This window comes from Aedes aegypti, chromosome 1 (genome assembly GCF_002204515.2).
Source record: "Aedes aegypti strain LVP_AGWG chromosome 1, AaegL5.0 Primary Assembly, whole genome shotgun sequence".
Taxonomy (NCBI): Eukaryota; Metazoa; Arthropoda; class Insecta; order Diptera; family Culicidae; genus Aedes; species Aedes aegypti.
In genome coordinates this window covers 98271365-98327359 of record NC_035107.1, presented here as the reverse complement: position 1 = coordinate 98327359, position 55995 = coordinate 98271365, and the positions used below count along the sequence as shown (strand labels likewise).

The following is a 55995-nucleotide window of genomic DNA, read 5'->3' as shown; positions in this document are numbered from 1 at the left end:
CAAGTCAATGTTGCTCCTCCTAGAACGAACAGCTACTCGGTGCACGACTTACGATGACTGCAAGCACCTGCCTAGTCGACGTCGGAATATGCTGTCAACACTAGGAAGGAGATATACTTCCTCGGGCCAATCCGAAGTCAACCGTGTCGACTGATCCCCTAGCGTTCTCCAATCCAACCAACTCTTCTAATGTAAGCACTTTGTGAAATCACGAAGGAACCATCCCCGTTCTTCCATACACGAGCGCATAAGAAACTTCTGACGTCTCCTAGCCATGTAATCTTCAGTCGTTCTTGCAGGGCGTCCTCGACCTCGCCGATATCCTCCTCCTGCGCGCAGACCAGTAGCAAATCGTCCACGTAAATCAGCAAATGCATCCAGCCATTCTTCGCATCACGTTTCCGGAACAGGCACGAGTCGGAACTACACTGTTCGAATTCAAGCTTCTTCAAAATTTCCATCAGCGTCTTGTACCACACTCTTGCCGCTTGCTTCAAGCCGTAAATGTTCCACTTTAATCTGCATTTTTTTCTCACTCCCTGGTGTTGCATACCCCGGTGGCTGTCACATAAATACTAGCTCGTAGAATTCTCCGTACAGATACGCCGATTTAATATCCAAGGTGTTTAACGATCATCTGTCGATGCCCCGCGACAGTAGGCAACACTCAAAGGGTTGAACACATCGCAACTGGTGCAAATATCTCCTCGAAATCGGACCCAATTTGCTGGCTGCAGCCTGCGCCACATGTCTGGCATTCATTCGCTCGACCTTTTCGTCCACGTTCAATTTCCTTTTGTACACCTACTTGCTACCGACAATGTTGCTAGCTGGTAGGGGGTCTACAAGCTAACATGTATCGTTGGACACTAGCGACTAGCGACTAGGATTCCATCTCTCGGAACAGAGACGTTCTCTTCGCCGTAATGCTGTTCCTCAGCTTATTCATACCCACTCATGTCTTCTTCTTCCTCAGCTTCAGCTGCAGGTGCCTCCTCACACGGCCTTACGGGAACAGGCATTGGTTCCAACTCCACGGTCGATTCCCTAACTTCCAACTTCTGCTCCGTGTCACGTTCACTGTCCATGTGCCAATCCGCGAGAAACTTAACGTCTCGGCTGATCGTGATCCGTCCTGATGCCGTATCCAACAGCCGGTAGGCCTTGTGTTCGTTGGAGTATCCTACAAACACCAACTTACGTGATTTGGGTTCCAACTTGTTACGCGTCTCGGAAGGCAGAGGGCTATCTCTTTCAGGTATCGCTTGCGCCTCTCTACTACGCCATTCTGCTGTGGCGAGTAGGGCGCATTGAACTATGCATTCTGCCCGCAAGTAATCCTGCAAATCCTTGCTGATAAACTCACCTCCGCCAACGGCCAGCACATTGAGAGTCTTGCCACACTGCGTCCGGCTTGGGCGTGAAGGTCAACCCGATCAAGCTCTGAAGGTAGCAGACCGGATTCCGAGTAAGAAAACGTGTAAGATTGTATGCCACAACTGCAGAAACGTTGGCCATAAGAAGAAACATTGCAACGTCAAGAGCAGTAACGAAACTAGTAAATATACAAGACCGCAGCCATCAGCAGAAGCCAAGGTGACGGACTCCGGATGCTGGGACGTTTACGTTTGTCGCTACGAATTTGGCTCGAGAGTGGATAGTGGACTCTGGTGCATCCTGGCATATTCGCGCAAACCGGACTTTCTTCGTGGAGATGAGACAGTGGAAGGCAGATACGTCAACTGAAGTAGCTGATGGCCGAAAATGCCCTGTTGAAGGAGAAGGTATGTGCATACTGCAATGCCACGTCCGTCGCAAACCTGGTGTCCGTTGGCTGCTTGATTGGAAAAGGTGCTGATGTAAGTTTCAACAAGACTAGCTGCATCGTGTCAAATAGAGGTCAAGTAGTGGCTGAAGCTATGCTGAAGAACGGATTGTACGAGCTGAAATCGGAACGATCCCTTATTACAGCAGCAGCAAAGAGCCACAAACCTAACTGTATTCACGAGTGGCATCGACGGCTGGAGCATAGTGACCCTGAAGCCATTTTGGTGGCAGAAAGGCGAGAATTAGCAATCGGCATCAAGATTCATCTCTGTGCATTCAAGGCGATTTGCGAGTGCTGTTTGGAGCGAAAAATGTTACGAGAACCATTCCGCAAGAAAGCCAAGCAGAAATCGAAAACGATCATGGATCTCTACATAGCGACTTGTGCGAAAAATAAATACGATGACGCCAGGTGGTTGTAGGTATTTTCTAACCCACAGCCGCTATTCGTGGATTTATTTCCTACGCAACATGGACGGGTTCCAAAGATACTACCGTTTTGATTCGAAATCCGGACACCTAAGCACCTAGACAGTTTCAACCCAATATTTTTCAATGAATTTCATATTAAGGGATGCAATATTTTGTCGTAGTACAAAAACAACTGTCTTCTGAGAGTAATAATGGATTCAAAATAACGAGTAATAGGATATAAACCACTACATTAAATACATTGAATGTGTGGCATGTCATGCTTCGAAACCCGGCACTGAATAATTTATGCATCGTATCCCGGACACTTTTGCTTCAAAATTCGAACACTCTGGAATTATAAATAAATCCTTTGAATTTTATGTATTTATGCGAAAAAATTCTCTGGTATGTTAAACGAACAACATATAGATTTGATACAGTTATGAAAAAACAATTGAATGCACTGTAAAACTCAATAAATAAACTTCAGACAAAAAAGAACAATTCACACTAAGATGTCATTGTACGTGAAACTTAAGGCCTCTATAATAAAATAATTTTAATCAGATCAGTTGACGCATAGAAATGAATAACATTCAATTGAAGTACAAATTGATTATAGTATAATGAGCAATATTTCTATGCTGTGAGCATTCAAGTTTATGAAAAAGTTTACATCTTCTGTTTTCAGAATTCTGTTTTTAGAATTAGTCAAACTAAAACGCGAATTGAATTCATGAGTTGATGCTATATGCTGTTACCCCCACTGGACGAAAATATATCTGTTCAAAAGCACTTTTTTTTAATATTCATTCCTTACCTGTTTCTGTTCAGGATAGATTTATTTACTTCCAATTAAATGAAAAATATGAGTTAAATATTAACAGTACCATCACTAAATGTAGTGCAGGACTAAACGCCCATTTAGGATGAGGTACACACTTGCTCACTCACAGTCCTTCACTTACCCATTCTTTATAAAGTTTCCAACCAATATAAAACAGTCATTGTTACTTTGAATATGATTTTCTTTATCTTTTTCAATAATCACTATGCACGGAATGTTTAAAGCATGGTGTGTCCGGTTTTCAAAATGGTAGAATTTCATGCTTCAAAACCCGGACACCACGAATTTTTGACAAATATTGAAAAATTATGCAGTTTTTATTACTTTTCACCATTTACAAACATCACAGGAAACAAGAATGCTCTATTATGCTTAACATCACGTCAATGTGCTTCAATACTTTGAAATGATAAGGTTTGACCTACTAGCGAATCTGAAGTTTTGACCTAATCAGCACAAAAACTTACGTTCAAAATGACACGATTTTGTTTTTTTTTCAGTTTTCAACAATCTATGATGAAAATTATAACATCATGTAGAACTTAAAACTAGGCATCGATTCGTGTATAATTATTTACAATTAAAATGTATATGCTTGTAAAAATAGCTAAAATTGTACTGAGTGTCCGGCTTTCAAAGCGTCCGGGAATTCGATGCAAAACGGTACGATCCGACCAAGGCGGAGATTTTCATTACAACGGTATGGAGGAGTTTGGCACACTGCAGCAGTTCACGACTGCCTACACCCAACAGAACGTCGAAAGAGATACCTTGTGGAAAAAGTGCGTTGCATGTTGCTGGATGCGAAGATTGGATATTGGGCAGCGGCAATGAGTAGGTACAGCAAATTTTCTTCAGAACGTTCTACCGACGAGAGTCAAGACGATGACACCGTACGAGAGCGTATTTGGGCACAAACTGGATCTATCGGAGTTACACGTTTTCGGTGCAAAAGCTTGCGTGCACATTCCGAAGAAGCAACGTTCGAAGCTGTAGCCGAAAGCGAAGAAAATGACGTTTTTTGGATACTCTCTGCAGCACAAGGAATACCGGATAATTGACTTGGAATCAAACAAGATCGAGATCAGCCGAGACGTGCGGTTCGTTGTGGAAGACGATCAAAATATCTTCAGCGTGGAGAAGGTAGTTCTTAAAGATGTAGTACAATATGAATTTCAAGATAGCGTTGTTCAAGAGATGCCAGCACCACAGAAAATAGTTACACTAGCCAATAACAAGGATCAAAGACGGGAGAACCACCGATAGGACGGGAAAGTTGTGGTATTTGAAGATGCTAACGAGTTTGAAGACGAGGATTCGAATGGAAGCACTATCAATGACGATACGATGCAGGAGGAGCCTACAGTCGCAGTCCGACTTTCCGAGTGGAATCCCAACTAGCAATTCAGAGCCACAAACAAGCATGCATGTTTAATTATTGTTCAATAATGGTAATGGCAGCTGATTAAAAAATTTGCTCTATAAAGAGCTGAGAAGGTGCTTTTTTAACACAAACTTAGATCAATGTTCAACGTTATGCATTAGAATGAACAAAAGTTGAATCGCCACTTATTAAACGTTTCCAAAGATTCTCATTCGACTAGTCAAGATTGTTCTACAAATTAGCTGAACAATACATGTTTCCCCCAATTAAAAAGCCAATATTCCACTAAACAAATGTATATGTATAAAAGGATATTCAGAAGACGAACTAACGTTTTACTTGCGTCGCACTTCAGCTATTCCCATATGTTTAACATAAGCATGAATAAGAGCTGAATAAGTATCAGCTTCAGTATATTATAAGAACAGTTGATCCAATAGAGGCCAAAATGACGATTAACAAACACATTGCTCAGCAATAAATAAGCCTTGTAAAAGCGATCACACTATAGCTAAATTTCATAAAATGGACAAAATATCCAAAATTCGTGTTGAGTTCCGAATGCATTTCAAAGCTCATAAATTATGCTTTCTTAAAACTTTTGAAATAGCTGTTCAGAAAATTAACATGGTCAGTCTCCAGAAATGCAGAATTATTGTGAAAAACAAAAATAAACATTTAAGCTAAGTATTCCGAGTAGGAGCAAAGTACTGACAAACAAAGCGTGATATTGACTTGATTGACATAAGAGATAAAATATCTGAAGACAATATCAAAATTTTGTTCCTGGAACTTCTAAACCTATGAAAAATTTGATTACGCAGATCTAATGAATAGCTCACAGCTATTGGTAAAATATTGCAGAATCTAAATATGACATGCCAATTTTGTTCTAGTAGTTTGTTTTAGATATCATTTCCAGATATTTTATATCATATATCTATCAAGTTCATATCACTTTTAGCTATCCATATTATATTTTCTATTGCTTAACTTTTTTCGCCTGCTCGGGATGTTTTTCCGTAAAAGAAAAATGGAAATTTCTTTGACAGAACTGATTATATAAATTTTTATAGCCAGCTACATTTGAAATAACATTTCTTCACAACTGAATAAATACTGCGCTCTAAGAAAAATGATTTACTTGGCCATTTCCGAAAATGAAAATCGCATCAAAATATTCGAATATTTTTCTATTCAGGTGGGTTCTGAGGACTAACCCTTCAAATGATTCAAATATATTCATACAGAGAACTTTAACCTCAATGCATATGTAATAGGTTTATGAAAAATACAAATAAAAAAATAATCAAACTATAATTTATAAAATTATTTAAGTTAATTAATCAGTTTTGAACAAACTAAAACTTATTATGAAATTAGATTAATCATTTCAGACTGTTTTTACTTTGTGTAAATAAACATTATTTTGACCAACATCGACATAAATTTTCTCACTGTGCGCTAAAAATAGCCGACTGAACTCAGCTTGGATCAGCACTAAACAGCAGCTGAATAATATGCTTGTTCAGTTGTAGATTAGCGTACCATGTGTTGATTAGACGTTGTCGAATAGAAGCTCGAACATGGTCAATATTCAGCTATGAGAAGTTTATATTTTGCACTGGACGGTATAATCATCAATTCTAGGATGGCGCAGATGGCAAGGCATACCGCTGACGTTTGGAAGGTCTCGAGTTCGAATGCTCGAACAATGCTTTAACAAAGGTTGGCCATGGAAATTATTAAAATGTTATAAAACATGATGCTGGATAAAACTGCCATAATGGTGTTTGTTAAATAAGTGAATGTTAGTTGGGATGCTAAGGGAGTCCCACCGCCAAAATATCGAGCAGATATGTTGACCGAAAGTTCGTCGTTCAAACAGAATGAAGAGCCTCGATCATACCGTGAAGCAGTTAGCAGCCCGGAGCGTGAGCAGCAGTGGATGGCAGCCATAGAGGAAGAACTTCAATCGCTGAGAGAGAATGGCACCTGGGATGAAGTTGACCTACCAACTGGAGTGAAATTCGTAGGTTGTCGCTGGATCATTAAGAAGAAGCGGGTGGCTACAGGAAAGGTGGTCCGATACGAGGCACGTCTGATAGCACAGGGCAACACGCAGGTCTATGACCAAGACTTCAACGAAGTGTTCGCGCCTGTAGCGAAGCAATTGACGCTCCTTGTACTTTTGACGATCGCTGCAAGAAACGACATGCTGGTGAAACAATTAATATCAAGACCGCTTATTTGTACGGGACGCTTGATGAACAGATTTTCATGGGATTGCTACCTGGAATCTAAGCTGCTTAAGCGAAGACCGCATGTCTTCTGAAAAAACCTTTATTGACTGAAACAGTCGGCAAGAAAATGGAACCAATGGATCAATTGTGCAATGAAGAAGATGAGCTTCAAGACGTCGGATGCGGATCCTTGTTTGTATATACGAAATCAAAACGGTAAGACTACTTTCATCATTATCTCTGTAGATGACACGTGGCTGGCGTGCTACAGCAAGGAAGAGTACGTCGGAATATTGAAGAGCCTGGAAAGTGAATCCAAGCTAACCGAACTAGGAGACGTTCATAGCAACCTCGGAATTCACATCGAAAAGCGCAGAAAGCGATACTATTTGAATCAAACGGCTTACGTTCGGCTGAACGGTTCGAGATGTATGACGCGAGAACAAAAAAAAAATCGATGGATCCCAGCTACATCCAACAAGAGGAGGAAGGATGACGGGTGAACAAACTCACAGCCGCTGGTTGGTCGAAAGCGAAGCGTGTCCTGCGATAGTTGATTGGGACAAGTCATTTAAAGTTTTCTAAGGCATAGGAGGAGAAGGAGCACGAATTTTCGAAGGATTCTCGGATGCAGAGTGGGCTGGAGAAGCATTGTATCGCACCACTTGGATCGGGGGCGCGAAGAAGCATGCTCATATGCTGTCAAGAATTGGAATGGCTGTTGTGATTACCTAAAAGCTTTGGTGAAGAAACCGTTCTTTCTGTTTAGATCAAAGAGGACAACCAAAGCTACATAAAGCTTCTGACCAGAATGACAACACAAAGCGCTCGAATCATGTTAACACCCGGTTTCACTTCAATCGAGATTTGTCAAACAAAGGGAAGATCTACGTGGAATATTGCCCGACTATAGATAAGCTTGCTGATATGCTAACGGAACCACTTAACCGAATAAAGTTGAAAGATCTCCGATCAAGACTTGGTCTGATGCCATGTTGAGAAGGAATGTTGCGGATCGTAGCAATACGCTATCTAGCAACATGATCGTAGTAATGATCTTAGTAACCTAAGTTGTTTAGAGCAAATAAATGGAATAGTTGTGGAACTCGACCATTGCCGATCTACGTGGAAGCTGCCTCCGAGAAGAAGAAGAATGCAGCGGGCTTGCAACAACGCTGAAAGAGAGGAGCGTAGGCTAGCCTACAGAGCGGCAAGATCTGCACTTAAAAGTGAAGTCAGGCTTAGCAATGAACCTTGTCTTCAAGAACTTTGCGACAAAGCAATCGCGAATCCGTGGGGCGACGAGCACAGATTAGCCATGGCGAAGTTAAAAGGACCTACCATGCCACCGGAAAGGTGCCCGGTGAGAATGAAGGTCATTATTGACGGACGCTCCAGGATGATGGAATCCCAAATCAGACGCTTAAAACAGCAATTCTTGAGAACCATGGCAAACTATTTGTCCATTATAAGCAGCAAGATAGCAGCTTCTTAGCTAATTAGCGAGCGTGACAACATTGACCATCAGATATGGAGGTCCACCATAGGTGACTGCACTGAAGACCGATCTCGTCTGAGCTATACGTATAGGTTGATGGCTATGCGCACTATTTCATTGGAGGCAGTCTGTGTGATAGCATTGATGATACCTATCAGCTTTCTTTTCGAAGAAGATAGTGAGCGCTACAGGGACCACCACACAAAAGGAGTTCAAGAAAGAGTGCGTGCTGACACCATAAGGAAATGGCAACACCAGTGGGAACAAGCTGCAACTAGCAGATGGACACATCGTCAAATCCCAAGTCTGTCGATATGGATAAGAAGACCACATGGTGAAATAAATGTTCACTTGACGCAGTTTTTTGTCTGGACATGGTTGTTTCAGACAATACGTGCACAGGATCGGCCACACAAGGTCGCCATCCTGTCCCGAGTGCATCAACACAAAGGAATCTCTGGAGCACGTAATTTTCGCATGTCCGCGGTTCGATATGGAACGAGAGGAGATGAAAGCCATTCTTGGAGACAACGTAAACGTTGACAATGTCATCCAACGGATGGGCAACGACGCGCATAAGTGGAATTCGATGAACAGGATAGTGGCACAGATCATGCCGGCGCTACAGCGCAGGCGCAGAGTAGAGCTGCGACATGAAGGGTAGAAATCAGTGCTTAGCTTCGGGCCGTCGGAGCGCCAACGAATTGGAAGTCATCCTCCAACCGGAATCGTCGGACCGACTTCGGCACTTGAATGCCAACCTGATGAATAAAAAAGAAGAAGAAATGAGTGCGGTATGGGTCGTCGGGTGCCGATAAAGCGGAAGTCAATTCCCAAACCGGAATCGTCGGACCGATCTCGGCACCTGACAAACCAGTCGACGAAGAATGAAGAAACGCTTCGGGTATGTTGGGCACCGACAGTGCGGACGTCATCCCCAAACCATCGCTAGTGGACAACCTCCGTCGCCGAGGGAGGCAGGAGGAGCAACGAGAGCAAGCGGGAGCCAGCTTATGAAAGGAATCAACAGAAGCGGAGAGCTTTAAGTATGGCGGCGTTATGAATAGAAGCCCCCGTCTCCCGAAGTAATACCATGAGGTAATCCACATAGCCTTCTTGAAAAAAACCGAATATATGTGGAGTGAATGAGTTTTTGCCCTTTTTTTCCTCTTTTAAAATTCAAGCGAACTGGTGGAGTCATAGTAGACATAAGAATGAACAGAGCCAAATCCCGATTGGCACCCAGACATCCGTGGATGGTGAATTAGAATGCTAGTGTTGTCTACAACAGAACACTTAGACATAAGAAATGAGAGTTGTTTGAGACCAATAAAGAAATAAACGAATAAACGAATCTGGTAGCAACTCAATAAGCGTCTCCATCACAGACAAAAAATAACTCAAATAGTTTACGAATATGATCCAATGTATCGATATTTAAAGTTAAATACGCATTTCGTTTACTTGAGCTTGAGCTTGATTGGCCGCCCATAGTTGCTACTCCAGTTTCGCCTGATCAGTGGACTTGGGACTGACAGACACTCTCAGTGCTGGTGATCTCCTATTTTAAAGGCAACAATGGCGCCTGCTACGTCAGAATGCAGACCAATGAGGGGGAGTTGTTATTAGACTTATATTTGCCCACTGTAGACCGTGGAGTCTGACTGCATCTACACCAATTCCAGCAGTGAATGTCAAAGAGCGGGACAGTCAATAGGGTAACGACTGTTTATTTTGATCTTAAACGCTAACAGTAAGCACCAGCGGCAAAAAGTACAGACAACAACCTTTCGAACATTCGGTTTCTTTCGCTGGCCGCCAAGCGGCGACACTGATATGTGTACAGCCGGGATTCGCTGGTTGGAACACGACTGCCTTCCATCTAACGAATCCGACCCGTTAGTTGGAACGACTGACAGCTGGTGAAAATGCTCCAGACTAACTCATCTGGAGCGCAAATCGTCACGAAACGCACATATACATTCACATTTGTTCTATATATGGAGACTTCAATGCGCTGGTAGTCAGACGTCAAAGTCAGTTTGACATTTTCTCTTTACATTCGAGTGCTTTTTAGTTGGCATTTTTTCCAACCAGCGAACATCCAACCATCGAGTCATTCCATGTAGCGGACCCCCAACGAGCGAATCCCCACTGTATTCCAATCGTGCTACGCAGGATTCTCAAACTTCCAACAAAAGCTCATGGAAGAATGGTAGTAGAGAACTGTCAAATCGTATGAAAAATAATGAAAATTGTAAATTACTACCAATTAGGAAACTGGATTAAAAAAAGTAGTGATGAGAAATTAAGCGTAATGTGAATACATAACTTTTTGTGTTTAGTTCATCTTCCATGGTGCTTTCTTTCCTTCAGGATTTCGTTTTTACTACCACTGAAAAAGAGCTGTCTATTGCCATTTCAGTTTTGAATATTGCCCTATTGAGTGTAATGGAAGGAGGACAAAAAACGAGAAATTTTCGTGACGTCATCATGTACTTTTCTATGTAACGGAATGTAATTGAAGCGTAGGGAAACGGGTTCTTGTCCGTCTCTGGTTCTAGCAAATGCTATGAATGAATAGATCAACTGTAATAGATTAAGACTGAAGGATAGAAGCAAATGAAAGATACAAGTACAAAGTACGATGAAAGAGACGGGCCTGGAATTGAAGCCATGCCATTCTGCATATGGAACAGAAGCGGTAGCCATTAGACCACCAACCCCGTCTTAGACATGGATTTCGTTTACTTATATCTTAGGTGTTTTTAAAATATAACGCAAATAAAAGAGAGCTTCTATAAACAAAGTAACTAACGCCTGGCCTTTTATTGCACCAGTTATCACCTTACAGGACAGTACGGTACGTAACGATTGCGCGAACTAGATAACACTAAACCTAAAAGCACTAACATACTCAGACAGTGACCGCCGCAGCAGCCGTCAAACTGAACAGTTTGAGAAATTTGTGGTAGATATACTCGGACAGGACCGACCTATAGCGGTACGCCGTAGCTGTTGCTGGGAGTTTGACTCGGCGGCGCTCCGTACTCTCCGCTGATAGACGGGATAGGGCCGATGCCTCCGCTGGGAGCACCGCTCTCCGGATATGGACCTCCGGCGTTCCCATCCTGTTTCTGTAGTTGTTGGTTCGAGAACAAAAAAAAATAGAAACAAGATCAACAGTTTAGAGAATTTGGACGGTGAGCTGGGAATGTGCCAAATCACCTGCGTTTTATAGCGGATGAAGTACACTTCCGGCTTGGATGGGGGCGTTGGTGCCGGTGTGGGGATGACAATTTCCGGCTGTTCTTCCTGCTTTTTGACGAGCACGTAGACCAGGGTCTTCTCTTCGTTTTGAGGTAGTGGTGGGATCACTGGTGGGGCTTGCGAGGGTGGCGATGGAGCCTTGATGAACACGATCTTGTAGTGTTTTTGTGGAGGTGGGACGGAGATTGGTTTCCTGGAATGCAATTGGGACAAAGGAGGTCAACAATGAAGAGCGTATTAAGGGGACAGCATCAGTCATTAATTTCAGAATTTTCAAAAGCAGTTTTCGCGACCAGAATCAACAAAGTTTCAATGAAAATATGTTAACTGTACACTATTCTCCATCCAAAATACAGTGAACATGTTTTTAGCGAATACATTTCAGTTTTGGGCAGAAATACTGCCTATGAAGTTTTGATGATTACGATGATTGCGATGTCGGATTCTTGAACGTTAACTGCATTAGAAACGCCACTCTCAACCAAATGGTCTATCTACCTAAATTAAACGGTTGGTACGGTTTTGACAGTTCCCTCCATGTATAATATTTGAAAATTTTCTGTTCATCATATTATTTATTCTTGAATAATATGTTTGTCAAGTTTGTCTAGTTTATGAGATGGATGAACTTCTCAAAAATGATGATTCAGAAATCGTCTCACTTTATTGTAGGTTGTAAGAATCACCGCCATTCGGATGCTGTGTAGGTCTTTCGTTAATTATAGCTTATGAGCAAATATGTTGGAACAATTACGGTCGCTGAGAGGACTACCAGAACCATCCGGACGTATCACATGTGCTTCAATTCCTCCAGCAAGTCAGGGCAGTTACCTTGTTTATGAACCTTTATTTAACTTTTTGGTCCAGTAGTATAGCGATACCGATAATTTAACTCGTTTCATCCTTTTATCGTGAAGCACAATTTGTGGGAGGGTATGACGGATGAAGATGTCCGTTACGATCTCGCAATCCCAGTTCAGCTTCATGTAGCTATTTTCAGAATTTCATCTACAAAATTTCACTCCTACAGTGCTTTTTCCACGTCTTCAATATGTATAGGATCCGGCTCCCTATTAAAGTAAATATGAGGTTTTTTTTTATACTATTTCCAAAACTTGTTCGATTACACTGGTAAAATGTTTGAAATGTTTGAATGATTCTCTTGTTTGGAAATGGTTTTGAAGCCATTGATCATTTTAGTGGTAATCATATGAAGTGGTTAATAATAATAATATTGTAGTAGTATTGGAGGACTTAAACTTTAATAAACTCGTGGGGCAAAACGGCCACAACTATTTCATAACACTAAACCTGCCGTTTGAATTCAAATTCCAGCAAACGTAATGCCAAGTTGTAGTTACGTGCCAATTTGAACCTTACAAATGCACATTTTTCGAATCAGCATGTCTACTATAATCGAACAATAACATCTGATCAAATGCCCTTATGTATGCAACGTATTTGCAAAAATGATTGCGCATGCGTGCGCGCGAACGACTAACGCCTAGAACAGGTGGCGCGTTTTACCTCACATAAAATAAAAATGCAGATAAGCAAGCATTTTATAAAAATTGATTTATTAACTCCAGAAAAAAGAAAATGGATGGCTATTTGTACTATTTGATAGAAAACATGATTGTCTATGAGATAATGAATATAAAAAAGCTTAAAATAAGGTTCTTCATTGCTGAAAACGCTTCCTTCCCTAGAGGACGCGTTTTACCCCCAGTTACCCTACATAAGGGCGTTTGATCAGATGTTATTGTTCGATTATAGTATACATGCTGATTCGAAAAATGTGCATTGGTAAGGTTTAAATTGGCACGAAACTATAGCTTGGCATTACGTTTGCTGTAATTTTAATTCAAACGGCTGTTTTAGTGTTATGAAATAGGTATGGCCGTTTTACCCCACGAATTGATTGAAGTTTAAGTCCTTCAATACGCTTTTTAAGGATAGATTCAACAATTTTTTTGCATGGAATACAAATTATGGGTGTGTACAAGTCGATTCTCGATGATAGTTTCAAATGTTTTGTTGTTTATCGGCCTGAAAATGGCCTAGAAAATAACACAAAATTACAACGAAAACAGCGAAAAACGTTTTTCGAGTTTTTCACGATTTTTTCCAGGAAAACACTTCACTTGGTTTTTGGAAACAATCCGACCGGCACAAGACGACGTGATGCGCGGCGAGTCAATCAAGTTGAGGACGATCAATCAAGTGGAGAACGATGCGCGTCGGGACAATCAAGTTGAGGCCGATCTGCGGACCGTTGAGGCAAAACGAGGCCACCCAGGCCTGTAGTACCTCTTCCGACGCAAGTACGGCAGACCTAGGGCTGAAAATCTCCTTAATAAAGCAATAATAATAATAATAAGTACGGCAGGCTGAAGGAGTCATCCGGGGTGTCTTACAAAATCGAATAAAACGTCATTATTTCGATGCCATTTTTTGAGGTAAAATATCGTGGGCAAGCACGATGTGGTTTTTAAATCTATTCGGAGTTAATTTCTGACTGGTAAGTAAGTTGAAGAAACATCGCTAGATAAGGATATTTTCTAAACAATGCAAAAACAGACAAATCACAAGAAAAAAACGTCTTAATGATTACTACTACCAGCGAAGTAGGGGATGGTACACAAATTATACGGTTGTCAAACAAAGGTATCTATATCCATGTTTAAGTATTGACAGCATTTTACATTTTGTTTGAAAATGCTTCTCTATATATATTTTAATACATTTTCCATTATCTCGGATGAAAAACAGCGTCCCAAAGCACGAAGTTCGTTCAAAACAAGGGTGGTGCGTTTTACCCCAACTTGCAGTCTTCTTCAGTGTCAGTTACTCGTATCCCGTTGGTCAATATAGGCTAACGGAACCAGTTTCGGCCAGAGATTTAGCTTCGGTTCCTAAATTGGCCTATTACATATATTCAAGATAGTGGTCAAATTAGGAGTGTCCTGGCCAAATTAGGTGTATGTGAGTTAAAATTATAAGGAAAATGAATTGTTTTTCTTATGTTTTGAATCAATTTGGACGAGTAAATGAATCATATGAATGTGATCTACTTAACACAAAAGGTTCCATGCTGATTGGATATGTAAAACGGTGTATAATCCACTATGGCTACAACTGGCGTATGGCCAAAACCGGTGCTTCTACCCTACAATAAGACTTTTCGGTTCGGAAGTAGGGAAAGTGACTTTGGGCCAAGATTTTTACAGCAAGCTAATGCCAGAATAATGAATACAATGTGTCAAGCTTCAAGAATACGTTATAAATAGCCAATAAATGGTCATAGATTAGTTTTTTGACGTTCCTACTAGCCATAAGATGCATCGAAAGAGGCGGTCAAAGTCACCCCCTAGGCCCAATGTCACCCCGCACGGCGGTACTATGGAATATTGAATATTTTCTACTTGTTCCAAGCTACATAACTCATTCGATTTATGCCGCAATATATTCCAATATACTTTTGGCTTTTTCGGTGAAGTAAACTGCATTGTGAAAGCTAATGGGTCTATTTTGTTTGTTACTGCATATCACAAAATTGTGTAATCTCGAAAATCGGTAAAACTGGTAGGAAATCTTGATAACAACGTAGGTATTATTAAAGTAAATATGAGGTTTTTTTTGTACTATTTCCAAAACTCAGAAAAAATATTTGAAAATGCTTCTCTATATAGGGGAACTTACGTATTGTCGGCAGCCTAAGCAGTTGAACTTTTAGGAAGGCAATTATACACAACAACAAAGCACAACAATTAACAGGAGACACCTAAACTACCTTACTGGGGCGTCCGATTTGAAAACGGTCTTCAGCAAAGTTGTAGCTGATTATTGTATCTCACAGTATCAACATAGTTCTAATCCCCAAGAGCACATGGGCAAATACTATGACCGATTGAATGAATTGGTTGCTCTTCTCATAGTAATTCCCATACAAACTTTAAAGGGCTGAAAATGCCCATATTGCATGGGTTTTCAATGATTTTACTAAACCGGAGGCTGCCATCTTGGATTTCAAAATGGCGTCGGTTATCGATTTTCGTCATATCCTCATCGTGCCCGTTCCGAAAATACCCATATTGCATGGGTTTCCAACAATTCTTACACTCCTGAAGCCGCCACATTGAATTGCTAAATATGGAATTTAGTTAATTTTCTATACCCATCGTCCAACAATTTTTATTCTATTTTTATCAATTGATAAAGATAGAACCTCTATCATTGTTATTTGAGAGATGTTGTACTGATTGTATCATCATAAGATTTTTTTGGGATAGGGATACTATCACTCTATCCTCTATCTCTGATAGGAACCATTCTCTCAGTGATACTATCAGGATGGACAATAAACAGCCATTCAAGTTGAAAACTTGATCGATTGGTCACCACCAACATGTGACCAATCCATTTCATCTCAAACCGCTATATGGTTCTCTAGATTTGTGCTTTTGAAAAATTGAGCTTTGGCTTCGATGTATCTTCACCTTAAGGGTTATCATTGTTCGAGCCATGTAATTCAATAGTTTGCCCCCAGACGGCACTAGTGTGTATGAGTGTTTGCCAACAATCTCGAATCTCTGGGCTGGAATAAACAATTTTTACGAAGACGCCATTTTTCTCAATAGTCAGGATCACGAGATATCTTCAAAATAAAAGTTTCATGCTCACTAGTATCTATTCTTATTCTTGATGGCTACAGCGTAGCGTCACGCCATTGCCGGGCGTATTGTAGGTAGAGCTCCATCTTCGTTAGTCTTGGGCAAAACTTCTCCAGTTGCCCCGAACGTTTAGAGTCGCCAGGTCCTCTTCCACTGCGTACAGCCAGCGTATTCGTGGTCTTCCCCGAAACCGCCGAGCTCTACCTGGTTCCCTGCTGAATATTATTTTCGCAATTCTTTCTTCCGATATTCGCACTAAGTGACCAGCCCACTGTAGTCTGCCGTATTTTATACGATTGATAATATTCGCATCTTTGTACACTTCATACAACTCGTGATTCATGCGTCTGCGCCACACACCATTTTCGAGTTTCCCACCAAGTATTGTCCGCAGCACTTTACGCTCGAAAACACCGAGAGCTTTCCGGTCTAACTCTTTCAACGTCCATGCTTCGTGCCCGTAGAGAGCCACCGGAAAAATCAATGTTTTGTTCGCTAGTATCACCTAGTGGCAAAACCTTGAATCTAGAATAATTATAGATATTAAGCTACTGAAAAGCTTTGCCGAAAAAGTAATTTTTTCAAGTAAAATGGTCATGATCCTGAGATATTTGCAAAACAAAAGTTCCATGCTCACTAGCGGAAACATCTCGAATTTCATGGCACAAACAATGATAGTCCTTGAGCGATATAAAAACAGGGTTTCAAAAGTACGATCAGTTTTCGAAGATAACAATTCCAAACCACAACTCCATCACTGAAACTTTGTTGCAGCAATCTTTCCACATTTGATGATGCAACATTGCAATAGTTTGATCACAACATGCACCACCTAACGACCAGCAGTCCATTGCCATGCAAATGATCGTCTTCGTCCATTTCCCTACCGGTTTGCATTGTGTTTTCCAATACGAACAGTCTATCTTTTCCCAAGCATAGCCACTAATTTTGGCTAAGGCGACACTTTTGAACACACGGTCCGCTGGCTATTCCACGAATTGGTGTCTACTCCACTAATTGACTACAGTTGTCCACGTTTTGCTCATCGGTGCATCCAAAAGAAAAAGCCGCGAGTAAGCAAGCCGTGGGACATCCGAGCTCTAAACCTGCACTCAATTAAGCAACGTCATTCTTCTATAATCTCTTGATTTATTCTGTTTTGTTTCAACATGATACCTTGATGGTGGATGGGTTTTTCTTTGAGCAGTATCTCTGTTATCAAGTTGCACTTACACCCGACCGACATCGATTGCAATTTGTAGCATATCAAGCACGCAAATCCGCTCTTCTTTGCCTCCAAAGAGGTCGTGGGAAATCCATCGAATGAAGATCATTCCCCTTCCCCCTCGCCCAACTTATGCAAACATTCTGTTCCAAACAAATATCGCTCTTTAGTTCTTTGCACTTTGCGCTTAGTTAACAAATGCCTCCACGCGTCGTTCAAGACAAGGTCTGATTTGTATGCTAATTAGTTTAGGTCGATCGGTGAATCGCTGAATCTACAGCCATATAAAACCAACTCGAAGATTTTATATGCGCCACAGAGTATTTCGACAGTTTTGGATCAGCTTATCTACCGGAGCATAGGTATGCATCTTTGGGGCGAAGAAAAATGCAACCGCCTCAGCATGAAAACGCGAAGCAGTATAGGAAGAAACTGGTTGCCCTCGTCGTGGGTTTCGAGCAGAAATGATTAATGGCATCATCATCGGTGGAGAGCATCTTTCTCGACTACGGAGGGCGGGATTTTGGAAGAGCTCTTGCAGGTTGTTGGTATGTCGGCTAGATTGGATGGGCCCGTTTGAATTTTAACGCCTTTTTATACCTCTATGAGGTAGCTGAAGGGGATTCGATTGGGTGTGAGACGGAAAGAAGTATTATGAAACATCATTAAATCATGGGGAAGAATTGGATCATGAGTGTATGATATGATCAGACGAGTGATGAGAGGAGATTCTCGGGTATATTATGTTCAATCTATTAGCATAGCGGTGCGTTGATAAATTCCAATTGGTGATGAAATTTTAGGCGTGAGCTTTCAAAATATGATTCTTTTTCTACTTGGCATGGACTCAAACAGATTAGGCGGAAATTCGCAATTCATGTAGGTTATATAATTCTAGACGATTTGTAGTGTAAATTTGCGACAAATTGGACATTCCATTTTATCTATGTGATTTTCAATCTTTTATTTATATGATTTCAAACATTATATTCATTTCCAATGTTCTATGTTGGGCAACACTATCATTCTAATTTTGTACAACTAAATTAAGCTGTTATTAACATTTTGTTCGCAATATAGAATCAATCGAAAGAAACTGAATCTTACTGAATCCCACATACCTGTCCAAATAGTTTAATAACTGTTTTAAAAGAGAACGTTGATTTCAAGCAAATCTAGGGAGGCTAGAGAAAAGTTGACTTTGTTTAGGCAGTAAGACACCCACGTTGACTACGAGTTGCGACCCGAGACAGCTGATGACATCAACCGGCAGCTGCAGGCCATCGAAGAGGCTAGAGTTTTCAATTTTCCCGGGATTTGACTTCCCGGGAAACGGGAAATAAATTTGTCATTTCCCGGGAATTCCCGGGATCCCGGGAAATCCTTAAAAACCTGTAAATTAAGCCAATTTGGTGGAGTTCTTCGATTTTTTTATATATAATATATATTATATTTTAGAACAGTAAATTGGCACGATTTTCTCTCTTATTTGTTTATGTTTCTCCAAAAATATCTGTTGGCTTCGTTTTTTGATAGTTGAAGCCTTCAATCATCTTAAATTCAAATAATACTTGCCAACATTTGGGATCTATTTTGTAAATCGAACCATTTTATGTGACTCGTCTGCAGTCACTGTCTTCTTCTTTCTCGTGTGAGCTGTCTCTTGACTGCTCGGAACTAGGGCTAGTAGCTAAGACTATATGCCCTCCGTTTATTTTAACGTCCTTAGACGGTTCCTTCACAGATCCAATTTGGTCCTTCTTATGAATTCCGCTACTTCGTTGAGAAGTTCGAGCTTACCGGTTTTGAACAGTTCAGTGAGGTTGAGGAACTTATTATCGAACGAAAACTGCATTCTGATTCTGCCAAAACGGGGACAATGGAGTATCAAGTGCTCTGATGTTTCTGGTTCGCCGCACAATTCGCAATCAGCATCATCCGATATCTTCATACGGTGTAGCCAATATTTCGAGTAGTCGTGGGTGGTCATTAATCGATTGATTAGTTTGACGTTACTTCCTTTCATATCCACATTTTTTTACCATGTCGCTTTGTAGAACTTTGAATGACGCTCGTAGAATTTCGTACCTTTTTCTTCCGAATATGCTTTGCTACCATTGATTAGTTCTACTTTCCAATGAGCTTTTTGCATTCAAAAAAGCATCTTTCAGTGGAATTTTGTGGCTTACAGCAACATTTGAAGTAACGCCAGCTTTAGCTAATTGATCTGCGATTTCATTTCCACTAATCGATACATGACTCGGAATCCATTGTACAGATGTCTTCCATCTGTAACATTTATCCAGTATGTCGACCAGGATTGCTTCGTCTGACTTTGATTCTTTGGCATTTGCTAACATGAGGCATGCTGATCTAGAGTCTGTGTAGATCACATAGTTCTGAAGTTGATCTTCTTCAATTATTTGCGTTGCTATCGATATAGCAATTACTTCCGCCGATGTAACACTTGTTTCCATGGCAAGCTTGTAGCTCACTCTTTTTTTAAAGTGTTTTCTACACTGATAGAAAAAGAATAGTATGCTCAAATACACAACCGTTCTTATTAATACTATGCCAAAAAAAAAAGTACCCATAACCATGAAATCGGTCATGTGTATCAAAATATTGTTACGACAGCCACGAATTAATAATAATTGAAATTGTGAAAATTACCATGCCCAGTAGTTCACTAAAATGTTTTCGCCATTTTTTTCTGCAGTTTCTTAAAAAAAACAACGAAACGCCAACTCTTTTTCGCTGTAAATTACAATAAATTTTATAACGAATAGCTGCTGTATGATAGTCTTTTGTCTCCAAACAACGCCGGTAAGTGAATATCCAACAAATTTAAGAACAGTACATATCAATTTCTGTTCAATTTTACAGGTTGCTATCTGGAACATAACGCGAATCACTTTTTATGGTCCGTCTGTGTATAACGTCGTACCCGAACACTTAAAAACAATAAACAATCGTATACTATTCAAAACCAAATTAAAACATCACTTCAAATCGAATATCAACGAATTGCTGCCAGAACTGTTATTTGCTTTGTTGTAAATTTTCTTTATTGCTCATCTTGTTTTAGATTTACACTCTAGTTAAATTATCTGTTTCATTTATTTATCAACTAATTAGCTTTTGTCGTTCAAGGAATCCCTTCAAAGGAATACTATTACACTGGGAAATCCCATAGTCATATTTGTTGAACGTCGTTCTTCGCTCTCACCTTAGCATTGAAAGTTTACTTTTTAAATTATGTTTATTATGTATAAAAAGATGCGTCCACTACCAGGGGGCTATATACAGTGGCCCAATTTCATATTCGTACAGGATACTGATTCCACATCAAGTTAGTAAAAAACTATTAAATGAAGTATTGAGCTACATATACTTTATCCATATTGAAGGTAATAGGTGTCATCTATTGTTTGCCAATCACAAAATGTTTCCATTTACATTCATCTTTGGATTAATAAAAAAGTATTGAATTGATGTCTAAAATTCACCCAATTTCATATTCGTACACCTACCAAAATTCAAACGCACAACGTTCAAAACTAAATTTAGAAGCTCTATTTAATTACTGAAGGGCTTTATTATGATGTTCAGATGTAGTGAAATACATTTGGACAATTTATTATTGGACATATATAAAATTTAGGTAAAATTATGAGAAATTCCAGTTTTCCAATGATTTTTGCTATAAAATCCAATAATTCGAACAATATCGTTTATTTTTGTCATTGGATCCAATCTGTAGATTATACTCGTAAGCTCTGATAGAAATTTAGTTGAAATATATACACTTTACAGAAATCATAAACAGTTTTTATCCCTTTTGAGTTCAGAAAATTGTTGTGCCATAAGTTCAAAACTCTTCTAAAATTATATTTTTAATCAATGCAAACAAAATTTTCATTCTAAACAATAGGTAAATGATAATTTTGAATTTGTCTGTAAAAATAATTTGAACTACGAACTTCGTTTTACAATAAAGTACCCTAAACTACGCTGTACATACCTCCACATAATTGATGTCATCGTAATATTCAATTATCTTTGAAATAATATTTAAATTATATTCAAAATAGCACCCTATTTTGCAATTTATTGATTTTATAAGAAAAATACAAAATAACTTGAATGAGCAGAGAGCATTGATACACTATTTAATAGAATATATCCTGTTGTTTTCATCATTTTAAAAACACGTTTGTGTTGCGGTTATGGCAATAATATTTATTCTATAAATCTCTATAATCATGTTTGGTAGTAAAATGTAAATTAAAAATGATAATTATGCAATGTTTTGATAGGAACATTAACTATGGATTATGTATATACATTTAGGAGCCAAACATAAAGAAATTGACTAAAATTTTTGGTTTTGGATTTGTTATAATTATTATATTACCTAAGATTCAAAAATATAAGTTGTCGATATCCACTCTTAGCTACTTTAAAACTGATTATAATTTTTTGAAACTTGTGCAATATTCGCAGTTATCATTCTTAAGGATGTGATGTTGAAAAAATGCAATTTATTGTTCGACTTACCGAATATTTTAGCATAAAACATGGGAAAACTGGTATTTTTCTTAAATTTACTTAAGTTTCAAATATATCCGTTTATAAATTTTCCAAATGTATTCTATTGCATCTGAACAACACAACGAAGTGCTTAAGTAGTCATCTAGTCCATTAAAAATTAGTTTTGAATGCTGTATATTTCTATTTTGTTAGGTGTACGAATATGGAATTGGGTCAATTATAGACACAATCTCAATACTTTTCCATTATTCCAAAGATTTAAGCAAATGAATACAGTTTGTCATTGCCAAACAATAGATGACACCTATAACCTTCATTATTGATAAAGTATATCGAAGTCCATGCACCATTTAATAGTTTTATACCAACTTGATATGAAAACAGTGCCCCGTACGAAAATGAAATTGAGCCACTGTATTGACCATTATGAGAATGAATCTTGTTTGAGTCCATCAGCAGAATCCACCCGGAGGATTGTTCCATGGTGGCTGCGAATAATTCCTGGGAAACGCCCTAGAATTGCGAATAGGTCGAGTTGATGAGGAGATCCATGCCCTGAACGGTGTAACACATTTCGGTGGAGCTACAGGTAAGAATTGTCATTCGGGTTTGTAATCTTATGTAATTTCGCATATATGTAGATGCGGCGTAGTGTCTCCGGGTGAGCCCCAATTTTAGTACCGCTTAGGACCTTTACCATATTCAGTCTGTTTTGCACTTTTTCTCGTACCTCTCTAAAATGTACTCCAAAGCTTAGGTATCGGTCAAAGGTGATACCTAAATAGCGATGGTTCCTTACCGTTTCTATTTTCGTTCCATTAATATTAACGTTGATTTCTTTGTCATTGGCTTGAAACAGTATGGCTTTGGTCTTTTCGGCATTTATTTCGAAGTTCAGGAAATGGGCCACTTCTGTAAACTCCTGCAAATACTCCTGGGCTGTTTTATTCAGTTGATCCAATGACCTCGCCTTCACTAGTTTTCCAAAGTCGTCTGCATACTGTACTAGTACGACTCCATCCTTCTCGATCTGGTGTAACTTCAAAGTGTAGACGTTGAAGAGAGTAGGAGACAGCACATCTCCTTGGGGGAGTCCATTACTGATTGTCCTGCTGATCTTTTTATCGCGCGTTTGTAGCGATATGCTTCTGTTCTTCAGGAAGCTAGATATCCACATTAGAATGTCTTGAGGGACGCCAACGCTGGATAGAATCTCCTCCAATATTTCCGTTCTAACGGCATTAAACGCATTCGAGAGATCTATACAAATCAAAGCTGTTACCAGGTACTTCTTTTACTCTCTTTTATCCAGTTCGTTACGAATGAAACACATGTATTCGTTGACAGTCCCTTCCTAAAACCAAAAGAGTTTTTCGGAAGCACCTTGTCTCGTTCGAGTATTTCTTTTAGACGGTCCAAAACAGCTGTGTTAGCTATTTTAGTTAATGTTGGCACTAAGGAAATTGGTCTTCTACCATTCGGAGAATTTTGGTCCCGCCCTGGCTTAGGGATTGCGACGACTTTGATGTTCTTCAAGTTATCACCTAAGCAACCTCGTTGCCACATATCGTTGAAGTCTCTTATGATGCTTGTCGTTGCCTCTGGTTGCAAACACCTGAGCATTTCGTATGTCAGGTTGTCTTCTCCCGGGGCCGATCTTCCACGTTTGCTGCTCAATATTCTATTCCAACTCTCGATGTCCAAAAGGGTAGATGTGCTAAACAGCCCTGTCGTATATTCGATTTGTACATCGTTGGACCCAAAATGCGTATCCAAGAAGTTTTCGGCAGCTGCTAGGTCGTCAAATATGATGTTGTTCTCCCGTTTCGTGCTTCTTTTACCGGTTAACCATCCAACTTTCATCCATAATTCCTTGCTCGTCGTAAAAGGTCCAACTTCTTCCGGGAGTTCCTCAAATTTCTTCTTAATTTCTTCCCTTTTCTTCCGTTGAAACATCGCCGCTTTTTTCTTTACTTCTAGAAGATTTCCCACGCTCGCTACTCTGTTAAAATTTTTCCGCGCCTCATTTTTCTCCTTCCATGCAGCATCGACTTCGTTGGACCACCAAAATTTGGGTGTCCTCACGTCCTTTTTCTTGCTTTCCTTGTAGATTCTCCTCACGTTTCACTGCAAATCGCCAACTGAACGGACTTCCTCTCCACTCAAGGCAGCTAGTCGCTTACTAATTTCTTTTTTATCGTAGAAACAACCGGATCGGATCTTACTCTGAGTGGTCCAATTGATTCTTATACAACGATGGTGGCTTCCTATGCTGTTGTCCAACGCTATCCATTCCATTGTGTTTACGAAACATGGTGCACATAAGGTGATGTCGATGGCAGAAGCACGACAGTTCAGTCTCAACGGTAAGTACGTTGGAGATCCGTCATTTAGTATTAGCAAGCTGGATTGATTTATGGTATCCATCAGGATTTCACCTTTCCGGTCGTTGATTGCATCTCCCCAACTGATATGGTGTGCATTGAAGTCACCACCAACGATGACTCTACGGTGATTTTGCAGGCTCAGAAAAATCGATTGGACGTCCTTTTCGAAATCCATCGCGGTGATCGTCGGACTAACGTAAACCGATGATACTACTATGTCCAAATGCAAAATATGTATGCTGACTACTTGGGTAAGTCGTGATGTTATTGGTTTCGAAAGTTTAACGTAATTCCATTTATTGGACAATAGCACTCCAGTTCCACCATACCCATCGACTCTTGAGTCTGGTATAAAATGGAAACCAGAAACGTAATATTTGTTAGTTTTCTCTAATTCTGATTGGGTCCATGTTTCAGAAAGAATAGCTGTTGTATAATTTGATCCTGTTACTACTCTGTGTAGTTCTGTCTTATTTTTGTAGAGACTTTGAATGTTAGTTTGAAGAATTGGAAGCCATTTTACTTGTTGAGGTTGCTTACCTGCTTTTGCGCTTCTAGGTTACCTACAACCGTGTTGGCTAGGTTGAAATGCTTCTTAGTACACATGTTGAACAAATTTTTAACATCTTCGTGTTGACCGAGCTTTTCAATGAAGTCGGAATAGAAACTCATCATCGGTTCTTGGTGGGTTCTGTTGGCTTTCGTGTACGCATCTTGGATTACTGCCTCCCAGCGCTCCTTTTCCGAAACGCTGAATGGGTTGTGTAGAGCAACTCCTGTGGTACTGTCAGTCGACAAGTTCCTTATAATGTTATTCCTCTCCTCGGTAGTTTTGCACGTTTGATTCGCTGTTGACAGTCTTGGCTTCTTTTCACGTTGTTGTTCCTTTTGTTCCTTCTGGATTTGCACCGCAGCTTGTATCTTCTTCCTTTCCTGGTTCGTCTTAATCCACTGTTCACGGAGCGGATCCTTCCAGGTATACTGTCCACTTGCCATTGTCGCATATGTTTGGTCTAACGTTGGGAATTCATCAGCGTTCAGTAGTGGTTCATACAGGTTTTGCGTTGCTATGGGGACTTCTTCCCTGGCTTCGGTATATGTGAGGTTTCGTTTCGCCATGAGGTATTTTATTTTAAGCTGCCTTTTTTGCTCGGGGCAGTTTGCATCCGTTGAGTCATGCTCTGTGCTACGGCAGTGTACACACTTTCGATTATTCTTGCAGTTCACATACTCGTGATCCTGATCGTGTCGTTGGCTGCATCGATCACAACGCCTCGCTCCTCTACAATTGTCCGTCCGATGTCCATACCTCGGGCGATTCTTACATATTACGACTTTCGGAGTGAACGTTCTCACTCGACTGACACAGCAAAAGATTTTCACCATTGTTGGTAATTCCTTGGCTCGAAACGTGATACTCAGTCGATTGATCGGAATTCTATTCTGTCCGTCCCATCGTGTCATCCTAGTTACACTCAAGATTGGAACCTCACATATTATATCCGCTATTATGTCGTCTACATCAATGTCCGTGGATATGCCCGCAATCACACCAGTGATACTGACTAGATGCTTGGGTACGTACGCTCGATAAAGACCGCTGCCAGAGTTGATTTCGTTTACCAGAGCGTTTGCCTTGGTATAGCTACTCACAAACACAATAATTTTGTGCAGTCCGACATATTTCATATCCGTGATGAATGGTTTAAACTGGTCCATCTTGCGAAGGGTTGATCCGAGAGAGAATTTGTTTATTTTCTATCCTTCATTCCTTACTCGCAACTCGAAGTAGATGCGATATGGTCCAGTATCCAATCTTGTGTAGGTGATGTTTTCCTTCACTGCTCCTGAATTTCCTTTATCCGCATTTCCTGATCCATTGCCGTGAGTTGTTTCCACTTGTTGACTCGATCCGCTTGCTTCCCCCCAATCGGGGGGATCGTTATTCCCCATCATTTGCACTTCTTCTCACTTTTTTCTACCCCTCCTCCCTTTTTCACTTGTTTTTAACACTACTTCTATTTCAATATGGCGTCCCTTGCGCCTCCGAATGCCACACCAATTTTTCTTTCTTTTCACAGTATTTTATAGATTTCCTTCCTTTTTCTACGTATATTTATTTTCTCCGATACACCTTTTACACTTATGCTCCGTTTTCACGCAAAAACCACTTTGCAGCACAAATCTTTCGAATTTTCTAACACCCGCGAAAAAATTTTCAACCGCCTCGTGCCGAACTCGAACGAACGATGGCAGTCACTGTCGAACACAGAAGGCATGCATATTTCAGAAGTCACCCATCGACTACCATATTAATCCTGTCACATAGAGTGGACAACTGCCGAATAATTCGAGTGACAGAGTCGTGTCGAGCGAAATTTTTGGTCGATAGTGACTCCAGTCGAGTCGTTTTTGATCGACTCGACTAATAAAATAGACCCCTTAATCAATCATTTCGAACACTATAATAAAAACCAACTAGAGTCTTTCGTTTAACATTGTGACTGTTACATTTAATAGAAACCGTAAGCGAGATGGATCAACGAGGTCCGAGCTCGTATAGAAAGCAACAAAAATAAAGAAATCATAAAAAGTCTATAAACCTACTCAAATCGTTTAATTAATCTCTCGAATGTTTCTTTATATTGTATTGCATATGAACTTTCTTGGAAAAACATATCTTCATTTATTAATAACCATTCGATTACGAAAAAAAAACACCAATAAACATCAAAATATGATTAGTAATCTAGTGATGACATTTGTTGGTATGATATGAAAAGTAAATTGTACGAAAGTTTACTTGAATATAGATGCTCAATTCTTCATTGAAACAGAGCTTCCCGGGAAATACGGGAATCCCGGGAAAAAGAAAATCATTTCCCGGGAAATCTCATTTCCCGGGAAATGTTCCCAGGATTGAAAACTCTAGAAGAGGCGATCTTCAACCAGTGTCTCCGGCTTAGCTACTTCCCGTCGTCCTGGAAGTCAGCTATAGTCGTCCCCATCAGGAAACCTGGCAAAGGTCCTTCCTCCCCCAAAAGCAATCGGCCCATCAGCCTTCTCTCAGCGTTATCAAAGCTTTTCGAAAGGGCAGTTTATCGCCGACTTCTTGCTTCCGTTGAGCAAAACAACATCCTGCTCGAGGAACGGTTTTGGTTTTCGACGCGGTCGCTCAACCGTGCACCAACTGTCCCGAGTCACCAGCGAGGACATTCCGGGTCTTACTAAACGGAGCAATTTCCGATGCGCACGACATCATTGCAGGCGTCCCCCAGGGCAGTATCCTCGGGCCCCTGCTATTCAAACTGTTCACCTCCGATATGCCCGCACTCCCAGGAGGCGGCGCGCTATCTCTGTTCGCAGACGACACCTCCATCGTCTATCAGAGCGCTCACGGCAAAACTCCAACGAGGCCTGGATTTCCTGACAGAATATCTCACCAGCTGGAAGATATGTATTAACGCGGCGAAGACCCAGATCATCCTCTTCCCTTACTACAAATCTCCCAGACTTTTTCCGGCTGCGGATTGCAAAATCACCCTAAACGGCACAGCGGTGGAATGGTCCAACGAGGCCGATTATCTAGGTTTGACTTTGGACAGCATGCTGATCTTTCGACAACAAGTTGACAAAACGGCCAACACAATGCTGCGAATGTTGTATCTCCTCACAAACCGAAGGTCGACACTGTCCCGAAAGAACAAGCTTGCTGTCTACAAAAAAATTATCCGTCCCGTGATTGAGTACGGCATGCCGGTCTGGGAGGGATGCGCTAAATCACACCATCTAAAACTCCAGAGGGTTCAGAACAAGTTTCTGAGAATGGCCCTGTACGCCCTTAGGAGAATGCGAAATTCTGAGGTCCACCGTCTGGCCGAGATACAAACTCTCGAAGATCGCTTTAGTGAGTCTATCGAGAGGAACAAGGCTCGTTGCCGCACGTCAGACCAGCAGGTCGTCTGCGCAATAGTTGCACCCCCCTAGGCTATCAAATTTTGTTCTTCTTCTTGTAAATAGTAGTCAATAGTTAGGTTATCAAATTAAAAAAAAAAAAAAAAAACTACTGGCGCTCCAGAAGAGCAAAATGTAGAGCAATTTCCCAATTAACTAAATTCATCATTAAAATTAAATTCAACCTAGATTGAAAGGCCATATAAGTTAAATATGTTATATTGTGTACAAAAGAATGAACTAAACAAAAGAATGAAATAAACATGAATTAAATGCCAAAAAAAGTTGACTTCATTTGCTTTTCACTCTCCGCTTGGATCGCATCTCAGCAGGCAACAGATCGGCTTGCTCTGACCGGGCGTGCTTCTCAGGCACAGACATCGATAGCGAAGGACCTCTGTTTTGCTCTATTTCCAGAACCATCACAATATTGAATGTGCTTAAACTTTTTGGCACATTATTAGCTGATTTAACGATAGCAAAGATTGATAACTAAACCATAACAAACAATTAAACAAAGCAATGGTCTTTATTTTCACAGTTGTCACAACTGACAGTGGGCGATATTCACTGATCGACCGGGACATCCTGGCTACGAAGAGTACTGTGTATCGATATATGGATGTCTAGGGCCTGTGTTTACCGCATACTTGCTATAATCTCTTAATTCTTCTCGTAGCATCATACAATATCTGATTAATTATGAATACTTGACAATTGCCAATAGGGACCATCCTTAGCTGAGTGGTTAGATTCCGCGGCTACAAAGCAAAGCCATGCTGAAGGTGTCTGAGTTCGATTCCCGGTCAGTCCAGGATCTTTTCTTAATTGGAATTTCTTTGACTTCCCTGGGCATAAAGTTTCATCGTACTTGCCTCACGATGTACGAATGTGAAAATGGCAACTTTGGCAAAGAAAGCTCTCAGTTAATAACTGTGGAAGTGCTCGTTGAACACTAAGCTGAGAAGCAGGGTCTGTCCCAGTGAGGACGTTTGCCTAGAAGAAGAAGAAATGACAATACGGCAAATTGAAATTTACGGTAGCGATGACGATATTGATGACTGGGGAACTTTTCCGAACGGTTCTTCTTTGTTCTTAAATTTACAAACCATTCTATTCTGAATTATACCTAAAGGAAGGTTACAATTATGGCAATTGACTTAAATTCAAATGCAGCAAATCAAATCGCGTAGTTAACGTCATGCGGTCGTGTCTTCTACACAATCCCCACTGATTTGTTTAAATATTTTACTTTGAAACCCGAAACTCTGGAAAAGCTTCCAAACCAAATGGCCGATCTTCCTTAAAACCATAACGTAATTGAATACTCACAATCGGTGCTGTGATCATCTATCATCAAACATCCTATCATCTGCAAAAAACTACCACACTGTTGTTATAGTCTGACCCAGAATTGATCGAAGTTTTGTCCATAGTAGTCCTACGTCAACCCCGCGGTAGTGTTACAGACATTACCCACCCTAATTTTTGAAGTTATATTTGTTTCAAACTCGACAGTGAGATACACTTATACAGGATTTATTATTGTGGATCACCAGTTGGGAAGCACTGCACTAGATGTATACTAGACTGGCCCTTAAACAAAAAAGTTGTAAAACTCAACGGGGCACCCCCTAGATATGAGCCTTAGGGTAAGAAAAACACTCTCTCAAAATTTCAACTCAATTGGTTGCTTCACCAGCTGGCGCATTCGATTTGAAGTTTGTATGGGATATTGTCTCAAATATATTGAAAATTGATCCTTTGCCACTGTTTCGTTCCGTATACTAATTGTTCGCGTTCAAATAAGCCCAAAATGACAAATACACTAGTTGATACCCTAATGAACATAATTGCAGAAGGTTGTATCTGGATTTAATCTCATTTTCATCAGTCTTCCAAAACCATCATTGTGCAAGAGAGATTTAAAAAGCATGCCTTGAAAAATTTCATTTCCTAATGATGAATTTGAATCCTCGCATTTCAATGCTCCTATGACCATTTGATCTAGAATATTGCATCATTGATGCAAATCATTTCAGCTGATCTGGATTAGAACGTTTTTTGACGTTTGGATATAGCATCACATGATTTAAAGTGATCGCTTTAATAAATAAATGCTACAGAAACTTTCTGATACCCGAATAACAATCCCATACGAAAGAATAGCTTTTTTCGACGGAAGAGTATGTGTGATAACCACGCTTTTTTTAGGAAAGTGTCTAGCAGGGAGAACTTCAAGAAAGAATAATTTGAATGAAGTGGGTAGTTGCTCATAAGGAAGGTCCTTGTTGAGTTCACCATGTAATCTTACAATAAATTGGAATGTACTACACTAAATCGTGCCCATGACATCTTGGTAGCGAAATCTGAATCGAACATAGCCCCGTAAAGATTTCTGGGATGTGGAGGAGTTTTGGTTTAAGATTCGATACATGTCATAAGAGAGTAGTTTTAGGTGAAAATGTCGCATGTAATAACTAAGTGAACTGTTCCCGGGAACGACGTATAAAAAACTGATAAGTAGTGGAATAGACGCTTTCAATCGTCAGAAAGAGCTGCAGAGTCTAGTCGCATTCAGTTGAAGGTAGAATGAGAAAAGTTCAAAATTCCCAAATTGATGACGGATTCTGCCCCCTTGAAGCTTGATGCACGAAATTCCCAAAGTTGTCAGTATAGGCATGGTAGTAAAAAAATATGCTCCATATTGCTCCTTGGCCAATGGCGAAGACAGTCGGATTTAGGACAGTCAGATTAAAACGCTAACCGCAATAAGATTAAATTTATAGTTCATAGTAAAAAAAAAACACTTGGAGTGAAAATAGCACTTGCTGGGTATGAAGAGTGTCACTGGGTTCGGTTTTTGGGGGTTTAGGTTCTCATCGGACAAGCCTCGACCAAATGTAATGGGACTTTCATGACAGAGTCGTTTATCCTTGGCTTTTATATGCCCGTACCATCCATTGGGTGTTCTCTATAATAAAAAAAAGATCAACAAATAAATTCAATAAAACCAAATAAACTAAAATTTCGCATAATAAAATACTCCACCAGTTTCCAACAATGGACATTTTCACCTGCAGACAACTGCAGTCTGACAGTTTTCAAATTTTTCAACCACGCAATGAAACGATAATTGTACGGTTGCTATGCCTACTATCCATATTCGCCCAACAGAAGGAGCTAATATTTTTCTAGATCATTGATGCAGTATTTTCTCGAAATGATAGGAACAAATCAAAGCAATGCTGGATTGGGATAAGAGGAGTGTGCATTTTCCTTCTCCCTGATTTATAGATCAAAGCAACGTAATGCAAAGGAGATTTTGAAGACTGATTTTCATTACTCTTTCAGTTGTCTAAAGTTAGGCTTAGATCAGCACTCCCGTACAGTCACTTATATGCATGCGACATGTGTCTCAGCTCGCCCAGCGTCATAGGTGGCTATGATGCGCTTAGTGGCTACCTCCAAGCTATGTTGAAGAAATACAAGCAGTATTGCATGATATACTTCAGATGGTTAAAACACCAACTTTATTGATTTTGATCATGGTAGAATCTTTTACAATATTCTTCGCTATTACATCAAGTAGTGTTTTTGACATTCTGGGTCCAATTGAACGCGATCATCATTTTTCCTGAACCAAACAGTAGATGATGTGCTGTTGCTCATATGTTTGAGCTGAAAATCCCATGTTAACTTCAATTCAATTGCGCCAGCTCATGGAACGACCAAATGAGCTGAATTTTTCAGAAAGGCTTCGTCTAACCCCAAGGAATAATCCTGGAGAGTGCCCCGTGGAATTATACAACTTTATTTTTCTCCCATACTCAGCTGGGCCAGGCTACTAATCACTCAGAGGCCCCAGAGAGAAGAATGTTGAGAAGATTATGGAAGCCATTATTTGTCGATGAAAAATCTGATAATGGATCCATCCGCTATGGAGCACTAGTAACAATTACATTCACATGTCTGTATATCAAAGCTGACTAGCTGTCTCTTTAATGTTCAAACGGTTAGGTTTTGGCCACAAATCTGGGTTGTAGGTATACCGATATGCAAAAGGTGTTTACTTGAGGACTTGAGGACTGCTGGAGTACAGTAGAAGCAGCCATCAAAACGCAGCTGAGAGCAACGTCAGGTATGTGAGACGGAGTCGACGGAACGATTCGACGGGGAATGTAGGCAGATTCTGCAGGAGAATAATGCAGTGCGGGCGCTCATGCTGCAGCAAGGGGACCGGCAGAACGTGGATCGTTAAAGATGCAAACGGCAACAGCAGACCCTCATATTTCGGTAGAAAAAATGCCGCCTGGAGGAAACGGAGTGTAAGGAGATGGAACGGCTGCGCCGGTCTCTACAAACACGGAAATTCAATCAGAAGATAAACGCATCCCGCTACGGCCAAGTGCCTTGAGCCGAGATATGCAGGTGATCGAAAGGTGGGAGCAGCTCTTTGACGAACACCTAAATGGCACTGAGAGCACAGACAATAAAGATCGAGACGACGGAGGAAATACACTCGTCAGTACTGCAGAGGATGAAAACCAACCAGCCCCCACTTTGAGGAAGATTGATGATGTCATTCACCAGCTCAAGAGCAATAAAGCTGCTGGAAAGGATGATATCGGAGCTGAACTCATAAAGATGGGCCCGGAAAGACTGGCCATTTGTCTGCAACGGCTAATAGGCACAATCTGGGAAACAGAACAGCTTCCGGGGGAGTGGAAGGAAGAGGTAATATGCCCCAAATAAACAGAGGCGACAAGTTAGATTGTGAGAACTTTCGAACGATCACAATTCTAAATGCGGCCTTCAAAGTATAATCCCAGATCATCTTCCGTCGTCTGTCACCTGTAGTAAACGAGTTCGTGGAAAGTTAACAAGCCGGCTTCGTTGACGGCCGATCGACAACGGACCAGATCTTTACTGTATGGCCAATCCTCCACCACCTTTCAAATTTTTTAAGGCGGCATACGATGGTAACGAACGCAAAAAATCATGGACGAAAACAGCTTTGCTCACGAGATTGATAAGAACGACCATAGAAGGTGTGCAAAATTGTGTGATGGTTTCAGGCGAACATTCCAGTACGTTTGAATTCCACCGGGGACAACGACAAGGTGATGGACTTTCGTGCCTGTTGTTCAATATTGCGCTAGAAGGTGTTATGCGGAGAGCCGGACTGAACAGCCGGGGTACGATTTTTACGAGATCCAGTCAAATTGTTTCGATGATGATATCGACATATGAAAAGGTGGCAGACCTGTACACCCGCCTGAAACGCGAGGCGGCAAAAGTTGGACTGGTGGTGAATGCGATCAAGACAAAGTGCGTGCTGAATTCGTCTACCTTGGATCCTTGCTGACGGCTGACAATAACGTTTGCCGTGAATTACGAAGGCACATTATCAGTGGAAGTTAACCTACTCCACAAGAATTCCGCTCAAACGAGATTCATCCCCGCTTCAAATGTACTATATACAAAATGCTCATAAGAACGGTAGTCCTCTAAGGGCATGAAACGTGGACGATGCTCGAGGAGGACTTGCCAGCACTTGGAGTCTTCGAACGTCGGGTGCTTAGGACGATCTTTGGCAGTGTGCAGGTGAACGGTGTGTGGCGGCGAAGGATGAACCACGAGCTCACCTAACTCTATGGTGAACCCAGTATCCAGAAGGTGGCCAAAGCTGGAAGGGTACAATGGGCAGGGCTTGTTGCGAGAATTCCGAAAAGATGGTGTTCGCTTCGGATCCGGTTTGTACAAGAAGGCGTGGAGCATAGCGAGCTAGGTAGGCGGATCAAGTGCGTATCGATTTGGCGAGCGTGGGTCTGAACCGAGGATGGAGAGATGCGGCCACGTACCGTCAAACGGGGTAACTTGCAACACTTTTCAACTTCAAATGTAGTTGGACGAAAATTTTAAGGACTTAGATGAACCAAATACAATCTGGTATCCTAATCGCTACGTAAAGAATGCCATGTGGTATTTATTTTATTATACAGTGGGATTCCGTTTTTGGCAACAAAGTTGAAATTTTCAGTTGCCAAAAACGGAACCGTGCCAAAATCGGAACCCTTATTTTAAATTTTATTTTTCAACTATTGGTTTTGAAAACATCATTAGAATGTTATTACATTGACGGGGTTGGTGGTCTGATGGCTACCGCTTCTGCTTCATATGCAGAAGGTCATGGGTTCAATCCCAGGCCCGTCCCTTTCCTCGTACTTTGTAGTTGTATATCTCTCACTTGCTTCTATCTTCCATTCTAAATATATCACACTCAAACTATTCGTTCATAGCAAACGCTAGAACCAGAGACGGACAAGAAACCGTTTCCCTAACGCTTCCTACTTCCACGCGCACGCCTTTCTTACGCCTGATATATAGGCAGTCTGCTAACCACAAAAGCAAACCTTTCTGCCATGCCTTTCCCCCAATCCATACACTCCCGCATGAACTGACGTGGATGCAGTGGAATATACGGTCTACGTGGGAGTCAGTTCAATGCATCATCAATTCATCCCCCTTCCCCTCATTGGTCTGCATTCTGACGTGGCAGGTGCCATTGTTGCCTAAAAATAGAAGATCACCAGCACTTATACACTGAGGATGCCTGTTAGTCCCAAGCAGTCATTCGGTTGGTTCCTTGTGTAAGTGCAGCTGATCTGGCGATACTGGAGTGCATCCACGGGCGGCCAATCAAGCTCAAGCTCAAGCTCATCATTAGAATGTTATTACATCATCCTTGTGGAACCATATGGCATCAAGACTTCAGAACGGTTCACTTCGAAGCAGTTTTCCGTAATATTGTACTGTGCTATGAATCTATAGCGCCGTGATGTTAATTGTGACAAACGTTCTACATACTTACTTTTTACGCCTCAATGTCTTTAAGGATTTTCAGAAGCTTTATGTACACTATTTGTATGAGTGGACCATGTAAAATAAATAATCGCAAAAGTGACCTTTATATAAGAACTGAGCATTTTCCTAAAACTGTGTAAGAATACGAAAAAAAAATTAATACTGTTTTCATACAAAGACGTATTTACAAAACAAATGCGCTGGGTATTGCAAAACGGCATGAGTTTTTTTTTTGTTTAATGAATATTGAAAATCAGTTTAACTTTAAGGCTTTAGCATAAAATTTTACAGTATTCGGTAAGTTTAGAATACCCTCCTTTAATTTATGTTTCTGATAAAGTAAAGCATTTCATAATTAATGATTGACTGCAATCAAAAGGGCAAACATGACAACTAATCAAAAAAGTAATCTACAAGAAAACTCTAGGGCTCTGAACCATTTTGTTAGGAATATTGCTGCGATATTTCCGAAAATTCTCAAGTCTTCAATTAAAATTTTCAAAAATTCATTATTCTTAGGCTACCACTAGCACTCCTCAAATGTCTCTGGAAACCTTTCCAAAATCTACAAGAATTTGTCAGAAATATTCAAAATACCACTACAAATCCACATTATCCAGCTTGAAATTACCAGGATGCCATAGAAAACTTTAGAGCTTATTAGGAATCACAAAATTTCGGACTTAATCCTCAACGACCAATTATATATTCACAGGATCCCGCAAGAAACCCTCAGTGTTCGCTAGGAATCTGCAAACATTCTCAAGAATCCGATAAAATTTCTGAGAAGTCCCTTATGAACTAAGAACTCCCTAAGGATTCTCCAGGGTTCAGTTAGGAAATTCATAGTCCCAGATCGCAAGGAACATTTTAATTATATTGAGACCCGTATTCTTGATTAAAAATCTTGTATAAAACACATCTCTTAACCAATCTAACGTCTTAAAGAATCTCCAACAAATAGGGAAAGAAGCTCGTAGAAAGATTAATATACACATTAAAACCACAAACAAAATACTCTAATAATAAGAACAGTGAGCTAAAAAGGTGAGACAAAATTTAAAGTGTGAGTCATAGACTTTTTGTTGCCCTTATGTGCTTGTGTTTTGTTAAAACAAGCTGTGCCTAATCTGAAGAGAAGTGTTTTTTAGTGTATCACCAACTGGCAGACTTAAGTGGGCTGGTCACTCAGTATGAATGCCTAAAATATTAATCTCTAGTTGAGATGCTGGTGAAGATTAATGGCGTAATGAAACGCTGCGAATGCATGACCAATGACCATTCTGAAGTAAATTAGCACGTACGGGAGCTCTTAGTGGTTAATGATATTTGGAGGAATATCGACGAAAATAGAGCTCTAGAATGTAATCGGTGCGTATTTTACTTGCCATTCAGATAAATAAAGCAACAGGCACGATAATATTTACAAAAAATACAAATTTTTATGGTATTCAAAAATGTTGCCAAAAACGGATCCATTTTGTTGCCAAAATCGGGGGGTGCCAAAAATGGAGCATGCCAAAAACGGAGCATGCCAAAAACGGAATCCCACTGTAATTTGGTTTCCTGGAATCAGGAGAGGCTGAAAATATACATTTTTCATGCTACCCCTGATGTGGGGTAACATGCAACACACAATGCTGACTGAAGTTAACTATCAAAATTTTTATCAATACCATGTTTTAAATCATTAAATAATTAACCGCAGTAAAAGCATAACAACAAACAAAAACTAGGTACCATAATTTTAGAAAAATCATTATTATTGTTTGAATTATGAGTATGGACCCTATCCGAATAAAAAATCAATTGATTTTGTATTTTATTGGTTCCATAAGTGAAAATTTTAGCAAATCACAAGTCATGACGGCTAGTAGAAACCCATTCAAAAGTTTAAGTGCTATTTTTTTTATTAAACTGCAATGGTTTCGAGGTTTTGCTTCACATAACTTATTGTTTATTCATTTTTTAACCAAAATAACGTATCATATATTGATAGCAGGTCTTGAAATGGCCCCTGTTGGTCATTGAAAATAGCTATCTTTATATTTCATGCAAAAAGTTCCCAATGACAGATTTGCAAGTTACATTTGAACAGATTTTTTAAATTAATAAAAGTTTTCACGAAGAAAAAAATATAAATTCCAATAATAATTCCATTAATGTAACTTTTCTAGATTTTTATACCAAACGTGTAATAAGTTGGGTCAGGATCAGCAGTTTTAATGTAATTATACAAATAAATGGTCAATTTTGCTTTTTCATGTGTTTTTGATGACAAGCGGCAGAAAACATCTTGCCATTGAGATTAAAATTGCTGTTGCAAGTTACCCCACAAGGGTAGTCAAAAACGTTTTTAATTATTTTCAGTGTTTAAACGTGAAATTAACAAAACTTTTTTAAAGCCCATTTGTACACTGTTAAATACTGTAGCAAATAGCAAATACCTAGAATAATATTTATATCCCGGTTGTGTGGTACTGGAAACGATTTTCAGTCTTGTTTTTATACGATCAAATGTGTGATATGATTTTATCCTCCAACGAACCAAGCAAAATAGAAATAATACCAAAAACCTCACCAAAACCTCTCTACTTATATCTAAGGCCATTAACCGGTGTAACAAATTAGAATAATTGAACTTAATGCTTAAGAAAACATCAATTCAGTTACATGTCATTGTGTTGCAAGTTTCACCCCTGTTGCAAGTTACCCCGTTTGACGGTACCTAGTATTGTGGCGTGAAATTGTTGATTCATTGTTATCTGTCAACAAGAAACCCAGAATTATCACAACAAATCCATAAAGCCTTCAAGAATTTCCGAATTTCAACGGAAATCTGAAGAACCGGCAAGTTAGAATTCTCACGTAAACTTTAGATTTATGGTGGTCTAATGTACTGTATTGTACTCATGACTGGGCAACCCTCAGCGATATGAACTTCAAATAAACAAAAATGCAAGTTACTCTTAAACAGTATAGGCCTACCAAAAAAGCACAACTTTAAAATAATTTCGAAATACTTGCAAGTTAGGTGTACTCAATTAAGACATAACTATGACATCACATGACAGATATGTACGACCTACTGGGCAAGATTGCCCCCGAGCCACTAGCTCAAATGCTATCAATAAAGGCTCCATATTGAGAGTGAAAAGACAAATTTGATTGCCCACATATGGTGCACGGCAACAGATTCAAAAGTTGAAGGTTGAACATCTTCTCGGGTATGATTTGTCGCCATTTCCATCAAAAGAAAAAGAAAGACCATCATTAACTATGGAAAAATTATATAATTTAAATGGTAGGACAAGTTCCAGCGGAACCGTAGATCATCAAAAACGAAGAAGAACTACCCAAGCATAAAATGCGATGAATTGGGAATTTGGCGTGTAAACACGTTTCATTGAAAATCGAATCTGAGATGTGCCATTCGCGAGGACAACAAAAGACCATATGACCATCAACAGAGTTCCCTCTGTCTAAGTCCTTTAGTAATCGGCTCCGACTAGCTGGAACTAACAACTTGATGACTTGATGAGTTATTTAGTAATGATCATTCTCTATAACAACGGTTGCAGGATGAAATACTATATATTTTTACTTATTTTAGAGTAATTCTCGCGTAACATTACTAAAGGACCTATGTACAAATGAGAGATTCTCTCCTCTCTCGTTCTCTTTCGATTATAACAGTGGAACACTAAAGATTTTGGGAAGTTATTCACTATAGATCGAAAGTCAATTTCCTTGACTAGCGTTTCATACAAAAAACGCAATAGATGAGATTAATGTGACTCAGTTATTAATGAAAGAGAAAGTAAACAAAGAGAGCCTCTCAATGTTAGATAGGTCCTTTAGTAATGTTACGCGAGAATTATTTTAAAGTGTATTTGTGGTAAATGGTAACGTCCACGACTAAAAAGCAAAGCCATGCTGACGGTGTCTGGTTCAGATCTTGGAGTCTGGTTCGGCCTTGGATCTCTTCGTAGGGGCAATTTACTTAACTTCCCTGGGCATAAAGTATCATTGTACCTGTCATACGATATAATAATATGAAAATGGTAACTTTGGTTTAGGAAGGTCTCAGTTAAGAACTGTTGAAGCGCTAATAAAAACTCGCTCAGTCACAGTAGGCACGTAGTGCCAGAAAAGAAAAAGATAATGATAAACGATGCTCGATGCTTATATTATGTTCAAGTTAAAACTGAAATGCAACAAATCATGGAACACGTGTTATAAAATTCTGGATGTAAAACATTGGAAATATTTGTTCTTCATATCTTATAACAATCGCAGATAATTTTATATCAGTTTAAAATATTGTGTTAATATTTTGATATGTTTTGCTAGTCGGAATAGCATTGTGCAGCCATAGTGCAAGCTGTGCAGATGAGTAGACGACTTTTCCAAAGATGCTGTGAGCTGCAACGGCGGTGAGCCTCTGGGCGATGCCATATTACGACGACGGCTTCAGTTCAAAGAAGGTCAAGTAGATCGCCGTGTGTGACCCTCCCGTGTTCGCGGGGTCATCGATTTTAATGCTTTTACATAATCGCGTACCTTCGTTTGGCGTGCATCAACCAAAGCACGCGTGCGGTGCGATGTGACAAATGATTTTTTTCTCCTTCGTGCGATTTATTTGTGGGTGAAATACCTAGCGTTTCGTAGCTACAAGTAGGAGAAGATGGTTTGAAATTCCTACTCAAGCTCATTCGCGTTTCTGAAGCATTCAAAAACAGTGCTAGCTTGAAACACCAAAATATGAATGGAACAGAACGCATTAACACATGGGAATAGGACCAATTAAAATATTGGGTTAGGACGCACTGTTAATTCAACAATAATTTCTCAATAAGGCTTACTTGCAATGTTCGTTTTCTCTTCATCAATACTCTTTTCGTGGTATTACAGAAAACTGATGTACTTTTTGTGTTGTATGATCACGGATTGCCAAATTTAGCATTGTATGCTAAAAGCTTGGCAGATGGATGAAGTCAGATTAGCGCATTTTAAAGGAATAGTGTTGAAATTGTCATCGTTTTTTAGTGGTGCTCTGGTGTTCCAAATTTATTACACCGTTCTAATTCAAATTCCGGACACTCGACTTTGTATGCATTACATTTCTCACGAAATGTTTGCCATACAATAATCCAGTATTATACTTGAGAGTGTAAAAAGGGTATTATCAGATTTGTGTTTGATTCGGTAACGACAAATTCTACTAACTTCTATAATAACGTTCTAATAAAGTGGAATAGCAACAGATTGTAGTTCTATAGGAATGATATAATACTACTAATAGAGTGCTAAGTAGTTTCCAACTCGGAAAGTTCTGTAAATTTAAAATCAAATATTTAAAATGTAAACTCTCTACTAAATTCATGAATGCATTTTATACTACTTCACCCTAGGTACTACTTACCGGGTGGTTGGGACTTCTTGCTCCGGTGGTGGAACGTGCACATAAACGTGTTTGTGGATGATGGGGGCCTGCGATGGGGGACCGTACTCGGAGGTCGCTGAGCCATAGCTGTTGACGGATACCGATGGGAGTGGAGGTGGTCCATAACTGTAGCCACCGCTGGGTGGCTCTGGACGTGACGGAGGATATGGGCCACCGGGTCCTCCACCGCCGATGGGTGGCTCTGGGCGTGCCTCCAGCAGGGAGGGTGTGAGCGATGTGAACTGCGGGAATAACATTTGATTTATAAAATTGACATATATAGGACTATTTATTTTGAACCCATCACTTGCTAACAATTCATTACAGGGTGCAGAGCTACTTAGGCGCTTCATGATTCACTTTGGCATAGGTTTTTTCACAAAAGAATCGTCTTAAACTTTGCATTAGAAGCACTTTAATACGACGCATCTTCTTCTTCTTCTTTCTGGCGTTACATCCCAACTGGGACAAAGCCTGCTTCTCAGATTAGTGTTCTTAAAAGCACTTCCACAGTTATTAACTGAGAGCTTTGTTTGCCGAATGACCATTTTTGCATGTGTATATCGTGTGGCAGGTACGAAGATACTTCTATGCCCTGGAAATCCAGAAAATTTCCTTTACGAAAAGATCCTCGACCAGCGCGATTCGAACCCACAACCCTCAGCATGGTCATGCTGAATAGCTGCGCGTTAACCGCTACGGCTATCTGGGCCCGCATATCATGGCCAAATATGAGCTCAGAAGCTTTAAAAAAACACTGCCGAAGTGAACCAAAAATACCAAGAATTGGAACCGGCTCCCTATCCTATGTGCTATTTCAATTAAAATCTCTGACGATCGTAGACTAATGCGTCGAAAATTATTTCATCACCAAAGCCACAGATATTTGAATAAAAGATTCATAGCTAATAGCTTTATTTTACTTTTTTCGCATTTTTTTTCGTATGGCAGATACGGAAAACCATGACGTTTTACACCCATTAAACCCTTATATCTGATTCATATAATTTCAATATACACATTAGTAAGTCTGCAAATTTTGAAGTTTCTGCTCCCCTATACTTAAAAATTGTCAATTATGATAAAAATCATTCTCCCAAAATTTGAAGTGATTTGGAAGAGATTTGGTTGTGCACACGCCATTTGAAGTTTGTATGGAAATTACTATGGGAAAGGCAAACCTTTTGTGTTCAGTGCTCTAACTGCTCGTCATAATAATCTATGGAAAAGTGAACATACTCTGCTCATGTGAATTCGTCCCAGCAACAACTTTGCCGAAGACCACATTTTAATTGGACGTAAGGACAATTTGTTATCATTGAAGTCCAAATCATGCTGAGATGATCATTCAATTACTTTCAGAGCAACACTGCTGTTTTGCTATAGAACATAGTAGCCTGGATTACTTTGATCTATTCTACCCGCCAGGAACACCACTGTTGCCTGCCGAGCAGTTGGTTGAGCATGCAAAATGCAAACCCACTTTATGATTATGAATAGCAATTTATCCTGACGTCCAATCGAAATGTGGTCTTCGGCAAAGTTGTAGCTGCAAGGATTTCACATAAGTAGAACTTGTTAACTTTTCCATAAAATATTATGACGACTATATATATAGGGCTGAACACAAAAGGTGAGCGTTTTCCATAGTAATCTCCATACAAACTTCAAATGGCGTGTGCACAGTCAAATTTCTTCCGAATCACTTCAAATTTTGGGAGGATGCTATTTACCATAAAAAAAAATCGTTTAAGCATAGGGGAGCCAAAATTTCAAAATTTGCATCACTCTAATACACATACCTTTCCTTTTGCGTCATAACTAAAAATAAGCTTTGGAAAGTTGACGTACTTTTTTAATTTCCTACCAATATAGTTTAAAGTAATAGTCTCATTTTTCCTTCCTATCCATGAATCGCATCACCGACTAAAGGTACAACATCCCTCTAGTAATGATTGAAAAGAAGCAAAGATTTTCTAGGTCTCTAGCAACAGCAATCATTTCACGTTCCTTTCCCACTTCCACAGTTATTAACTGAGAGCTTTCTTTGCCAAAGTTGCCATTTTCGCATTTGTATATCGTGTGGCAGGTACGATGATACTTTATGCCCAGGGAAGTCAAGGATATTTCCATTACGAAAAGATCCTGGGCCGACCGGGAATCGAACCCAGACACCTTCAGCATGGCTTTGCTTTGTAGCCACGGACGCTAGTTAGCATTGCCTGATAATTGATAAAAATAAAAACAAAATTGATGCTTCAGTTTGACGTGATTTTTTTTTGCAGTGCGGGCCATTTTAGATACCGTGATGCATCAATACCCGGACGCTTAAGACGGCACAAATGTATAATATCCGTTTTGAATAGGTTTTCTTCATGACCAATTCAAATTATTTTATGCATCGAACAGTTTCATGTTTAGTCTAATTAAAAATGATAAATAATCTGTTATAAGTTATTTTTTTGCTATGAAGATTACTGAAATTATGGAGCTTGTCTTGTCCTTAAATCCGGACACTTGCAGCATATCATGTCTTTAAATCCGGACATTTCTGAACCAAAATCCGGACAGCTGTGTTTTACTATGGAATTATCAAATTAAACCATGTAAAACTTTTACAATCATCTCAATTTATCATGTCTTTAATAATTAGTCGATCTCAAATGTTCTATATTGGTTAAAACATTTATAAAATAAGCAATGTCTGTGGATCGGCTGTTTGAAGAGAATTTTTTATGGTTCTAGCTGCAACAATCACCGTTTAATTCAATTTTTGTACATTAAACTATGCAGCGAATTGATCAAATCACTTATTGCACGTGTTTTGATAATGTTGAAAGCTTTTTTACAGTTTTATTTGAAAATTATGTACTTACGTCATGAAAATATACGATTTCCACTTAATGTCCGGGTTTAAAACCACTTGGCTCCAATCCCGGACAGCTGTTTCTAGCTATTTTAAACGTTTGTTTGTTCAATATTTCCACAACGTGGTGTAACTTAATCCTCAAGCTACCTTTTGGGGCACAATAGTGTTGAAATCTTCACATAAATAGTATAATTTTAACACATTCTCGTTGACTACACCTTGGGGGAACTTTCGCCAGCTTCATCGCTAAAAACTACTGCACCGCAAAAAACGCAAGTCTAACTGCAGCAACTTAGTTGTTTTTGTTGTTTTCAATTATTTGGCAATGATAACTAGATTATAAATGAATGTAAAATGATTAGTTGTATTTAAAGCATAAGGTATGAATAAAAATAAACATATTAACATTTTATTTAGCCTTAAATTGATGAATATTATCAGAGTGTCCGGATATTGGTACCGTCCGGATTTTGATTCATCACGGTAGAGTCTCGACGAACGCACCCACAATGTTAAGTTAACAGTTGTAGGTCAAAATTACATTATTCTAGAAGTGTTTTAATGAAAATAGTGTACGAAACATATGTTTAGATATTGTGAAGCACTACACTAGTGACAAAACGTTAAAATAAGCTTTAAAATGTGAAAGAAGAGACTGTCCGGAATGGAAGACAAGTGGCTACAAATCCGGACATCGTTCAAAAGTGCTATGATTTACTTTCGTGAACTTATGATTGGAAAGAAAATTTAACAGGAATGTAGAAAATACAATCATTAAAAAGTTACAAGTGATAACAAGTGCTAACAAAATCAGTTTGACTCAATTTTTGATACTGAATAAACACCAAGTACCCAATCGTATGAGTCCTAAGCCAGTAGAGGTGATTGAACCATATATATTCTAAAATTTTATATTTATTAGCTTCGTAGATCAAACGCCTGCATCAAATATTTGATCAAATGATCACAATGTAGTAAAATAAATGAGTACAATACAATTTTCTGAATATCTTTCCAATAATTCATGTTACGATACAGGTGTCCGGATTTCGATTCATATGTGTCCGGATTTAAAACCATGGTATGCGTTAACTGTCCGGATTTCAAGACAAGACATGATTGATTGTGTTAATGGTTTTTTATCACATTAGGGGTATTCACTTAAAGTTGTGTAAAACAGCGTAAAACTGAAAACGCGTAATGACTGCAATGACTTATTTCAAACGAAATATTCCCATTTTGACACTTGAGTACTAATTCTAGCTGTCTATGAAATGAAAATTCATTATGTTTGCTGTTTAGTTTGGATCACATTGGAATAAATACGTTGGAATAAATGTGATTAGAGTAGTAAATTAAATATTCTGTTTAAGATCTCACGGATGTTTGGTAATAAAATGTATCAAATTGTACTGGACCGTTTAGAATATTGCAAGTAAAATAGAAGTGATGTGCGAGATTTTCTGAATGTGACCGAACGAGCATCCAGGAATGAAATATTTATCAATGATTGCGGAATAAAAATTCTATTTAAAATTTGTTGGGTCATTTTGTTCCGCGTTGTATTTAAGGTTTATATGCAACGAACCTAAAAACTTCAATTATTTCAAACTTGAATTCAAACCCTTGATGGCTGGATTTGACACCAATTTCGTGATAAAGACACGCTTTGCTCTGTATGCTAAAGGAGTGGTTAGATCTCTATTCTACAGTTTCCGCATAAACGCTAAGGCTTTTGGTTTACAATTTTATCTGTTGTAGCACTACATTTGTGTAAAAGGAAGAACCGTCGCAGGTCTACATAGAGACAGAGTTTTTCGCCTGCAGTTACATTAGTCGATCTCGTCCAGTAACCTGACCGGTACCTTCCAAAAACAGAAATTGTACGAATCAGCTCAATAAAATATAGAATAAATCTCTTGCAGTATCAGAGAGTAGCAGTTTTTGCACCTGCTTCCATAAAGCCTTTCCAAATCGATCAGCCCTAAGCAAATTACTGCAAACTGAGCCTAAATCTGATAAGAAATCTCCGTATGTATCTGATACTAGAATTAGAAAAAAAGAAAACAGAATGTTAATAAATATCAATCAATTTCCTCTTATTTGGCAAAAAGGTGAAAACCTAAGAAAACGAGTTCCTAGGTAATTGTTTTGTTGACATTCGTTTTGTTACCATCCCCACAGCGCTCTTGGATATTGAATTTCAACAATCTGAAATGTTTCATTTGCGGTTTAGGCGTTGACGTGAAATATTTGAAATTACCATTGAAATGTTGGAGCTTCTGGAGGATTCGGCAACCTACAAAAAATTGGACCGTGACCCAACCACTAGATTACAGAATCAAAACAATGAACTCATTGTAAGACTACAAAATCTGGGTTTGATAGACGAGCGCACTGCAAGGTGTCTCAAATCGAGGACAGCTGTCAGCCCGAGAATATATGGTCTTCCTAAGGCTCACAAAACCAATCTCCCTCTACGTCCTGTCGTACCTACAATGACTGCCCCTACTTATGAATTGTCTAAATTTCTTTCAAGAATCCTACAACAATCAATCAAAAATCCTCATAGCATTAAAAATTCGGAGGAGTTTTGCGAATATGTCAACAACCGCAACGTAGGGCCCGGATACGTAATGGTATCCTTTGACGTAGTATCACTGTTCACGAATATCCCGATAGAATTGGTGAGAAAAGGAATAATAAAACAGTGGAACAACATCAAGGAACATACAAACATTAACCTTGACCTCTTTTTGGAAATTGTGAGCTTTGTCATCAATGCCAGCTATTTTGTATTCCGCCAACAACACTACCAACAGATCACTGGTACAGCAATGGGCAACCCACTATCACCGGTTCTAGCAGAAATTGTTACTGGTGAACTAGTGGATACAGTTCTGTCCAATCTGGATGTGCAGATCCCCATATTGAAGAAATTTGTCGATGATTTCTTCCTTGTGCTACCTGCCAGCGAAGTGGAAAGGATTTTGCGTGCCTTCAACGACTATCACCCAAAACTACAATTTACGGCTGAATACGAAGTTGATGGCAGACTACCATTCCTGGACATGGTCGTTGTCCGTCACGAAGACCACTCGTTTTCCACTGATTGGTTTATGAAGCCGATTGCATCTGGGCGGATCCTGAATTATCACTCGCTACATCCAATGCACCTAAAAATAAATGTGGCATACAATTTCATCAAGAAGGTAAACACCCTCTCGACGATCAAAACACAGCAGCAGAAGAAGGAGACCGTGATCAGTCTACTAAGGCTAAACGACTACCCCATCTCACTGATAAACAGACTGATCAACCGAAGCAACCAAAGAAGAGCGATGACAACATTAACACACCCAGAAAATGCAGACAACGTAAAAATGTATAAATCAATACCATACATACAGGGTCTATCACAGCAGATCACAAAATACATACAAACATCAAATGAGTTTGATAATATTACCATAGTACATTATAACAACAATACAGTAGGATCATTGTATAAAGCTATGAAAGGGAGAACAGATGCATACCAGCGAAGTAACGTAATTTATTGTATTGGTTGTCAACAATGCGATGCCAAATACGTTGGTATGACAACCAATAAATTACAAACACGTATATACGGTCATAAATCTGATGTAAACCTCCTGGACAAAGTAATGCAATTAGAAAACACTTCAGACAGGTTACACAAACTGAGCAATCTGAAGGAAAGGACAGCAATGATGAACCACTGTATTAATAATGACCATAGATTTGACCTCCAAAATGCAAAAATTTTAGATAGTAGTTTAAGAGCTAGTAGACTTCCGATATTAGAGATATGCCACATAATGACAACACAAACTGTAAACAAACGGACAGATGTAGATGGGTTGCATATATGCTACACAGGAATAATGCATACATTGAAAAGATTATCACACGAAAACAGACACTGTAGAGATAGAATTGACACTAACACAAACCAAACAGATGAATCACAAAATGACCTAGACGAATGAACAAACTTTAAAGACGACTGAAGAGTGAAAGCTAGATAGTGACTATTATACAGTGAATTGTGGGCGAAAGCTTAGACAAGTGGAGGCGTATAGATGATAGTACTAAAATACCAAACTGTAAGTTCATATTCAGACACAAACCAGACCAAATGATATTTTAAAGACAGTAATTTTCATAGGACATCCCATCTTTTATATTACGACAACAGCACAGGCTAAATGTTTTTGGACAGTCGCGAATAATTCTTTGTAAGTTTTCGTTAGATGTTAAATTTTATTTTTTTTTTCTCTCTTCAAATGATGTAAATGTTCAATGTATTGTCTTTCGTCCAAATAAAATAGATCCCTGAAGAAGATCCAAATTGGGATCGAAACGTTGGAGCCAAGAAAATAAATTCGTGAGCCCTTTATAAGACTGCAAGCCAGAATCGAGTTCTTTAAATGAAATTACCAACTTTACACGATTTACGAAAGAATTTACGCCATTAAGTGAATACCCTTATTATCTTAACTTTAAACATAAAATACATCGTTTATACCAAGATCAGGTGTACAGCTTGTTGTGGCAATATCACACATCAATTTAATTCGAAAAATATTTGCTTAAATGGAGTTCGAACATTTGTCTTTACTTAAGCGTCCGGGTATTGATTCATCCAGTAAGCGAACAGTTCCATCCCTTATTCATTTGGATAGAAATGCAATTCTCACCCATTTCGATCAATCACGGAATAACAACCGTTGACATGAACAGTCAATCTACGCTATGCTATGCGAATTCCCCAAGGGATTTCCTGAGGAAAATTATTAGACATTTTTCCAGGAGCTCCTCCATATCATTGCTGAAATTTTTCAAAGAATTTTATCAAGTATATATACAGTTCTGCGATAATTTGATCCATGCGATAATTTGATCCGACTCTCTTCGCTCTTCAGATTTGTCACAGAACTCCTTCAGTAAAATTTACAATAATACTCGCAGGACTTTTTTTCTGGGTTACCTTTTGGTATTTTTTTACGGATTTCCTCTATGATTTCATTATAAGTTTTATTCAATAAAGTCCTTAGGGAATTTTTACAATTAACTCCTCCGCATATCGCCATGGATTTCTTGAAATATTCTCACGAGTATTATTCCTTGTTAATTTTGTTTTTCAAGGATCCGTCCGGGATCTTTCTCTGGATTTTGTCCAGATATTATTTATCCCCTATGTCAGCCGCCATACAGAATTTAAATTGCTCGGATCTGAGCATAACTTAATATGTTTAAATCAAATTTTGAAGATTGTTTCAGTATCATTTGAAGTTTCTTGTGAAATGAGAAAGTATAGATGAAATAAGAAAGTATAGAGTTATTCAAAAACATCTTTGGGTCGGATAGGGTTAAAACCACATCACTTACATTGAGAACTCATATAAATTTGGAAACGAAATGTTTTCATACAAAAAGTGAATAGACCCGTTATGTGTAATTAGTAACGAAGCACCAGGGGTATGAGAAATATATAATTAACCTAGAATCATGCTAAAGCCTCCAGAATCTTCTGAAATTTTGGACATAATCTACATAGGTTCTTAAATTAAGGAAGAAGGCCTCTGTAAGGGATACTTAAGCCAAAAAATCATTTCTTATTCAGCGACCAGTGTTTTCTAGTAGAAAACATTATTTTATTTGAAAAATCGTTGTCCAACTACGATGGAAGAGGAGAAGAAATCGACAAAAAACGATTCAATTCTGCTGGTTTGTTGTCACACGAACTGATAGTACCGTGGAGTGAAATGGGATCATAAATTCAATGCTCGTATACCGTAATAACAAGAATGTACGACCGCAACAATAGGACGCAATACCGCAATAATAGTTCAAAGGAAAATCTTACAATTATGTTGAAAAATGTAAGTTTGATCTTAAATTAACTTATTTTCAATTCCGTTGCAAATCAGCCTACTTTTTATAAACAGAATGGAAAACATAACGGCCTACTTTTCTTACCAAAAAAAAACAGAGCTGAAAAGTGATACTTTTCAGCACTAATATTAGTATCGAAGAGTAGCACTGTTCATAACTATATTGCAAGTTATCAAAATGACGTCGGATTTCATCCATACGTCTTTTATTCAATTGTTCTGAATTTCTAAATCACTTAGTCAACTAGGTTCTGGTTCTAGGAAAATTGAATGAGCAATAGAAGTGTGAAAACGGCTTTTTCGTAATTTCAAAAATGTTGTATGCAACTCGTTGCAAAACTCGATTTTTTCGGCACTCGTCGTATTTATCCAAATAGTTGCATAAATAACTATTGTCACTTCATTATACCCCAGATGAAGGAAAGTTTTAACGATCCGCAGTGCAAAATACGACAATATTTATGTTTTGGACACTGGAATTCGATTTGAATTGCCACACCATCCATTAGTCCTCCATAATAGGACGGATATCCTACCTATAGGAAATGTTTCACACAAGGTTATCAATAGAAATGCAATATATATCTAAATGAATATGGTATGCCCTCTTCAACATCTAATCCAATTTCTCTCGCCGTTCCCTTACGGTACCTATCCATCTAGTATTCATTGCTTTCTTCTCCATGCTCCCTCTTACTTCGAGCAAAATGGACCGATATGCCGATAAACAAATTCACTATCTAAATGAAAAAAAAAAATAAAACGATTTAAATAAAAAAATCTTCTTCTATTTTGCGACAAATTAAAAAGGGGTCTTTACGGAATCTTTCAACTGCAATTGATAACTGAAATATATACAGCCATTCCATTAACCGATCTAGTGGGTCACCGAATTCCTTGAAAATTTGCTATATTGTTCCTTATCCGAAATAAGGATACACGTGTTTTTGATTTTTTTTTTATTAGAGTGACCACTTCCAAAATAAGGTGACCAAAAAACAAACGCGATTTTGCAAAATTTGTATTTTATTTAAAAATCATAACTTTTGAACCGCTTGACCGATTTTCAATTTTCTTGGACGATATGAAAGCTAAAGATTAACGTTTCAAAACATAAAACTTTACAAAAAAAAAGTTCTTTTTACAAAAAAAATCAATAATATCCGTTTTTCGTGTTTGAAGGCTTTGAGACCAAAGGGGCTATTGCTGTTCTCATGTTTTATTGGAAGTTCAGTAAATTTTACGTTTAACGTCAAATTTTCAGCGATGTATGTTTTTTTTTTTTAGATATATATTTTTGAAAATAAAAAATTAGTCATTTTTCATCGGCACACACTGTAGCTCTCAGCGGAACAGATTATTTTTATTTAAAAAAAATCATTACTTTTGAACAGCTCAACCGATTTCCAATCTTTTCTATGGGATGAAAGCTTAAGATTTCAAATTTTCATTAAAAATATAGAACTTAAAAAAAATTTACATAAAAATATATAAACAATTCTTTTTTTCTATCTTTATTAACGAGATTTTTAGCCCAGGGCTAGTTCTAATTTTTTAGAAAATTTTTATATTTTCTCATGTAAAAATTTTTTTTTAGAGGTTTTAAGAGTTTTATATTTTTTTCTGAAGAGTTGACATCTAAAGCTTTCATTCCATAAAAAAGATTGGAAATCGGTTGAGCTGTTCAAAAGTTATGATTTAAAAAAAAATAAAAAATCATTTCCGCTGAGACCTACAGTGTGGGCCGATAAAAAAGGACTGATTTTTATTTTCAAAAAAATTTATCTCAAAAATTAAAAAATATACGTCACTGAAAATTTGACAGTAATCGTAAAATGTATTGAACTTTCAAGAAAAAATAAGAACAGCAATAGCCGTTTGGTCCCAAGGCTTTCAAAACACGAAAAAATGGAAATTATTGATTTTTTCATGTAAAACACAATTTTTTGTGAAATTTTATATTTTTCTTGAAAAGTTAAAATCTTTAGCTTTCATTTCGTCCAAGAAAATTGAAAATCGGTCATGCGGTTCACAAGTTATGATTTTTGAAAAAAAAATTTTTTTTTTTGCAAAATCGCGATTTTTTTGGTCACTTTAATAAAAAAAATCCAAAAACACGTGTATCCTTATTTCAGATTAGGAACAAAATAGCAAATTTTCACGAAATTTGGTGACCCACTATATCGCTTTTTCATGGAATGGCTGTATATCAGTACTTATTTCAAAAATATGAAAAATAAATATATCAACTTGAATGCAGAAATATTCAGATTTTCATCCCAAAAACTTTCAAAGTTATCCCGTTTTACTGTAGTTCGAATTGGTTGAAATTTGATTCATTTCTCAAATAGTTTCAGAAGGCTGTTCAAAGGCAAAAGTAAAAAACAAACAGTTTTTTTGATTTTATTTAAAAAAAGTTTAGCTGTGAATGGTTAGTTCATTTGTCAAAGTCACTTTTAAAAGTTACGCAAATTCGGAGAACACACCAAACACCCACAACTTACCATTTTTTAATTACATTAAAAAAAAACTTTACTTACTTTTGTCTTTGTCAGCCATCTGAAACTCTGCAAAATAAATGCAATCTAATAAGTTCACTGCAGACAAAATTCCGTCGTAGTTTGTCATACGAAATTAACCAATTCCGACTAGGAGTTGTTGAGGTAAAGTGGGAAATCATTGATTTAACGTTTTGGCTACAATTTTTAAATATATCTCCAAAGTCTCATAAAGTTTTACATATTTCATATAATTCAAGTCAAATTTTGGCACGAAAAAGCTGTTAAGTATTGAAATGACAATGAAATGAGGAAAATATTAATTGAAACGTCAGTCCGACGGTTTTTTAGAATTGAAAATAGGCTATAAACCATATTTATTTTTTAAGAAAAACCGAAACCCGATGGTTTTCAAAGAACTAGTATTTGAGATGAAGCATATAGAAAATATTGCAGTATATGTTGGCTCAATGACATCCATAAGCGCCATCCGACCTTGTCTCAAAATCTTAACTGTACAAGAATAGTCAGTATTGGATTATGTCTATATATTATACTTGAATGATAAAAAATAATGGTCAGGCACTAAATCAGTTAGGCAACACGTTATGCATTGCATCAAATCGGATAATTTCCATACAAGATATCTTGGTGTACATTTGTCCGGAAAACAAAATTCTGTTAACCTTTGTAAATCTGTTAGGGAAACGAAGGACAACGTTGCTGCCCGGAATCCATCCATGATTCCGTTCAAATCATAACTGAATAATCGTTTACTTTCTAGTTGACCACTTTACCCCAACGAAAATGAAGGGATGCATTTTTGCATAAACCTCCAATCTCAATATGAACATATTAAACATATTGATAGGGTAGAAAGTTAAACACAACACTAATGGATAAACACTTTCAATTTCATCTCCGAGAGTTACCAAAATGTTATTATTCTTAGGATGTCCACTTTACCCCTAACATCCCTACCAGAAACTGTTATATATAGCTCTAAACATGGGCACTTTGTATAGAAAAACAGCCTTTGATAACTAACTTTTGATACTACTAAATACATTTTACCTTCCCAAAAACCCTGACGAGGACAATAATCTTTAATTTCAGAAAACTTTGGTAAAGAAAATTCTCAGTTAAAGTTCAAATTTTCAAGAGCACGATTCTGGAAAACCAAACATCTGTTTAAGCTGAAAACCTAATCGATTGGTCACAACCAGCTAGTGACCAATCGATTAAGTTTTCAGCTTCAATGAATGTTTGGTTCTCCAGATCCATGCTCTTGAAAATTTTTACTCTGGCTTCGATTCATCTTCACCTTAACATCAACAAAATTACAAGAATGTAGGTTGCCGTGAATCGCATGTCAGCCCCATCTCAAAGATAATGGACAGAAAAGTTTTCAAACTTTCCATACGAAAATTTAAAAAAAATCTAGAAGATTGAAACATGTTTGAATTTCAATTAAACTTTCATTACACTGCGGAACACGTTTTTGTCTCCAGCATAGAAATACCTCTATTTACTTAATTAAGGGTTGCTGAATCCATTGCCGTTTACAGAAATATCATAGCACGTCTAGTTTTTGAGATATTAGTTGTTAAAAATGCAAAAATTGACTATTTTAGCCAACTTGCATGCAAGTTTGCCAGCTTGTAAGGCAATTTATTCGCTTAATTTGCCACAGAATTCAAACTTTATGTGTATAACAATACTTATCATCAAAGTTTATAATACTTTTTATGCAGAAAAGTTATTTTTTGATGGTTTAGAAAAGTATTGTATTTTTCCATATAAGAGAAACGAAGAATTTTGTATGGAGACTGCAAGCATGTTGAAAAAATCGGTTTAATCTTAATTTAATCGTGAAATTTCAACCAAAATGTATCTAAAACGAAAGTTTAAGTCCTCTTTTGCATGTTTGGTGGATAAGATCACAAAAAAGTTTGATAAAATATACTTCAAATTTGAGGTAAACATCAATAAAACCCTTGTTTTATACAAATTTGGTGACCTGTAGCTGAAAATTGTGACGTGCTGGGAAATTTCTGAGAACGGCATCAGATTCAGTAACCCCAAATCTACTAGAGACACATAATTTGATCCTTGAGACACGCAAAAATGTCATTTTTATTGCGCTGTGTTATTTGCTTATCACTCTTTTACCTTTCCGAAAAAATATATAAATATGATCAAAATATGTTCCAGTTTTGAGTTACACGGTGCGAAAATCTGTAGTGGGACTAATATGCGATTATTTTTATTATGGTGCAATTCGGCTTGGTATTTTTTGATGATGTTTCTGAACAAAATATGGATTTTTGTTAATACAGCTGAGAGATCACTGGAAGGCATGTTGTTAAATGAAATCAAATCAGTTTTTAAATGCAGATGGTACTGACTTGCGAATCACGACAGTGAGGCGCCGTCCATAAATTACGTAACGCTCGAAAGAGGGGGAAAGGTTCATGCGTTACGACCAAAACAAAATTTTGAAAACTCTCGTACAAAAGACAGGCGAAGTCAAAACATATAATTTTAGAGAAACGTAATATAGAGATGCCCATAAGAAGACAGAGAAAGAACATTTATCAAATATTCTCAAATCTTATGGCTTTATAACAATGCTTAAACTTACCAAACTATCATTAACAAAGATATTCTTTAGTTTTTGCTACAAGGATATTTATGAACTATATTAATCCTTCACTATTCTGCGTCCATGTCTAACAGACATCCTGTATATGAAATGAGCTTAAATTTAACGTTTGATGGCTGTGATGTATTTTGTTCATAATGCGATATTGAAATTTCAAATTGTTCACCATTTCAATGATTTTTTATTAACTTATTCTTTTCCAAGCCACTTTCCAAATCACTTTAGATTGTTATATCGATTCATTGATAAAATAAGTTTGTTTTGTCTTAGTTCACTGATTGTTCCATGATCTGCTGATCAGTTTTTAATTTTTTGTTTGATCATTCCATCAAATTCACTTTTGTACTTCTTCCAGGTATTAGATAAATTCATCGAATAATGACACTCACCACTGTCACAATTCCAAGCATTCTGACGATCATTTTTGAAATTCTTCGATCTACGTTGATACTAAAACTTTACTATAGAACTTCAGTCCGTAACTTCTCTAACGTCACTCCAAAAACCACCCCGATTTGTACCACAACGCTTCGCACTTTGTTTCCGTCGCTTTAATCCAACCGCTTACACCGCTAGTACAACACTAAACTGGTGTGGAAAATAATGATCTGATTTATATATGGAAAAAAGTGTACCGCCAACTAAACTACAATTGCTATATTAGCAGACGGTACCGTCTGCCTCCCTCGTCCCTTCTGGGGGGTGGTACACAAGCCCCCCATATCGTGTGACTCATTCCCATTCAGCAAGAAGCACCTAACGAACGGAAAAAGCAAGAAGACGACGACGCATTATGGGCCATAAATAAATGTAACGCGACAAAATTTCAAGCAGTTTCATATGGAACAAAAATCAACCTAGAAGTAAATTAAAATCAAACATAACCACTATTAAAATTTTAAAACGCATCGTTTGTACTGTACACAACCTATGACAAATTTATCTTTGATATTTTTAATCTCTATAAGTTTTATGGACTTCTGCGGCGAAATTTTGATTTTTCGCCCATAGTGCGACGGCGGTGAATTCGAAATGAAAATCTGTAGCAGACGAGAAGCACGATGGGGAAAATCTAGCTTGGTTGAAAGTGAATTTGTCTGCTGGATCATTTCAGGTTATTTCAATAGCAATAACGACTGAGTCGTGGTGGTCACTGTGTTTCTTAAATTCTTGAGACAAATCCCAGACGTGGAGATCATGGAGCAGCAATTAGTCGATCGATGGTCGCTTAGTCGTGATTTGGCAGGCGTTGATTGGAGCACTTTAATCCAATTTTGATCGAACGCCACACTTCTCTTCGCCACCCCTAATAGATCCTCATCATATCATAGTGAGCTATGATTCGGGTGATCGAAATGGGTCACTCGTGTGACGTTAGTTTGATGGATTTGACAGAGCGTTATGGGGCTGACGTTATCGTGTGCAGAGGTTTCCATTCCGTAATAGTTTGCAA

General features: G+C 38.5%; 1 protein-coding gene across 1 annotated transcript; it reads right to left on the bottom strand.

Moving 5' to 3' along the window:
- Positions 1-11016: 11016 nt before the first annotated feature.
- Positions 11017-55132, bottom strand: LOC5571995 (vegetative cell wall protein gp1). The gene is made up of 4 exons (XM_001660051.2): positions 54932-55132; positions 40569-40831; positions 11442-11676; positions 11017-11350 (listed from the first exon to the last, which is right to left on the bottom strand). The coding sequence occupies exons 1-4, from the start codon at positions 54962-54964 to the stop codon at positions 11210-11212; spliced, it is 672 nt and encodes a 223-aa protein (XP_001660101.2). The 5' UTR covers positions 54965-55132; the 3' UTR covers positions 11017-11209.
- Between the last annotated feature and the right edge of the window lie 863 nt (positions 55133-55995).

Coding starts and splice junctions, on each gene's coding strand:
- LOC5571995 (XM_001660051.2), bottom strand. CDS start 54,964: ATGATCGTCAGAATGCTTGGAATTGTGACAGTG. Junction 11,677..40,568: donor CAAGAAGTCCCAACCACCCG/GTAAGTAGTACC, acceptor ATTGCATTCCAG/GAAACCAATCTCCGTCCCAC. Junction 11,351..11,441: donor TCATCCGCTATAAAACGCAG/GTGATTTGGCAC, acceptor CAACAACTACAG/AAACAGGATGGGAACGCCGG.